This window comes from Somniosus microcephalus, unplaced genomic scaffold (genome assembly GCF_052327205.1).
Source record: "Somniosus microcephalus isolate GS21.2 unplaced genomic scaffold, FLI_Smic_1.0 scaffold30, whole genome shotgun sequence".
Classification (NCBI taxonomy): Eukaryota; Metazoa; Chordata; class Chondrichthyes; order Squaliformes; family Somniosidae; genus Somniosus; species Somniosus microcephalus.
In genome coordinates this window covers 138,692-210,780 of record NW_028225217.1, presented here as the reverse complement: position 1 = coordinate 210,780, position 72,089 = coordinate 138,692, and the positions used below count along the sequence as shown (strand labels likewise).

General features: G+C 43.6%; 2 non-coding genes across 2 annotated transcripts; both read right to left on the bottom strand.

Annotated features, from left to right (window-relative positions):
* Positions 1–35,622: 35,622 nt before the first annotated feature.
* trnak-uuu (transfer RNA lysine (anticodon UUU)) lies at positions 35,623–35,695 on the bottom strand. The gene has a single exon. It is a non-coding gene; the product is annotated as a tRNA-Lys (tRNA).
* Positions 35,696–37,411: 1,716 nt separating this feature from the next.
* trnak-uuu (transfer RNA lysine (anticodon UUU)) lies at positions 37,412–37,484 on the bottom strand. The gene has a single exon. It is a non-coding gene; the product is annotated as a tRNA-Lys (tRNA).
* Positions 37,485–72,089: the final 34,605 nt, after the last annotated feature.

The window sequence follows — 72,089 nt, the reverse complement described above, 5'->3', positions numbered from 1 at the left end:
GCCATCCTCCCCAACAATATCCAAAGCGGTATATCTCTTTGAGAAGGGGTTGGTCACAGGGGACATCTGCACTAACTGCATGCGCCTACTACTCTGCCTGGAAGTCACCCATTCTCTTCCTGCCTGTGCAGCCTTTACCCGCGGTGTGATCAACTCCCTAAACGCTGAACTGTGGAACGCTGCACTTGGAATATTGGTATAAGGGAAGTAAAAAATCTCGGCTGCCTGGCAGGAGACTGATCGCTGAAGCGATTGTTCCCATTGGAAGCAGGAAGGCAGCAGTAGTATGCTCACCACCGTTCATTTCACGGAATCAAAGGCTCTATTTTTATACAATAGATAATAGAGTATATTTGCACTCCTAATCACAAGTTCATCAGATAAATGGAATGAAAAACAAATCTGACCCTCATCCTGAACACAGGTTCCAGCTCACCACCTTTTTATAGTGAATGGATCTTCTCTTATCGTTGTCTTATTGTAACGTTCACTGTCTGGATCGGACAGGTTGAGAATATATTCTTGTTATACTAATCAGATTGGGCCGGAGCAGCAGGTGAGCTCCGCTGTTCAACAGGGAAGTTTGGAAGGGCGAACGAGGAAGCGGCTGTGAGATGTTGGGTGCAAGAGTGGCAGCAAGCGTGGCGCGGTCGATAGATTATAAGGACTGGAAAAAAGGTTTAACCTGGGCCTCAGATTCTGGAACGCCTAAAACAACATTTTGCCGAAAAGGAAGCTGTGAGAAACAACATTTGGAAATGCTGGGAATTGAACCCAAGACCTCATACATGCGAAGTATGCGCTCAACCACTGAACTACATCCAGAACTGATGCTTTGTTGCAATGTAGTAGAGAAGACCTGGCTGCCTTTTCTTTCTAATCTTCCTTTGTTTTCTATGTCTGTGCTGAAGAAGGAGCACCTGATGCAACTGTGGGTGAAGAGAAGAATTCTGGCCTCGTCACTCCAGGAAAAATGGAATGTGAAATGAGATGGAAGTCTTTGGTAATTATTTGGCCTATTGCTTCTCGGAAAAATGTAGACTGAGAGTAGAGCTCATGTCGGCATTTGACATTAAGGAGAGGTTAAAATCATAGACTGTCATGCCTTTGAAAGTGATGTCCAATTTCATCTCACACCCCAGCGTTTTTCCAACGAGCCTGCAGATTAATTCCATTCAAAAACATGTCCAATTTCCTTTTGAAGTTGCTTCGAATCTGACTCCACTACCTTTTTAGGTAATATGTTCCTGCACTTAACAAGCGTCTGTGCGCCAAAATATATTACATCTATGACCTCTGGTTACCATTCCACTTGTCAGAGGAAATAGTTTTCCTGCTTTTCTATCTAATCACCTCAAGTTTTTGAATATCTCTATTAAGCCTCCCCTTTACCGTATCTGCTTTAAGGAGAACAATCCAAGGTTCCCCAATCACTCCACATAACTAAATCCCTTAACCTTGGTACCATTCTAGGAATCTCCTCTGCATCCTCTCCAAGGCCTTGCCATCCTTCCCAAAATATATGCCGGTAATTCAGCAAATTACTCCCGCTGAGTGTAACCAGTGTTTTAGGAAGATTTAGCGTAACTTCTTTACTTTTTTCACTATTCCTCTATTGATAAAGCCAACTTCCCATAAGCTTTCATTCATATTGCCTCTCCTCATTCGTCCTAACAAATTATACTACGCCACACCTTTCTGCCTTAACTTCCATCTGCCATGTGTTTCCCCAACATTCTTGAAGGCGATCAGAGAGTAAGCACCTATAACACCAGAGTGCAACGCATTACTGCTCTCTGGAACAGTAACACCGCTAAAATCCAGTCTATTACTCCCTCTGTGTCAGCTTGAGAATATATTCTTGATATATTAATCGGAATGGAGCGCAGGAGCAGATGGGAGGTGCTGTTCAACCGGTAAGTTTGGAAGGGGGAACAGGGAAGCGGCGGTGAGATGGTGGCAGCAAGGAGCAACAAAATGATAGAAGTGGTGGAATCTGAGTAAGTGAGATGCAGCACGCGTGGAGACGTGAGAGTGAACAGAAATGATGGCATCGAACGTTTAAGAAGTGAAATAGATATTATTAAAACTAGCCAGTCTGCACAATATAACGCTTTTTGTGAACCAACACAATTTAAAAATGCCGCAATAACTGGCAGCGGTGGGATTCGAAGCCTCGCCTCAGAAAAAATCAGAGCTTAAAATCCATTTCGTTACACCACTCGGCCACGCTATCAGAGAGACAGTATCAGCATCTGAAACTAGTGACTGGTGATTCAAAAATGGCATTGTGTTTCAAAGGGTAACAAAGGAAATTCAAGTAGTCGACGGCAAACTCTCTTCTGATATTGCAACACACTAGATCAGACGAAACTACTTGTTCACAGGGCAACACCCATAAATAGATGGATGTTTGAACACACCAATTGCAAATTTAATTCAAAATTGATCCCGAAAGCAACAGTACGAACAAAACTTGAGATATCTGGTCATTATCACGTTGTTGCCTTTCGGAGCTTGCTGTGCGCAAAATGACTGCGGCTTTTCCTGCATTACAACAGGAATTACACTTTAAAGTACTTCTTTGGCTGTACAGCGCTTTGGGCGGTGTTCAGGTCGTGAATGGCGCTAAAGTAATACAAGTTTGAGCAGAGCGTGCGAGCCTGAGGGGAAACAGTGAAAGAGGACAACAAATGAAAGTGGGAGAACCGGCGGCAGAGAGTCAGCGAGAGCGGACAGAACGAGCCTGAGGGAAGAAAGAACCAACGGTAGAAAGCAAGAAAAATAATCAATTCCATATGGAAATATTTGAGAATTTTGCCAATTGTGGGAATAACTTTCCGAGTAAAGGCGTCATCTTTTCATCTTTGCTCAAATGCTCTCTCTGAACTGAACTATTCCGGCCGCATTGAGCCTGAAATTTACCATAATTAGAAGAGGAGAGAATAATATGGGATATTTGACCTCCTAATCACAATTTCCGCAGACTAATGGAATTTAATCCAGTATGATCCACTGCGCCACTCTGCTAGCGGTTGGTGCAGGAGCCTGGCTGGTGTTTAGGGTCCGATGCTCCACAGTGCTGTGTGTTAGCGAGACAAATTACAGTATCCAGGCTGTGTTGAAAGGTATAGCCTGGCCCGCAAACAGCCCAGAGACCCGGATCCCGCAGCAACTGTGTTGGCAGCCTCACATGGCTGCACAATATCACAAGGACATTCAGAATTACACCACCCACAATGGGACAGACACAGACAACCAGCAAGGGTCTTGTTAGCCACACAGAGGGAGCGACAGAGAAAGACATCGAAGAAACCAGAAGGAGAGAGAGACAAACAGACTGAATAACATGAGGGGGAGACCGAGACTGAGGGAAAGACCGAGACTGCGAGAGAAACAGAGAGGGATGTAGACAGACAGGGAAACGGAGACTGAGATGAAGAGGAAGTCTTGCATGAAGGTGCTTTCTGCTGTGTAAAGAAATTCCCTGTTGTGTAAAGATGTCCCCTGTTATACAAACGTGTTCTCTGTTGTGTAAAAATGTTCGCTGTTGTGTAACGGTTTTCCCTGTTGTTTAGAGATGTTGTCTGCTTTGTAAAGATGTCCGCTATTGAGTAATATGTTTCCTGTTGTGTAAAGGTTCTCCGTGTTGTGTAACGGTGTTCCCTCTTGTGTGAAGCTATTCCCTGTTGTGTAAAGGACAAGAGCACCATCTGGTGCTGGAGAGGCGGCGCTGCAGGAATGCGTGGAGAGAAAGAGGAAGGGCAAGGCTGCTGCAAGTATGCAGCATTTGCAACTTATGTTGGTGCATATAAATTGATTCGAAATTTGGGTTGCAGGTTATTGTGTTTATTGCAAGAAGGAAGTTGCTGTAAGTAAAGCGTAAAGTGCGATAAAAATATCTGCCGCACTGAGCCTGAAATTTACCATAATTATAAGAGGAGAGAGCAATAGGGAATATTTGCCCTCCTAATCACAAGTGTTTCAGACTAATGGTATGAAAAACACATCTGACTAACATCCTGAACACAGAGTCCTGATCCCCCCAAGTTTTTTTACATTGAAGAATGGATCATCTTTTAACAATTTCTTAATGTAATGTCTGGATAGGTTAGATTGAAAGAATATATTCGTGTTATATTAAGCGGATTGGAGCACAGGAGCAAATGGGAGGTGCTGCTGAACGTTTTGAAGGGCGAACGGGGAAATGACAGAGAGATGGTGGGTGTGTCAGTGACAGCAATGGGTGGCGCGGTCGATTGATTGCAAGAAATGGAAGAAACACAAATGTAAAAGTGCTGTATATCTGAATAAGTGAGGTGTGGAGAAGAGTGAGAAAACTGCCTGAATTCAGTTTCTTGGGTGACGGTGTATCTAGTGTTCGCTGCTGGGCTCAGGCCAATTATGGACCAGAGGAAATTCTTCAAATCGCATCTGCCTTCCAACAACCACTAAAAGACAGTCATGAAGAAATGACATGATACGAACAAGCCTCCCTGTCTGCATGGTTACCTGCTCTGGATGAAGCAGCGAAATTTATAAAAGCCACAACATCGAGCAGCGGTGGGATTTGAACCCATGTTTCCGCAGGGACGAAAACCTGAACCCAGCTCCTTCAACCACTCGCCTAGGCTACCACATAAACTAACCGCGGTTTTGAAACTAGTAACTGATGATTGAACTGTGTCTTTGTCTTGATAAATAAAGGGGAAATAAAGGGAATTTAAATTCGTAGACGGCAAAATCTCTTCTGATGCAACCCATTAGATCAGAAGAAGCAACGTGTTCACCGGGCAACACTAATACATAGATGTTTGTTGACGCACAAAGATTGTAAATTTAATTCATAACTTATCCCAAAATCAACAGCACGAATAAAACAGTTGAGCTGATCATTATCACATTGCTGCTTGTGGGAGATTTTTTGTGCAAATTGGCTGCGCCGTTTCCAACATTGCAAAATAAAAACACTTCAAAATACTTCATTGGTTGTAAAGCGCTGTGGGTCGTCCTGAGGTGGAGAAAGGCACTAAGGCAATACAAGTCTGAGAAAAGCGTGCGAGCCTGAGGAAAACAGTGCAAGAGGACAAAAAATAAACTGTGGAGAACCGACGGTAGAGAGTCAGTGAGAGCAGAGAAAGAGAGCCTGAGGGAAGAAAGAAACAACGGTAGAAAAAATGAAAAATTATCATTTCCATATGAAAATATTTGAGAAATTAGCCAATTGTGGTATTAAAATTCTGAGGATAGGCGGCACATTTTGAGCTTCCTGCTAGCTCTCTCTCAACTGACTTATTCCTGCCGCATTGAGCCTGAAATTTGGCATAATTATAAGAGCAGAGAATAATAGGGAATATTTGCCCTACAAATCACACGTTCTCAGACTACTGGAATAGAAACACATATGACACTCATCCTGAACACAGAGCCCATCTCAACACCTAATTATACAGAAGGGATCTTCTCTGATCCTTGCCTGAATATAACTTTCACTGTCTGGATAGGTTAATTTGAAATAAAGTATTATTGTTATATTGTATCAGGGCGTCCAGAGGCGCTGAGGGCGAGGGTCTACCAATGAGAATGTCATCTACTTATTGAAGACAGGCAGGATCTTGCATTTGGGTATCAGCCAATGCCGGCTGGAGAGCCTTTTCCAGGCTCTCGTGAAAAATAGTAGGGGCATTGTGAAATCCCTGAGGCAAACAGGTCCATGTATATTGAATGGACCGTACAGTGAAAGTGAAACACTCTTGGGATCCAGGAGCCAACGGACATGTCCTAAATCCGTTTCGGATGTCCAGCGCCGAATATGGACAGGGCTGGGTGGAGGCCGTTATAAAAAAGTGGCGGGATTCCCCACTAAGGCATGGAGCTTGGGAGTGACCCGATTTAGAGCCGTATAATCAATGGTCATTCTCCGGGATCCATCTGGTTTCTGCACTGGCCATACCGGGGAGCTGGTCTTTGTCACCATACCGGTTTGTAATAAGTCTGCTATTATTGGCTCAACTGCCCGTTAAGCTTCTGATCGGAGGGGGTCCCTAAATTCACTCTGCTGCAGTCTAATTTGTGGTTGGCCCATGTGAGATGGTAAGTCTAGCAAACTCCCCCACATGACCTTATTTCCACCCATGAGAGAGAAAAAGTCGCACAGACTCGCCCATCAGGGCCCTTTCTCTGCTTATGGTGAGAAGGTAAGTCGGTCGGGATTCGAACATGCGCGGGGAAGTCCCAGCGGATTTATGAGTCAATCTCCTGAACCACTCGGCCACGACAGCCCCGACGATCGATTAGAGCCACACAGCTTCGCATTTGCTGCAAAATGGGTGCCTCTGCTGTGAAAGATCTGGTATATAATCAGTGGGTTCCTGTGGAATAATTCCAATTGCAAAGTATTGCTCGTCTGTTTCTATGGCGGAATGGGCTAGCACGTTCGGCTGCTAACTTAAATAGTTGTTGGTTCGAGCCCACCCAGGGACGTGAGTAGCTTTTAATTTTCGCAAACATATCTATTGTATAAAAATGGAATCTTTGATTCCGTGAAAGGAACAGTGGTGAGCTTGCTGCTGCTGCCTTCCTGCTTAGAATGGGAACAATCGCTTCATCGATCAGTCTTCTGCCAGGCAGCCTGGATATTCTACTTCCCTTATACCAATATTACTAGTGCAGCGTTCTTGCCATGAAAGTCAAGTTGGAAAATCGGCCACAGTAGATAATCCATTCTGAAAAACCTTTTCTACACTTTCCTCAGTTTTACACTTACATGGATAAGAACGGAAAGCTTGAAGCAATAGCAATTGCCAGACAACTTCAGCTTCCTTGCATCGCCCCGCACCCTGATCACGTGACAACACCCATTCAATCAAAAGCAGCGGCGCGAGAACGCCCCCATTTGAATATGTCCATTCAGGGCCTGAGGAATGAGCTGCTCCGTCACAATCAGCTCCAGTAAGTTGGAGGACTCGGTTGTGAGCGGTTGACTTGTTCCTGTCGCTGGCGCCGCGGCCGAGAAGCGGCAATGTCTTGTTTTAAGCCAAACGCTAGAGTTATGAATTTCCAATCACAAAATCTTTGACGCGAGCTGATTTGGTTGCTGCGTTTGAATGCGGTTTAGTGACTCGCACGGGCCTTGTGCTTTTCTTTTTGCAGTGTGTGATCGGTTAACGTTTTGAGACTGAAATGAAGTGCAATGTCTGATTCAAATTGCTGCTTCATATGGCGTTCGGCCAAATTGAGGCAATTCGACACTACGAATGGGATTCAAATTGCCTTTTCTCTCGTGTGCTGCTTTTGTCCCTTTATACGGCCACGTGCCTGTCAGAGAATATGGTTGGAGAATAAATCTGCGGCTGCATTCTATTTCCTGCTGCTTGTCTATCCAGTTAAACATTGTTTGCTGTGGTGAAAAGAAATCAGCAGATTGTACGAAGGTAGAACAGTTAAATTATTTCAGTGCTTGACTCGGCGGATGTTGAGAGATTGTGTACCCTGACTGTGGAGTCCTGAACTAGGGGTCAACGTTTCAGAATAAGGGGCCGGCCGGTTAGGATTGAGATGAGGAGAAATTGCTTCATTCTAAGAGTTGTGTATCTTTTGAATTTTCCACCGCAGAAGGCTCTGGCTTTTCAGTCGTTGAGTACATTCATAACCGAGATAGATTTGTACATTACGGAAATCAAGGTATATGGGGTTCGGTAGGTAATTTTCAGTTGAGGTAGAGGATCAGCTACGATCTTATTGAAAGGCGGAGCAGGATCGATGGCCGCATGGCCAAATCCTGCTCCTATTCCTTTTGATCTAATGTACCGATCTTGGCCGGCGGGGTTGAGAACTGTGGCCGGTCTGGCTTAGTTCATTAATAAGCATCGCAGTAGGAAGTAGCATAAACTGGAAAATGGCTGCTCGGACGACATGCATTTTCTTCAATGGGTTACCAAATAAATATTTTCGACGGTTAAAATTGCTATCACGGTTTCAAGAGCATTAAACAATGTAGTATTTCACCTGTGGTCTAGGCCTCTCGTGATGCCGTGATGTAATAATGGGGTGAAGTGCTTGTTTTACTTTCTGCTTGAATCTTTGTTTGATTGTAGATTTGATTGTGTCTCGGGAACCGAAAGGCAGCGGTTAAATTGCAGTAAAAACGGGTCATATGGGACGACGTTCTCATTTCCATATGTTGAACAGAATCGAATCTCCGCGAGGAAACACCAATAGATTTGCAAGTCCATCGTCTTAACCACTCGGCCACGACTACCGCGTTAGGCAGTTGGACCCACGCACCTTCACCTTTGCTGCAAAATCGGTGCCTCTGCTGTGAACGCTCTGTTACATAATCACTTGGGTTCCTGTGGAATAATTCCAATTGCAAACGTTTTTTTTAGCTGTCCCTGTGGCGCAATAGGCAAGCGCATTCGACTGTTAATTGAAAGGTTGGTGGCTCGAGCCCATCCAGAGACGTAACCAGGTTTTACTTTTTGCAAACATATCTATCTATTGTATATAAATGGGGTCTTTGATTCCGTGAAAAGAACAGTGGTGAGCAAACTGCTGCTGCCTTCCTGCTTCCAATGGGAACAATGGCTTCATCGATCAGTCTTCTGCCAGGCAGCCTGGATTTTCTACTTCCCTTATACCAGTATTCCAAGTGCAGAGTTCTTGTCATGAAAATCCAGCAGGAAAATCGGCCACAGTAGATAATCCATTCTGAAAACACTTTTCTATACTTTCCTCAGTTATACACTTACATGGATTAGAACGGAAAGCTTGAAACAATAACAATTGCCAGACAACTTCAGCTCCCTTGCATCGCTCCACACCCTGATCACGTGACAACAACCAACCAATCACATACAGCGGCTCGAGAACTCCCCATTTGAATGTGTCCAATCAGGGCCTGAAGATTGAGCTGCTCCGTCACAATCAGCTCCAGTAGTTTGGAGGACTCGGTTGTGAGCAGATGACTTGTTCCTGTCACTGGCGCTGCGGCCGAGAAGCGAGCAGCCCCTGCAATCTCTTGTTTTCAGCCGAATTCTAGAAGTATGAATTTCTAATCACAAAATCTTTGAAGCGAGCTGTTTTGGTTGCTACGTTCTAATGCGGTTTAGTGACTCTCACGGGCCTTGTGCTTTTCTTTTTGCGTGCGGTTTGCAGTGTGTGATCGCTTAACGTTTTGAGACTGAAACGAAGTGCAATGCCTGATTCAAATTGCTGCTTCATATGGCGTTCGGCAAAATTGAGGCAATTCGACACCAGGAACTGGATTCAACTCGCCTTTTCTCTCATGTGCTGCTTTTGTCCCTTTATACGGCCGCGTGTGTGTCAGAGAATGTGGTTGGAGAATAAATCTGAGGCTGCATTCTATTTCCTGCTGGTTGTCCATCCACTTAAACATTGTTTTCTGTGGTGAAATGAAATCAGCAAACTGTTCGAAGGAAGAACATATTAATTCTTTCAGTGCTTGACTGAGCGGATGCTGAGACGCTATTTACCCTGGCTGTGGAGTCCTGATCTAGGGGACAAAGTTTCAGAATAAGGGGCCGGCCATTTAGGATTGAGTTGAGGAGAAATTGCTTAATTTTAATGATTGTGTATCTTTGGGATTCTCTACAGCAGAGAGCTGTGGCTGTTCATTCGTAGAGTACATTCCTAACCTAGATGGATTTTTACATTACGGAAATCATTCTATATGGGACTAGGTCGGTAATTTTCAGTTGAGGTAGAGGATCAGCCATGATCTTATTGAATGGCGGAGCAGGATCGAGTGCCGCATGGCCAAATCCTGCTCCTATTTCTTATGATCTAATGTACCGATCTTGGCCGGCGGGGTTGAGAACAGTGGCTCGTCTGGCTTAGTTCATTAAATAAACATCGCAGTAGGAAGCAGCTTCAACTGGAAGATGGCTGCGCGGACGACGTGCATTTTCTTCAATGGGTTGCAAAATAAATATTTTCGATGGTTAAAATTGCTTTCACGGTTTCAAGAGCATTAAACAACATAGTATTCGCCTGCGGCCGAGGTCTCTATTGATGCCGTGATGTGCTTGTCATACTTTCTGCTGGAATTGTTGTTTGATTATAGCTTTGAATCTCGGCACAGAATTAAGTAAACACGGATCATTTGGGACGACGTCCACGGTGCCGTAGTCGGCAGAATTTGAACCTGCGCGGGGAAACCCCAACTGGATTTTTAGTTCATCGCCTTAACCACTCGGGCATGAGAACGCTGACGGTGGATTGGACCCACGCAGCTTCTCATTTGCTGCAAAATAGGTGCCTCTGCTGTGAGCGCTCTGCCATATAATCGCTTGGGAGGCTGTGGAATAATTCCAATTGCAAAGAATTTTTCCGCCTGTTCCTGTGGCGCAATGGGCCAGCGCGTTCGCCTGTTACCTAGAAAGGTTGGTGGTTCGAGCCCACCCAGGAACGAAAGCGTCTTTTAATTTTTGCAAACATATCTGTTGTAGAAAAATGGAGTCTTTGATTCCGTGAAATGGACAGTGGTGAGCATACTGCTGCTGCCTTCCTGCTTCCAATGGGAACAATCGCTTCAGCGATCAGTCTTCTGCCAGGCAGACTGGATATTCTACTTCGGTTACACCAATATTCCAAGTGCAGCGTTCTTGCCATGAAAATCAAGTTGGAAATTCGGCCACAGTAGATCATCCATTCTGAAAACACTTTTATACACTTTCCACAGTTTTACACTTACATGGACAAGAATGGAAAGCTTGAAGCAATAACAATTGCCAGACAACTTCAGCTTCCTTGCATCGCCCCACACCCTGATCATGTGTCAACAACCATTCAATCTCTCACAGTGGCGAGAGAACACCCCCATTTGAGTGTGTCCAATCAGGGCCTGAGGATTGAGCTGCTCCGTCACAATCAGCTCCAGTACGTTGGAGGACTCGGTTGTGAGCGGATGACTTCTTCCTGTCGCTGGGGCCGCGACCGAGAAGCGAGCAGCCCCTGCAATCTCTTGTTTTCAGCCAAATGCTAGAGGTATGAATTTGTAATCACAAAATCTTTGACAACTGATTTGGCTGCTGTATTTGAATGTGTTTTAGTGACTCGCACCGCCCTTGTGCTTTTCTTTTTGCGTACGGTTTGCATTGTGTGATCGCTTAACGTTTTGAAACTGAAATTTAATGCAATGTCTGATTCAAATTGTTGCTCCATATGGCGTTCGGTCAAATGAAGGCAATTCGACACTACGAACGGGATTTAAATCGCGTTTCCTCTGGTGTGCTGCTTTTGCTCTTTACAGGGCCGCGTGCGTGTCAGGGAATGTGGTTGGAGAAAAGATCTGCGGCTGCATTGTATTTCCTGCTGGTTGTCCATCCAGTTAAACATTGTTTTCTGTGGCGAAATGAAATCAGCAGACTCGACGAAGGAAGAACATGTAAATTCTTTCCAGGCTTGACTTAGCCGATGCTTAGAGGTTGTTTACCCTTGCTGTGGAGTCCTGAACTTGGGGTCAAAGTTTCAGAATAAGGGGCCAGCCAATTAGGATTGAGATGAGGAGAAATTGCTTCATTCTAAGGGTTGAGTGTCTTTGGAATCTTCTACCGCAGTGGGCTGTGGAAGTCTGAGTACATTCCTAACAGAGATGGATTTTTCATTACGGAAATCAAGGTATATGGGGCTAGGTCGGTAATTTTCAGTTGAGGTAGAGGATCAGCCATGACCTTATTGAATGGCGGAGCAGGATCGAGTGCCGCATGGCCAAATCCTGCTCCTCTTTCTTATGTTGTAAAGAACCGATTTTGGCCGGCGGTGTTGAGAACTGTGGTTGGTCTGGCTTAGTTCATTAATAATCATCGCAGTAGGTAGTAGGATGAACTGGATAATGGCTGCGCGGACGACGTGCATTTTCTTCAATGGGTTGCAAAATAAATATTTTCGACGGTTAAAATTGCTTTCACGGTTTCAAGAGAATTAAACAATGTAGTATTTCTCTTGTGGCCCAGGCCTCTCATGATGCCTTTATGTAATAATGGGGTGAAGTGCTTGTTTAACTTTCTGCTTGAATCGTTGTTTGATTGTAGCTTTGAATGTGTCTCAGGAACCGAAAGGCAGCGGTTAAAATGCAGTAAAAACGGATCACTTGGGAAGAGGTCCTCATTTCCGTAGTCGGCAGGATTCGAATCTGCAGAGGGAAACCCCAATGGATTTTAAATCCATCGCATTAACCACTCGGCCTCGACTACCCCGATAGTCGATTGGACCCAAGTACCTTCTCATTTGCTGCAAAATCGATGCCTCTGCTGTGAATGCTCTGTTACATAAGCACTTGGGTTCCTGTGAATTAATTCCAATTCCAATTGCAAAGCGCTTTTGATCTGTCTCTGTTGCGCAATAAGCCAGTGCGTTCGGCCGTTAATTAAAAGATTGGTGGCTCGAGCCCATCCAGAGACGTGACCAGGTTTTACTTTTTACAAATATATCTATTGTACAAAAATGGAGTCTTTGATTCCGTGAAAGGAACAGTGGTGAGCATACTGCTGCTGCCTTCCTGCTTCCAATGGGAACAATCGCTTCATCGATCCGTCTTCTGCCAGGCAGCCTGTATATTCTACTTCCCTTATACCAATATTCCAAGTGCAGATTTCTTGCCATGAAAATCCAGCAGGAATATCGGCCACAGTAGATAATCCATTCTGAAAACACTTTTGTATACTTTCCTCAGTTTTACACTTACATGGATTAGAACGGAAACCTTGAAACAATAACAATTGCCAGACAACTTCAGCTTCCTTGCATCGCTCCGCACCCTGATCACGTGGCAACAACCAACCAATCACACACAGCGGCGCAAGAACGCCCCCATTTGAATGTGTCCAATCAGGTCCTGAGGATTGAGCGCTCGGTTAGCGTCAGCTCCAGCAGGTTGAAGGACTCGGTTTTGAGCGGATGATTTGTTCCTATCGCCGGCGCTGCGGCCGAGAAGCGAGCAGCCCTTGCAATCTCTTCTTTTCAGCCAAATTCTAGAGGTATGAATTTCTAATCACAAAATCTTTGAAGCGAGCTGATTTGGTTGCTATGTTTGAATGCAGTTTAGTGACTGTCACGGGCCTTGTCCTTTTCCTTTTGCGTGCGGTTTTCAGTGTGTGATCGCTTAACGTTTTGAGACTGAAATGAAGTGCAATGTTTGATTCAAATTGTTGCTTCATATGGCGTTCGGCCAAATTGAGGCAATTAGACACTACGGACGGGAGTCTAATCGCCTTTTCTCTCGTGTGCTGCTTTTGTCCCTTTATACGGCCGCGTGCGTGTCAGAGAATGTGGGAGGAGAAGAAATCTGTGGCAGCTTGTCCATCCAGTTAAACATTGTTTTCTGTGGTGACATGAAATCAGCAGACTGTACGAAGGAAGAACATATATATTCTTTCAGGGCTTGACTGTGCGGATGCTGACAGGCTGTTTACCCTTTTTTTTATTTATTTCATTGATGGGATGTGGGCGTCGCTGGCCGGCTAGGCCTGCATTTAGTGCCAATCCCTAATTGCCCTTGAGAAAATGGTGGTGAGCCGCCTTCTTGAACAGCTGCAGTCCTTATGGTGTAGGTACAACCACAATGCTGTTAGGAAGGGAGTTCCAGGATTTTGCCCAGCGACAGTGAAGGAACGGTGATACAGGTCCAAGTCAGGATGGTGTGTGGCTTGGAGGGGAGCTTGTAGGTGGTGATCTTTCCATGTGTCTGCTGCCCTTGTCCTTCTAAGTGGTAGAGGTCGTGGGTTTGGAAGGTGCTGTTGAAGGGGCTTTGGCGTGTTGCTGCAGTGCATCTTGTAGATGGTACACACTGCAGCCACAGTGCGCCGGTGGTGGAGGGGATGAATTTTGAAGGTGGTGGATGGAGTGCCAATCAAGCGGGCTGCTTTATCCTGAATGGTGTCGAGCTTCTTGAGTGTTGTTGGAGCTGCACTCATCCAGGCAAGTGGAGAGTATTCCATCACACTCCTGACTTGTGCCTTGCAGATGGTGGAAAGGCTTTGGGGAGTCAGAAGGTGAGACATCGACGCAGAATTCCCAGCCTCTAGCCTGCTCTTGCAGCCACAGTATTTATATGGCTGGTCCAGTTCAGCTTCTGATCAATGGTAACCCCCAGGATGTTGATAGGGGGGGATTCAGCAATGGTAATGCCATTGAATGTCAAGGGGAGATGGTTAGAGTCTCGCTTTTTGGAGATGGTCATTGCCTGGCACTTGTGTGGTGTGAATGTTACTTGCCACTTGTCAGCCCAAGTCTGAATTTTGTCCAGGTCTTGCTGCATATGGACACGGACTGCGTCAGTATCTGACGAGTCTCGAATGGTGCTGAACAGTGTGCAATCATCAGCGAACATCCCCACTTCTGACCTTATGATGGAGGGAAGGTCATTGATGAAAAAGCTGAAGTTGGTTGGGCCTAGGACACTGCCCGGAGGAACACCTGCAGTGATGTCATGTGATTGAGATGAATGACCTCCAACAACCATAGCCAACTTCCTTTGTGCTAGGTATGATTCCAACCAATGGAGAGTTTTCCCCATGATTCCCATTGACTTCAGTTTAGCTAGGGCTCCTTGATGCTACACTTGATCAAATGCTGCCTTGATGTCAAGGGCAGTCACTCTCATCTTACCTCTTGAGTTCAGCTCTTTTGTCCATGTTTGGACCAAGGCTGTAATGAGGTCAGGAGCTGAGTGGCCCTGGCGGAACCCAAACTGGGCGTCAGTTAGCAGGTTATTGCTGAGTAAGTGCCGCTTGATAGCACTTTCGACGACACCTTCCATCACTTTGCTGATGATTGAGAGTAGACTGATGGGATGATAATTGGCCGGGTCGGATTTGTCCTGCTTTTTGTAGACAGGACACACTTGGGCAATTTTCCACATTGCCGGGTAGATGCCAGTGTTGTAGCTGTACTGGAACAGATTGGCTAGGGGCGCAGCTAGTTCTGGAGCACAAGTCTTCAGTACTGTTGCCGGAATGTTGTCAGGGCCCATAGCCTTTGCAGTATCCAGTGTCTTCAGCCGTTTCTTGACATCACGTGGAGTGGATTGAATGGGCTGAAGACTGGCATCTGTGATGCTGGGGACCTAAGTAGGAGGCCGAGTTGGATCATCCACTCAGCATTTCTGGCTGAAGATAGTTGCAAATGCTTCAGCCTTGTCTTTTGCACTCACGTGCTGTGCTCCACCATCGTTGAGGATGGGGATATTTTTGGAGCCACCTCCTCCTGTTAACTGTTTAATTGTCCACCAACACTCACGACTGGATGTGATAAGACTGTGGAGCTTTGACTTGTTCCGAAGGTTGTGAGATCGCTTAGCTCTGTCTATCGCATGTTGCTTCCGTTGTTGGGCATGCAGGTAGTCCAGTGTTGTAGCCTCACCAGGTTGCAACCTCATTTTTCGGTGTGCCTGGTGATTTTCCCGGCATGCTCTCCTGCACTCTTCGTTAAACCAGGGTTGATATCCCGGCTTGATGGTAATGGTAGAGTGAGGGATATTCCGGGCCATGAGGTTACAGATTGTGGTTGACTACAATTCTGCTGCTGCTGATGGCCAACAGCGCCTCATGGATGCCCAGTTTTGAGTTGCCGGATCTGTTCGAAATCTGTCCCATTTAGCACGGTGGTAGTGCCACACAACACGGTGGAGGGTATCTTCAACATGATGACGGGGCTTCGTCTCCACAAGGAGTGTGCGGTGGTCACTTCCACCAATGTTGTCATGGACAGATGCATCTGCAACAGGTTGATTGGTGAGGACGAGATCAAGTAGCTTTTTCCCTCTTGTTGGTTCCCTCACCACCTGTCGCAGACCCAGTCTGGCAGCTATATCCATTAGGATTCGGCCAGCTCAGTCAGTTGAGGTGTTACCGAGCCACTCTTGGTGATGGACTTTGAAGTCCCCCACCCAGAGGATATTTTGTGCCCTTGCCACTCTCAGAGCTTCTTCCAATTGGTTTTCAGCATGAAGGAGTACTGATTCATCAGCTGAGGGAGGGTGTTAGGTGATAATTAGCAGGAGGTTCCCTTGCCCATGTTTGACTTGATGCCATGAGACCTCATGGAGTCCTGAGTCAATGTTGCGGTCTCCCAGGGCTACTCCCTCCCGACTGTATACCACTGTGCCACCACCTCTGGTGGGCCTGTCCTGCCAGTGGGACAGGGCATACCCAGCGATGGTGATGGTGGCATCTGGGACATTGGTTTTAAGGTAAAATTCGGTAATTATGACTATGTCAGGCTGTTGCTTGACTTGTCTGTGGGACAGCTCTCCCAATTTTGGCACAAGCCCCCAGATGTTGGTAAGGAAGACTTTGCAGGGTCGACAGGGCTGGGTTTGCCGTTGTTATTGTCGTTTCCGGTGCCGAAGTCGATGCCGGGTGGTCCAACCGGTTTTATTCTTATTCTTTTCTTGTAGCAGTTGTTTACAGCTGAGTGGCTTGCTACGCCATTTCAGAGAGCATTAAGAGTCAACCACATTGCTGTGGGTCTTGGAGTCACATGTGGGCCAGACCAGGTAAGGACGGCAGATTTCCTTCCCTAAAGGACATTAATGAACCAGATGGGTTTTTGCAACAATCGACAATGGTATCTTGGTCGCCATTACTAAGTCTAACATTTTAATTCCAGAATTAAATTTAAATTCCTCCAGCTGCCGTGGGGGGATTTGAACCCATATGCCTCAAAGCATTTGATTGAGTTTCATGGCTTACAAATCTAGTGACATAACCACGATGCCACCGATATTTCATTGCAATCCTATATATTTCATTGCAAATTACTACGATATTGTTTAGTGCTATTCCATTCTAATGTCCTATTGCAATGCTAATGACTGTTATATTGAAAAATGATATTCCACTAAAATTTTCTATTGCATTGCAAATGACTGCGATATTATTAATTGGCATTCCATTGCCATGTCCTATTGCACTGCAAATGAATATTATATTGCAAATTGATATTCCATCGCAATGCTCTATTTCATTACAAATGACTATGGTATTGTTAAGTGGTATTCCATTCTAATGTCCTATTGCATTGCTGATGACTGTTATATTGCAAAATGATATTCCATTGCAATGTTCTATTGCATTGCAAATGACTATATTATTCCAAAATGATATTCCATTGCAATGTGCTACTGCATTTTAAATGACAATTATATTGCTATGTGATATTCCATTGCAATATGCTACTGCATTGCAAATGACTAAGATATATTAAGTTGTATTCCATTGTAATGTCCTATTCCATTGCTAATGACTGTTATATTGCAAAATGATATTCCATTGCAATGTTCTACTGCACTACAAATGACTTTATATTCAAAATTAATATTCCATTGCATTGTGCCATTGCTTTTCAAATGATTATTACATTGCTAAGTGATATTCCATTGCAATATGCTTTTGCATTGCAAATGACATTTAAATTGCAAAGAGATATACCATTGCAATGCTCTGTTGCATTTCAAAAGACGGTTAAATTGCAAAGCGATATTCCATTGCAGTAATCTATTGCATTACAAATTACTATGATATTGCAAAGTGATATTCCATTGCTATGTCCTATTGCTTTTAAAATGACAGTTGTATTGCAAAATCTTATTACCTTCCAATGTGCTATTGCATTGAAAATGACTATTATATAGCAAAGATATATTCCATCATAATATACTATTGCATTGCAAATGACGTTTATATTGCAAAGCAATATTCCATTACAATGTTCAATTGCATTGCAAATGACTACGTTATATTAATGGCCCAGAAATTCGGGTCAGAGGCTTCCCGCGGGTGCAAGCCCCCGATGTGCACTTACCTTGTGTGCCGGCTGTTGAGCTGCGGGTCCCCATGGAATTCCGATCCTGGGCCTGGTCCAGCAGCCGGTGCGCAGGGCTTGCGTATCCCAGGGTCGCAGTTAGTTCGATGCATCCCCTGGGATCACGTGGGCCATGGGCAGCCAATCGGAGCAGGTAATGCTTCATTCGTAATCTGACAGGAAGAACTGTCAAGACTTATAAATACTATGCCACCAAAATAGCACTAAACATTCAAATACATTTTTAAAAAAGATCTCATTTTTTAAAGAAACTATAAATTACATGAAATAACTATTTTAAACAATAATTTAAATTTTTGAAAAAAGTAATTTTATATTCTAACGGAGCTAAATATAAACTTACCTTCCATTAAAGTATTTAAAAATAATAAAACTGTGGAAAAAGGTTTAATTATAATTTTTCATCACTTACCTTTTAAAAAGCAGGCCTTATGCCACTTTTTACATTTTTAAATCCTGCAGGTTTTCGATCCAGGGAAAACGTGTAAAAAAATGTAAGTTTGATGCGCACGCGCAGCCTCCCCCGCGCACGCATTCGACCTCTGAACCCCTTCCTTCAGAGGAATGGAAGTGCCGGTTTCCCGTGCATGCTCAGTGCATGCAGGAAACTGACACTTCCATCAGGCCTACGGGTGAGTACCCCGTGCGTACTCACTCGTGGAGACCCGAATTTCTGGGCCATTAAGTGGTATTCCATTGTAATGTCCTATTGCATTGCTAATGACTGTTATATTTCAAAATGATATTCCATTGCAATGTTCTATTGCATTGCAAATGACTATGATATTCCATTGCAATTTGCAATTGCATTTCAAATGACTATTACATTGCTAAGTGATATTCCATTGCAATGTGCATTTACATTGCAAATGACTATTATATTGCAAAGAGAGATTCCATTGCAATGTTCTATTGCATTGCACATGACGATTATATTGCAAAGAGATATCCCATTACATTCTTCTATTGCATTGCATATGACTATCATAATGCAAAGAGATATTCTATTGCAATATTCTATTGCATTGCAAATGACTATTATATTGCAAAATGATATTCCATTGCTATATGCTATAGCATTGCAAATGATTACGATATTTTAAAGTGGCATTCCATTGTAATATTCTATTGCTTTGCTAATGATTGTTATATTGCAGTGTGATATTCAATTGCATTTTGCTTTAGCATTGTAAATGACTATTATATTGCAATGTGATATTCCATTGCAAGGTTCTGCTGCATTGCAAATAACTATTATATTCCAAAATGATATTCCATTGCAATGTGACTATTATAAGAACATAAGAAGAACATAAGAAAAAGGAGCAGGAGTAGGCCAATCGGCCCCTCGAGCCTGCTCCGCCTTTCAATAAGATCAAGGCTGATCTGATCCTAACCGCCAATCCACTATCACAGAAACATCTCCTGAATCTAACAGAATTAGACACAAGAATTAGGATCCAGATCAGGCTACACGGCCCATGGGCCCGCTCCGCTACCCACAGGGCCATGACCGATCCGAACCTAGACTCATGTCCAAATTCCTGCCCGCTCCCCGTAACCCTTAATTCCCTTTACTTCTAGGAAACTGTCTATTTCTGTTTTAAATGTATGTAATGATGTAGCTTCTACAGCTTTTTGGGGCAGCATATTCCATGGACTTACCACCCTCTGAGTGAAGTAGTTTCTCCTCATCTCAGTTTTGAAAGAGCAGCCACTTATTCTAAGACTATGCCCCCTAGTTCTAGTTTCACCCATCATCGGGAACATCCTCCCCGCATCCACCCGATCCAACCCCGTCACAATCTTATATGTTTCTATAAGATCGCTTCTCATTCTTCTGAACTCCAATGAGTAGAGTCCCAATCTACTCAACCTCTCCTCATATGTCCATCCCCTCATCCCTGGGATTAACCGAGTGAACCTTCTTTGTACTGACTCGAGTGCAAGTACGTCCTTTCTTAAGTATGGACACCAAAACTGTACGCAGTATTCCAGGTGCGGTCTCACCAATACCTTGTACAACTGAAGCAATACCTCCCTATTTTAATATTCTATCCCCCTAGCAATGAAAGCCAACATTCCATTGGCCTTCTTAATCACTTGCTGTACCTGCATACTAACCTTTTGAGTTTCGTGCATCAGGACCCCCAGATCCCTTAGTACTTCAGTACTTTCCAGTTTCTTGCCATTAAGATAATAACTTGCTCTACGATTTTTCCTGCCAAAGTGCAAAACCTCACACTTTCCAGTATTGTATTCCATCTGCCAAATCTCTGCCCACTTACTTAGCCTGTCTATGTCCCCTTGTAGGTTTTTTATGTCCTCCTGACTCACTACTTTCCCTCCCATCTTAGTATCAACTGCAAATTTTATATGTTACACTCGGTCCCCTCCACCAAATCGTTAATATAGATTGTAAAGAGTTGGGGACCCAGCACTGGCCCCTGCAGAACACCACTAGTTACTGATTGCCAGTCTGAGAATGAACCATTTATCCCAACTCTCTGCCTTCTGTTAGATAGCCAATCCTCTATCCATGGCAGAATATTACCCCCAATCCCGTGATTTTTTTTATCTTAAGCAATAACCTTTTGTGTGGCACCTTGTCAAATACCTTTTGGAAGACTAAATACACTACGTCCACTGGTTCCCCTTTATCCACCCTATACGTTACTTCCTCAAAGAACTCCAGCAAATTTGTCAAACATGACTTCCCCTTCATAAAACCATGCTGACTTTGTCCAATTAAATTATGATTATCCAAATGTCCTGTTACTGTCTCCTTAATAATGGACTCCAAAATTTTACCTACCACAGATGTTAGGCTAACCGGTCTATAGATTCCAGCCTTCTGTCTACTGCCCTTTTTAAATAAGGGTGTTACATTAGCAGTTTTCCAGTCTGCCGGGACCTTTGCCGAGTCCAGGGAGCTTTGGAAAATTATTACCAATGCATCCACAATCCCTACTGCCACTTCCCTCAAGACCCTAGGATGTAAGCCATCAGGTCCAGGTGATTTATCCGCCTTGAGTCCCATTATTTTACCGAGTACCACTTCCTTAGTGATTTTGATCGTGTTTAGCTCCTCCCCCCTTTAGCCCCCTGTTTGTCCAGTGTTGGGATATTCTTAGTGTCTTCTACTGTAAAGATTGATATAAAATATTCATTCAGTGTTTTTGCCATCTCCATATTTTCCACCATTAATTTCCCGGTCTCATCCTCTAAGGGACCAACATTTACTTTAGCCACCCTTTTTCTTTTTATATAACTATAAAAACTCTTACTGTCTGTTATTATATTTTTTGCTAATTTACTTTCATAATCTATCTTCCCTTTCTTAATCAATCTTTTTGTTATTTTTTGCTGTCTTTTAAAGTTTTCCCAATCCTCTACCCTCCCACTAGATTTGGCTACCTTATATGCCCTTGTTTTTAGTCGAATACTATCCTTAATTTCTTTACTTAGCCACGGATGGCTGTCTTTTCTTTTACTCCCTTTTCTTCTCAGTGGAATATATATTTTTTGGAAGTTGTAAAATAACTCCTTAAATGTACACCACTGATCATGTAGCGTCTTACCCTTTAATCTATTTTCCCAATCCACTCTACTCAACTCCGCTCTCATACCTTCATAATCTCCTTTATTCAAGCTTAGCACGCTTGTTTGAGATCCAACCTTTTCACCCTCTAATTGAATATGGAATTCAACCATGTTATGGTCACTCATTCCAAGGGGATCCTTTACTAGGACATTTTTATTTAATCCTGTCTCGTTACACAGGACCAGATCTAAGGTTGCCTGCCCCCTGGTCGGTTCAGTTACATACTGCTCAAGAAACCCATCCCTAATACACTCAATGAACTCATCCTCAAGGCAGCCCTGCCCAATTTGATTTGTCCAATTAATATGGTAGTTAAAATACCCCATCATTATAAATGCTCCCTTATTACAAGCCTCAACTATTTCCTGATTGATACTCCGTCCAACAGAGTTGCAAATGTTCGGAGGCCTATAGACTACGCCCACTAGTGTTTTTTTTCCCTTATTATTCCTTATCTCCACCCAAACTGTTTCATTATCCTGATCTTTTAACCCAATATCATTTCTTTGTATTACAGTGATTCCTTCCTTTATTAACATAGCCACCCCACCTCCCCTCCCTTCCTGCCTGTCCTTCCTGATCGTTAAATAACCTGGTATGTTTAGTTCCCAGGCATTGTCACCTGCAGCCATTTTTCTGTAATGGCCACAAGATCATACCCATATGTAGTTATTTGTGCCATTAACTCGTCTATTTTGTTACGAATGCAACGTGCATTCAGATAGAGAACTTTCAAATATCTTTTGTGACACTTAGTTCCTGCTTTTGCCCTTTTTATTACCTTACCTTTTTCTCCATACCTTCTGCCCTTTCCTGACACGCTCTGGTTTTTAATTTCCCCACTGCTACCTAAGTCTATGACCTTCTCTGTTGTCATTTTTATTATTTGCTCTCTTGGAACCTCCCCCCCACTAGTTAGTTTAAAGCCCTCTCTACAGCCGTAGTTATATGATCCGCCAGGACTCTAGTCCCAGCACTGGCCAAGTGAAGCCCATCCCAATGGAACAGTTCCCTCCTGCCCCAGTACTAGTGCCAGTGTCCCAGGAAGCAAAACCCATTTCTCCCACACCAGTCTTTGAGCCACGCATTTAAATCTCTAATTTTATTTGTCCTAGCCAAATTCGCTCATGGCTCAGGTAATAAGAGATTATTACCCTTGTGGTTCTGCTTTTTAATTTGGCCCCTAGCTGCACAAACTCCCTCAGCAGAACCTCCTTCCTTTTCCTATCTATGTCGTTGGTATCAACATGGACCATGACAACTGGATCCTCCCCCTCCCACTCCTAGTTTCTCTCCAGTCCAGAGGAGATGTCCTTAACCCTGGCACCGGGCATTCAACACAGCCTTCGGGACTCTCGCTCTCGGCTGCAAAGAACTCAATATACAGCAAATATATATTACATCCTAATATTCTATTGCATTGCAACTTATGATTATATTGCAAAGTGATATTCCATTACAATGTGCTATTGCATTGCAAATGGGGGTTATACTGCAAAGCGATATTACATTACAATGTGATATTGCATTGCAAATGACTATTACATTATAACGGGATTTTCCATTGCAATATTCTATTGCATTGAAATAGACTATTATATTCCAAAATGTTATTCCATTTCAACGTTCTATTGCTTTTCAAATGACAATTATATTGCTAAGTGGTATTCCATTGCAATATTCTATTGCATTGCATATGACGGTTATATTGCAAAGCGATATTCCATTGCAATGTGCTATTGCATTGCAAATGATGATCATATTGTGTAGCGATAATCCATTACAATGTGCTATTGCATTGCAGATGACTATGATATTGCCAACAGATATTCTGTTTCAATATTTTTTGCATTGCAAATGACTATTTTATTGCAAAATGAAATTCCATTGCAACGTGCTATTGCATTGCAAATGATTACGATATCTTAAAATGGTATTGCATTGTAATCACAGAAACCCCACAATGCAAATAGAGGCCATTTCGGCCCATCAAGCCATATCCCACCCGATTCCCGTAACTCCTACACCAACACATATCCCACCCTATCCCCATATATTTTAATCTCCCTAACACTCATGGTCAATTTATCATGGCCAATCAACGTAATCCACACATCTTTGGACTGTGGGAAAAAACCGGAGCACCCGGAGAAAACCCCACACAAACATGGGGAGAATGTGCAAACCCCACACAGACAGTCACCCGAGGCAGAATTCGAACCCGGGTCCCTGGCGCTGTGCGGCAACAGTGCTAACGACTATGCCGCTTTGCTGTCCTATTGCATTGCTAATGATTCTTATATTGCAGTGTGATATTTCATTGCAAGGTTCTGTTGCATTGCAAGCGACTATTATATTGCAAGGTGATATTACATTGCTTTCTGCTATTGCACCTCAAATGAATAATATATTACGAAGGAATATTCCATTGCAAAGTGCAATTTCATTGCAAATGACTATTGTAATGCAAAGCCTGCTTCCATTGCAAAGGAAGTTTGCACTACAAAGCACTATTATATTGCAAAATGATATTCCATTGCAATGTTCTATTGCATTGCAAATGACTACGATATTGTTACGTGTTATTCCATTGTAATGTCCTATTGCATTGCGAATGACCGTCATATTGCAAAATGATATTCCATTGCAATGTTCTGTACCACTGCAAATGACTTTTATATTGCAAAGTGATATTCCATTGCAATGTGCTATTGCGTTGCAAATAATGATTCTATGGCTGAAATAAAGAATAGATTTGCCTTTCTAATCTAGGCTTTTTAACTTAAAAATCTGGTAGCACATCTTCAACACCCAGTCCCAACTAAAGGCTGGAAAGAACTGAATTTAAGATGGCCACCACAAATCACATGACATCAACTACCAATGAGATTATAGCATATATCCCAAGGCAGGAAACAAATAACCAATCACAATACTTCTTACTAAACATAAAGAATAATCATCACATTCACCCCCTTTTAAAAAATATTCCAACCTAAATAACCTTCACAATTTATAATTAATTATTTACAACTAAAACTATGCACAGACAAAATAAAACTATTCAACATGACACAATACTAAGTGAGCAACAACAAATAATAACATTGCACATAAGTATTAAGTATCTCTCAACTAAAACAATATAATATAATATTTCAACAATTTTAAAACATTACTATCAATTTAAAAGTCCATTTTCAATCGGTCGACCGGATATCTTGTTCGTGTTGACCTTCTTAACCTTGGTGAAATTCCTTGCCCTCCCACACCAGGAGACACAGAAGTATCTCCTGCAGGAAGGCTATCCATATCCCGATTTTCAACGGTTTCCGGATTAGAAATCCCATCAGGAGGTAAACTGGGACGGTCATGAACATCCATCGAGGGCTGACTAATAGAAGTATAATTATCTGCAGTCGGATTGGAAATATTCGTAGTATCTGTAACAGCATCCACATTATCTGAATCATGACTATTGTTAATATCCTCAGAAGAGGGCTGGCCACCACAAGGAGCCAAGTCTTTAATTGAAACGGTACTTTCTTTCCCATCTTGGAATCGAATATGAGCTTATTGGGAATTTGCCTCCAACAGCTCCACCTCCTCCACTAAAGGATCATATTTTGACAATCTAACATGGCGTCGAAGCAGCACAGATCCCTGCATAGTAAGCCATGAAGGTACCGAATATCCTGTAGTAGATCTCCGTGGATAGTTAAAGAGCCTTTCATGGGGGGTCACATTAGTAGCCGTTGAAAGCAATGATCTAATGGAATGCAGGGCGTCAGGCAGTACCATTTCCCACTGTGTATTCTTAAGGTTCTGGGATGTCAAAGCCAACATAACTGCCTTCCAGATCACCCCATTGTATCATTCGCACTGTCCATTACCCTGGGGATTATACGGGGTAGTTCTGCTAGTAGAAATTCCCCGACTCTGGAGGAATTCCTTCAACTGGGAAGACATAAAAGAACTTCCCTGATCCGAATGGATATACGCAGGCATCCCAAAGATGACAAAAAGTTGAGTCAGACATTTGATAACTGTAGCAGCTGATACATCTGCGCAAGAAAAAGCAAAAGGGAACCTTGAAAACTCATCCACAACAGTAAATATATATCGGTTTTGAGTAGTTGAAGGAAGAAGCCCCTTGAAATCGACGCTCAAACGTTCAAAAGGAGAAGTAGCCTTTATAAGATGAGCTCGTTGAGGCTTAAAGAAATTCGGTTTACACTGATCACAGATAGAACATGATGAAGTCATCCGCTTGACGTCTTCAACTGAAAAGGGCAAATTATTACTGCGTACGAAGTGTATCATCCTCGTAACCCCAGGATGGCATAAGGCATTGTGAAGATTAATAAGCGTATCTCCGTGAATCACAGAACAATAAGCCCTCGACAGCGCATCAGCAGCAACATTATCCTTCCCCGGATGATAAACTATATCAAAATGGTAACATGCCAACTCAATCCTCCACCTCATTATTTTATCATTCTTAATCTTTCCAAAATGTTTGACATCAAACATAAAGGACACAGACATTTGATCAGTTACCACCGTAAAATGTCGCCCCGATAAATAATGTCTCCATTTACGCAGTGCTTCTACTATTGCATACGCCTCTTTCTCTATTGAAGAATGCCTTTTTTCACTATTGTTCAAGGTACGTGAGAAAAAGGCCACAGGTCTTCCATTTTGGTTCAGAGTGTGGTAAACCACTGTTTGTATTCCACTGTGTACATGCCTGGATATGCCTCGGCTGACTCCTCCCACAAGTCCTAGTATAAAGGTGACTGCTCCCCAGCCCTTTGTATTCTGGACCGGTCGACCACTCGAGGCAGACCTTCATTCTTTTGTTAATAAAAGCCTTTAGTTACTCTCTTAACTCTCAGTCTTTTATGAGTAATTGATAGCGCATCAATTTTATTAACAAAATTTTTATAATGGAGAAGATCCTCACACCAGCATGCCTGGACTTAGATCGCTGGGAGGCGGACTCATCCACCAAGTTTATTCACTGGCTTAAGTGTTTCAAAAAATTCATGACCGCCTCCGCAGCAATCAAATCGGACGAGGACAAACTGGATGTCCTGACCTCCAAAGTGAACCACCGAGTGTACTCGGTCATCCAAGACGCGACCTCGTACGCGGACGCTATCAAGCTCCTCAAGGACCAGTACACGGCCCAGTGAATGAAGTGTACGCCAGGCACCTTCTGGGGTGTCGTAAACAACAACCTGGGGAATCGACCGTGGAATAACTTCAGGCACTGTCTGTGCTTGGCCGGGCCTGTGGTTGCAAGGATGTAAAGGCCGCCGTGTACACAGAGGAACTTATCTGGGATGCTTTTGTAGCGGGCCACAGGTCCAATTACACCCGACAGCGACTGTTGGAGCAGAGTGACCTCGACCTCAACAAGGCCTCTGAACTCGCACTATCATTGGATGCAGCCTACCGGGGCATGGATGCCTACTCCTCTGCACCGTGGACGCCGTGGGGAATGAAAGCCTAGGACACAGTAGGACCGCCTCATAGCGCCGTGCCACCCCAGCCACACCCCAGCAACGGCCCAACTACCGCAGCAGTGTCCCAAAGCCAGACAGCAGTGCCCCAAGGCCAGAAATGCTACTTCTGTTGCCAGGCAAAACACCCCAGAGCACGCTGCCTGGCGAAAAATGCGATCTGCTCGGGCTGCGGGAAGAAGGGACACTACGCTAGCGTCTGCAGGGCCAAAGCCACCCCAAACCCCAGCAGCGCCGCGTGTGGGCCATGCGGGCCGCCATCTTGGGCCTCCCCGGCCATGTGCAAACCACCAGTACAGCAGCCATTTTGGACGCCTCCAGCCACATGGGGATCATGGACGCCGCCATCTTGGACGACAGCCGGAACGCAGCAGGCCCCCAACACCGCCTCATCTGATACACCGACCCCTACACTGGCACCCGTTACACTGGACCAAGCGAGACCGCACCAGCTGGCCAGTTCCACAATGGACATTATGTAAATGGTCACGATACAATCCGCCTTTTTGACTCTGGGAGCACGGAGAGCTTCATCCACCCCGACACGGTGCGGCATTGCTCTCTCCCAGTCCTGCCTGCGCACCAGCGGATTTCTATGGCCTCCGAGTCCCAGTCGGTGGACATCGGCGGCTACTGCGTGGTGACACTCGTAGTAGATGGGACTGTGTACGATCATTTTAAACTTCTGGTCCTGCCCGACCTCTGCGCTGCCGTCCTGCTGGGGTTAGATTTTCGGTGCCACCTTAAAACTTTTACGATGGCGTACGGTGGACCCCTATCCCCACTCACAGTCCGCTGCCAGCAGCTTCCAAATTGCCCGCCGCGCACCAGGTGCAACCTCTCCACACTCAGAGTCACCCCCCTCCACTGTTTGCTAACCTCACCCCCGACTGTAAGCCCATCGCCACAAAGAGCAGGCGATACAGTGCCGGGGACAGGGTTTTCATTAAAACCGAAGTGGAGCGGCTCCTGAAGGAAGGGATTATTGAGGGCAGCACCAGCCCCTGGCGAGCCCAGGTCGTGGTCGTTAAGACCGGCGAGAAGCAGCGCCTGGCCATCGACTACAGCCAGACAATAAATCGCTACACCCTGCTGGAGGCCTACCCACTCCCCCGCATAGCTGATATGGTCAACCAGATCGCGCAGTACCGCGTCTTCTCGACCATTGACCTGAAATCAACGTACCACCAGCTCCCTATCTGCCCTGAGGACCGCCAGTATACTGCCTTTGAGGCAAACGGCCGCCTCTATCACTTCCTTAGGGTTCCCTTTGGCGTCACCAACGGGGTCTCCGTCTTCCAAAGGGAGATGGACCGGATGGTAGATCAAAATGCGTTGCAGGCCACTTTCCCATATCTGGACAATGTGACCATCTGCGGCCGTGACTTGCAGGACCATGATGCAAACCTCGAAAAATTCCTCCGCACCGCCCAACTCCTGAACCTGACATACAACAAGGAGAAGTGCATATTCTGCACAAACCACCTCGCCATCCTTGGCTGTGTTGTGGAACACGGAGTCTTCGGCCCCGACCCCGACCGGATGCGTCCCCTTATGGAACTCCCACTGCCCCACTGCCTCAATGCCCTGAAGAGGTGCCTGGGGTTTTTCTCCTATTACGCCCAGTGGGTCCCCTACTATGCAGACAAGGCCCATCCGCTGATCAAGTCCACCTCTTTTCCCTTGACGGCAGAGGCCCGCTTAGCCTTCCACCATATCAAGGATGATATTGCCAAAGCCACCATGCACGCAGTGGACGAATCCTTCCCCTTCCAGGTGGAAAGCGACGCGTCCGACTTTGCCCTGGCCGCTACCCTCAATCAGGCAGGGAGACCCGTGGCCTTCTTTTCACGAACCCTCCAAGGCCCGGAGACCAGACACTCCGCTGTTGAGAAGGAGGCCCAGGCGATTGTGGAGGCTGCGCGTCATTGGAGGCACTACCTGGCCGGAAAACGATTAACCCTGCTCACTGACCAGCGTTCAGTTGCTTTCATGTTTAACAACAAGCAGAGGGGCAAAATCAATAATGACAAGATCTTGGGGTGGAGAATCGAACTTTCCACCTACAATTACGAGATCTTGTACCGGCCCGGGAAGCTCAATGAACCCCCGGATGCGCTATCGCGTGGCACCTGCGCCAGCGCGCAGATCGACAGACTGCGGGCCCTTCACAATGACCTCTGCCACCCGGGGGTCACCAGGTTCTTCCACTTCATCAAGGCCCGCAACCTGCCTTACTCTATTGAGGAGGTCAGGACCATGACCAGGAACTGCCAAGTCTGCGCTGAGTGCAAACCGCACTTTTATAGACAAGACAGGGCCCACCTGATAAAAGCCACTCGCCCCTTCGAGCGCCTGAGCGTTGATTTTTAAGGGCCTCTCCCCTCCTCCGACCGCAATATTATTGATGAGTACTCCCGTTTCCCGTTCGCCATCCCCTGCCTGGAAATGACCAGTGCCACGATCATTAAATGTCTGAACGACCTCTTCACCCTGTTCGGTTTCCCCAGCTATATCCATAGCGACCGGGGCTCATCGTTTATGAGCGACGAACTCCGTCAGTACCTGCTAACTAGGGGTATTGCCACAAGCAGGACCACCAGTTACAACCCCCGGGGGAACAGACAGGTGGAAAGAGAAAATGCGACAGTTTGGAAGGCCGCCCCGCTAGCCTTAAAGTCTAGGGGCCTTCCAACCTCCCGCTGGCAGGATGTGCTCCCCGATGCGCTCCACTCTATTCGGTCACTGCTCTGCACTGCCACTAACGCCACCCCTCATGAGAAAATGTTTGTCTTCCCAAGGAAGTCCACATCGGGGACATCGCTACCGCCATGGCTGACGTCCCCAGGGCCGGTCCTACTGAGAAGACACGTGAGGACCCATAAAACGGAACCCCTGGTCGAGAGCGTCGACCTCCTCCACGCCAACCCCCAGTATGCTTACATTGCATACCCGGACGGGCGGGAGGACAAAGTCTCCATAAGAGACCTTGTACCCTCGGGGGCCGCAGTAACCCACTACTCACTACCACCCCCCCCCCCACGATCCGATATCCAGCCCCAGCAGATGGCAGGCCTGGGCCCCGCGACCCGCTCGACATCTACGAGGATGACACGCTGGTGCCACAGCCTACGCAGGACTCGACGCCGGAAGCTCCACTACCCCTGCCGTCGCCACGCCGATCACAGCAGCAGACAAGACCTCCGGAGAGACTCCAATACACTAACTTTAATACACTTCACCCCGCCGGAATCAATTTTAAACAAGGGGTGAATGTGGTAAACCACTGTTTGTATTCCACTGGGTACATGCCTGGACATGCCTCGGCTGACTCCTCCCACAAGTCCTAGTATAAAGGTGACTGCTCCCCAGCCCTTTGTATTCTGGACCGGTCGACCACTCGAGGCAGACCTTCACTCTTTTGTTAATAAAAGCCTTTAGTTACTCTCTTAACTCTCAGTCTTTTATGAGTAATTGATAGCGCATCACAGAGTAGCCCCAATTGCAAAATCAGAAGCCTCTGTCTCAATCACAAAAGGAACCTGCTCATCAATAGAATGCACAACTGCTCCAAGGATATCCTTTTTAAAATTATCAAAACACGTCCTGGCCTCCCATGATAGAGGATATGTCGTAACCCGAATAAGAGGCCGGATCTTCTGTGAAAAATTTGCAATCCAATTAGAATAGTAAGAAAACAGTCCAACAACTCTTTGCAAAGCCTGAGAATTAGTAGGACAAGGTAAATCAATCAATGGTCGCAGACGTTCTGGGTCTGGTTTAATCTTGTTTCCCGAGATAATGTACCCCAGTAGATTTACCTCAGTGGTCGAAAAGGTACACTTCTCTTTATTGAAAGATAAACCAACTTTTCCGCAGCTTGAAGGAATCTTTCTAAATTAGAATCATGCTCCACCCTTCATTTGCCACACACCGTGATGTCATCTAAATATGAAAAGGTGTCAGAAAGAGAGTTATCGCTTATAAAAGCATCCATTGCCCGTTGAAAACAAGCAACACCATTAGTAACACCAAATGATATTCGGCAAAACTGATACAGCTTTCCACCAGCCTCAAAGGCCGGATATGGTTGATCCTTCTTAACAATAGGAATCTGATAATAAGCACTCTTTAGATCAATAGTGCTAAAAACCTTATACTGAGATACTTTATTGATAAGCTCATCAAACTTAGGCAAAGGGTACGCATCTAATTGAGTATACCTATTAATAGTTTGGGAATAGTCTATCACCATTCGTTTCTTATGTCTCTCGTTAGTCGTGACAACTACCTGTGCCCGCCAAGGCGAACAACTAGGTTCAATGATTCCTTCCAATAAGAGACGTTGAACTTCAGAATTAATAAATTCTCTATCCTGACTGCTGTACCTTCTTGACTTGGTAGCAATTGCCTTACAATCCGGCATCAAATTGGAAAAAAGTGATAATGGAGAAATGGATAAAGAGGTTAATCCACAAATAGATAAAGGTGGCTTAGTCCCTCCAAATGAAAGACTGAGACTCTCGTGTAACTGAAGCACATCATGACCAATCAAAATATCTGCACAGAGATTAGGCAAAACAGATAGGCGTACATCAGTATACGTATTACCTAGAAGAATCAATTTCACAAGGCAACAACCAGCTACTTGTGAAGTGAGAGTCGTCTGAGCCATACACACCTGATAGGAAACAGGCGAAATTTTCAAATGCTTCTCCTTTGCAAACTGAAGACTTATAAAACTCTCAGTACTGCCCGTATCTATAAGGGCCTTCACTTCCAACCCATTAACTTGGGCCGTAACTATAGCTTTGTTTCGGCCATGAGCAAATGCAGCAGAAATTGATGCAATAAACGCCCTATCTAAAGGCTGAATAGTCACAGAGGAGGCAATTGAACCTGATGATTTACACACACGTGCGTAATGACCTCTCTTGCTGCATTTACTACACACAGCCTCCCGAGCAGGACAATTCAGACGAGGGTGCGGGACGTTCCCACAAAAATAACACTTCTGAATCCTAGAGGCAACAGCCGCTGTAGTAGAAACTGTTTCAGAATCTAGTAAACCACTCCTATTAAGTTCACATAATTCCTTTTCATCCGGAACTGCCGAAACCACAGTCACAGGCTGGTTAAAAAGAGCAAAAGAATCCGAACTTCTCTGAGCCACATCCAATGTAGAAGCTTGCTCAAAAGCACTCTTAAGATCCAAAGTCTTATTTTCTAACAACCGCTGACGAATTGATCTAGACAGTAATCCATTAATAAAAGCATCCCGTACCGATTCTTCCTTATATTCTTCAGCCGTCACGGCCTTATAATTACAGTTAACACTAAGGCACCGAAGTGCTTGTAATTAAGTATCCAAAGATTCTCCCACCTGCTGTCTACGGGCAGATAGAAGGTGACGTGCAAATACCTCATTCTTTGGTTGAACAAAAATCTTTTCCAATGTAGAAATAGCCACTTCGTAAGTTTTACAGTCCAAAATATACTTATACACATCCGGAGCAATGTATTTGATCAGCATATTCAGCTTATTTAGAGACTCTTGATCCAACAGGCCCAAAAAGTTTTTAAATGTACAATACCAATGTTTCCATTTATCATCCACTCCTGCAGAATTAGGGTCAGCATTGAATCGTTCTGTTTGAAGATATCGCTCCATTCTGACATAAAGTTAATAAATTGAAATAAAGAATAGATTTGCCTATCTAATCTAGGCTTTATTAACTTAAAAATCCGGTAGCACATCTTCAACACCCAGTCCCAACGAAAGGCTGGAAAGAACTGAATTTAAGATGTCCACCACAAATCACATGACATCAACTACCAATGAGATTACAGCATATATCCCAAGGCAGGAAACAAACAACCAATCACAATACTTCTTACTAAACATAAAGAATAATCACCACAAAGGCAAAGCGATATTCCATTGCAATGTTCTATTGCATTGCAAATGACTACGATATTTTAAAGGGGTATTCCATTGTAATGTCGTATTGCATTGCTAATGATTGTATATTGCAAAATGATATTCCATTGCAATTTTTTATTGCACTGCAAAAGATTATTATATTCGAAAGTGATATTCCAGTTTAAAGTGCTATTGCACTGCAAATGTCTATTACATTGCAAACTGATATACCATCTCAATGTACTAATGCATTGCAGAAAAGATACAAAAAGCTAATTGAAAAGTGATACTTATATCTGTAGGATTACAATATAAGAGGGTGAAATGATGCCACAGCGATACAAAGCACTGGTTAGACCACAGCTGCGGTACTGTGTTCAATTCTTGGCATCACAGCTTAGGAATGTAGTATTAGGCTTAAAAAGTGAAGCGTAGATTTGCCAGAAGGAGACATAGAGTCCAAGGGACAAATTACAACGTGGATATTGCACAAACTCGGGTTTTTTTCCCTGGAATTTAGAAGGTTCAGTGGTGATTTGATTGAAGTATTCACGATATTAAGAGGAAATGCTAGTGTAGATAGTGAGAAGCTATTTCTGATGATTGACCCATCTGGGAGAAGGGGCCATAGCCTCAACATCAGATCCAAGCGTTTCAGGAGAGAAGTTTGTGTGACAGAAATTTGTAACACACTTCCGCAAACAGTAATTAAAGCTGGGCCAATTGTCAATTTTAAACTTGAGATTGAGAGATGTTTGTTAACCAAAGGTATTAAGGGATCTGGAGCAAAGGAATGCAAACGGATATCGATCGATGATTTAATTAAATGGCAGAAATGCTCCAGGCAGTAAAGGGCCTGCTCCTGTTGTTATAGGATCAAAGCACGACTGTAAAGTTCAGTATCGCGATTTGAAAGCAGCAGCCGAACAAGGACTTGAATACTGGACCATCAGATTAAAAGTCTGAAGCTCTACCGACTGAGCTATCCGGGCTGTTGCAACCCCAAGCTCAAAAAATACTTTCATTGGCTGCAGTGCATCGTTGCATCTCCGACAAATTCAATTTACTTGTCTATAATCCAGCCTGCACAGCACATTTCTGCCACAAATCCAGACTGACTGCCTCAGAACACCATCACTTCAGAAATATTAACCCACCCACAAAAGACATGCTCGTTAGCAACGGCGTCAGATGCGACAAGTGCCGTCCCTCAGATATCTGTATTAGATCATCAAATTTTCTCCGTATTTATGATTGACTTGGGTGGAGCAATGCAGCACTGTAGATCGTATTTTGAAGATCGCACTAAGTTAGACGGTCCGCTCGAAGTGCAGTTGGGAAATGGAGGTAACCAAACGGACAGAGACAGACACAGTAAGCCGGCAAAACAAAGGCAAATCGAGTTCACTGTACGCAAGTGTGACACCACCCACTTTGGAACAAAGTAAGATAGTTCTGATTATTTTCTAAATAAAGGGAAGCTATTAACTGTTGAGGAGCAATGAGGTTTATGAGTCCCAGTTCATAAATTATTATTAGCTTGTTGACACGGAGCAAAAGACATTTGATAAAGTCCCGCAGATGGGACATTGGGCTAAATTTGAAACGCATGCAATTGAAGGCAAATTATTGACCTCTTTAGGAAATTGGTGGCACGACAGGTGACAAAGTTTACAGATGATGATCAGTTACATTAACTGGCAGAAAATGACGAGTGGTGTCTCTGATTGATCACTTTTGGGAACTCAACTAATCACCGATTTCATCAACGACTTACTTGATGGGATTGAGAGCCACACATCCAAGTTTGAGGATGACAAAAAAGATAGGCGGCATTATAATCAGTTGAGATGGAAGCAAGAAATTTGACCAGATATTCATAGATTAAGTGAATGTGCAATTTTCTGGCAAATTGATTTAAATATTAGCAAGTGTGACGTGATCCACTACCGATCTTTACAGGATTATTTAGAATACACTCCTTATAATGTTAAGCTGGAAACAGCTGAGATCCAAATAGACTTGTGTCCCTGTACACATATCATTAAATGGTCATGGACAGGTACAGAAAAGGCTCAAAAAGCTAATTGAAACGTGATACTTATATCTGTCGGATTGCAATATAAGAGGGTGAAATGATGCCACAGCTATACAAAGCACTGGTTAGGCCACAGCTGCGGTACTGTTTTCAATTCTCGGCATCACAGCTTGGGAATGTATTATTAATCTTAAAAAGTGAAGGAGACATAGCGTCCAAGGGACAAATTACAACGGGATATTGCACAAACTCGGGTTTTTTTCCTGGAATTCAGAAGCTTAAGTGGTGATTTGATTGAAGTATTCACGATATTAAGAGGAAATGCTAGTGTAGATAGCGAGAAGCTATTTCTGATGATTGACCCATCTGGGAGAAGGGGCCATAGCCTCAACATTAGATCCAAGCGTTTCAGGAGAGAAGTTTGTGTGACAGAAATTTGTAACACACTTCCGCAAACAGCAATTAAAGCTGGGCAAATTGTCAAGTTTAAACTTCAGATTGAGAGATGTTTGTTAACCAAAGGCATTCAGGGATCTGGAGCAAAGGTAATGCAATCGGATATCGATCGATGATTTAATTAAATGGCACAGAGGCTCCAGGCATAAAATGGCCTGCTCCTGTTGTTATTTTCTTTGTTAAATGATCAAAGTGCAAATGTAAAGTTGAGTATCGTGATTTAAAGCAGCACCAGAACAGGGACTTGAACCCTGGACCCTCAGATTAAAAGTCAGATGCTCTACCGACTGAGCTATCCCGGCTTTTGCCAAACAAACCTCACAAAAATACTTTCATTAGCTGCAGTGCATCATTGCATCTCCGACAAATTCAATTTACTTGTCAATAATCCAACCTGCACAGCACATTTCTCCCACAAATCCAGAATGACTGCCTCAGACCACCATCACTTCAGAAACATTAACCCTCCCACAAAGGACACCCTCGTTAGCATCGGAGTCAGATGTGACAAGTGCCGTCCCCCAGATATCTGAATTAGATCATGAACTGTTCACCGTATTTGTGACTGACTTGGATGGAGCAATGGGGCACTGTAGATCATATTTTGAAAATCGCACTAAGTTAGACGGTCCGCTCGTCGTGCAGTTGGGAAATGGAGGTCACCAAATGAACAGAGACAGACACAGTTAGCCGGCAAAACAAAGGTAAATCGAGTTCAATGTACGCAAGTGTGACACCAGCCACATTGGAACAAAGTAAGATAGTTCTGAGTATTTTCTAAATAATGGGAAGCTATTAACTGTTGAGGAGCAAAGAGGTTTATGAGTCCCAGTTCACAAATTATTATTTGCTTGTAGACATGAAGCAAAGACATTTGAAAAAGTCCGGCATATGGGACATTGGGCTAAATTTGAAACGCATGTAATTGAAGGCAAATTATTAACCTGGTTAGGAAATTGGTGGCACGGCAGGAGACAAAGTTTGCAGATGATGATCAGGTACATTAATTGGCAGATTATGACGAGTGGTGCCTCTGATTGATCACTTTTGGGAACTCAACTAATCACCGATTTCATTAACGACTTACTTGATGGGATTGAGAGCCACACATCCAAGTTTGAGGATGACAAAAAAGATAGGCGGCATTATAATCAGTTGAGATGGAAGCAAGACATTTGACCAGATATTCATAGATTAAGTGAATGTGTAATTTTCTGGCAAATTGATTTAAATATTAGCAAGTGTGACGTGATCCACTACCGATCTTTATAGGAGTATTTAGAATACACTCCTTATAATGTTAAGCTGGAAACAGTTGATATCCAAATAGACTTGGGTCCCTGTACATATATCATTAAATGGTCATGGACAGGTACAGAAATGAATCAAAAAGCTAATTGAAAAGTGATACTTATATCTGTAGGATTACAATATAAGAGGGTGAAATGATGCCACAGCTATACAAAGCACTGGTTAGGCCACAGCTGCGGTACTGTGTTCAATTCTCGGCATCACAGCTTGGGAATGTATTATTAGGCTTAAAAAGTGAAGGAGACAAAGAGTCCAAGGGACAAATTACAACGGGATGTTGCACAAACTCGGTTTTTTTTCCTGGAATTTAGAAGCTTAAGTGGTGATTTGATTGAAGTATTCACGATATTAAGAGGAAATGCTAGTGTAGATAGCGAGAAGCTATTTCTGATGATTGACCCATCTGGGAGAAGGGGCCAAAGCCTCAACATTAGATGCAAGCGTTTCAGGAGAGAAGTTTGTAACACACTTCCGCAAACAGCAATTAAAGCTGGGCCAATTGTCAATTTTAAACTTGAGATTGAGAGATGTTTGTTAACCAAAGGTATTAAGGGATCTGGAGCAAAGGAATGCAAACGGATATCGATCGATGATTTAATTAAATGGCAGAAAGGCTCCAGGCATGAAATGGCCTGCTGCTGTTGTTATTTTCTTTGTTAATTGATCAAAGTGCAAATGTAAAGTTGAGTATCGCGATTTAAAAGCAACGCCCGAACAGGGACTTGAACCCTGGACCCTCAGATTAAAAGTCTGATGCTCTACCGACTGAGCTATCCGGGCTCTTGCAATGCCAACCTCACAAAAGTACTTTCATTGGCTGCAGTGCATCATTGCATCTCCGACAAATTCAATTTACTTGTCCATAATCCAACCTGTACAGCACATTTCTCCCACAAATCCGGATTGACTGCCTCAGACCACCATCACTTCAGAAATATTAACCCACCCACAAAAGACACGCTCGTTAGCAGCGGAGTCAGATGTGACAAGTGCCGTCCCCCAGATATCTGTATTAGATCATCAACTGTTCACCGTATTTATGACTGACTTGGATGGAGCAATGGAGCACTGTACATCATATTTTGAAGAGCGCACTAAGTTAGACGGTCCGCTTGTAGTGCAGTTGGGAAATGGAGGTAACCAAACGGACAGAAACAGACACAGTAAGCCGGCAAAACAAAGGCAAATCGAGTTCAATGTACGCAAGTGTGACACCAGCCACTTTGGAACAAAGTCAGATTGTTCTGAGTATTTTCTAAATAGTGGGAAGCTATTAACTGTTGAGGAGCAAAAAGGTTTATGAGTCCCAGTTCACAAATTATTATTTGCTTGTAGACATGAAGCAAAGACATTTGAAAAAGTCCCGCATATGGGACATTGGGCTAAATTTGAAACGCATGTAATTGAAGGCAAATTATTAACCTGGTTAGGAAATTGGTGGCACGGCAGGAGACAAAGTTTGCAGATGATGATCAGATACATTAATTGGCAGATTATGACGAGTGGTGTCTCTGATTGATCACTTTTGGGAACTGTGGTAAACCACTGTTTGTATTCCTGTTTGTCCTGTTTGTATTCCACTGTGTGCATGCCTGGACATACCTCGGCTGACTCCTCCCACAGGTCCTAGTATAAAGGTGACTGCTCCCCAGCCCTTGTATCCTGGACCGGTCGACCACTCGAGGCAGACCTCCATTCTGTTGTTAATAAAAGCCTTTGGTTACTCTTCTAACTCTCAGTCTTTTATGAGTAATTGATAGCGCATCAATTTTATTAACAACATTTTTATAATGGAGAAGATTCTCACACCAGCATGCCTGGACTTAGATCATCGGGAGGCGGACTCATCCACCAAGTTTACTCACTGGCTTAAGTGTTTCGAAAAATTCCTGACCGCCTCCGAAGCAATCAAATCGGACGAGGACAAACTGGATGTCCTGACCTCCAAAGTGAACCACCGAGTGTACTCGGTCATCCAAGACGCGACCTCGTACGCGGACGCTATCAAGCTCCTCAAGGACCAGTACACGCGCCCAGTGAACGAAGTTTACGCCAGGCACCTCCTGGGGCGTCGTAAACAACAACCTGGGGAATCGACCGTGGAATACCTTCAGGCACTGTCTGTGCTTGGCCGGGCCTGTGGTTGTAAGGATGTAAAGGCCGCCGTGTACACAGAGGAACTTATCCGGGACGCTTTTGTAGCGGGCCACAGATCCAATTACACCCGACAGCGACTGTTGGAGCAGAGTAACCTCGACCTCAACAAGGCCTCTGAACTCGCACTATCGTTGGATGCAGCCTACCAGGGCATGGATGCCTACTCCTCTGCACCGTGGACGCCGCGGGGAATGACAGCCTGGGACACGGTAGGACCGCCTCATAGCGCCGTGCCACCCCAGCCACACCTCAACAACGGCCCAACTACCGCAGCAGTGTCCCAAGGCCAGACAGCAGTGCCCCAAGGCCAGAAATGCTACTTCTGTGGCCAGGCAAAACACCCCAGAGCGCGCTGCCTGGCGGAAAACGCGATCTGCTCGGGCTGCGGGAAGAAGGGACACTACGCTAGCATCTGCAGGGCCAAAGCCACCCCGAACCCCAGCAGCGCCGCATGTGGGCCATGCGGGCCGCCATCTTGGACCTCCCCGGCCATGTGCGAATCACCGGTACAGCAGCCATTTTGGACGCCTCCAGCCACATGGGGATCATGGACGCCGCCATCTTGGGCGACAGCCAGGACGCAGCAGGCCCCCGACACCGCCTCATCTGATACACGCAGCGACACACCGACCCCTACGCTGGCATCCGTTACACTGGACCAAGCGAGACCGCACCAACTGGCCAGTTCCACAATGGACATTAAGGTAAATGGTCACGATACAATCTGCCTTTTTGACTCTGGGAGCACGGAGAGCTTCATCCACCCCGACACGGTGCGGCGTTGCTCTCTCCCAGTCCTGCCTGCGCAACAGCGGATTTCTATGGCCTCCGAGTCCCAGTCGGCGGACATCGGCGGCTGCTGCGTGGTGACACTCGTAGTAGACGGGACCGTGTACGATCATTTTAAACTTCTGGTCCTGCCTGACCTCTGCGCTGCTGTCCTGCTGGGGTTAGATTTTCAGTGCCACCTTAAAAGTGTTACGATGGCGTACGGTGGACCCCTACCCCCACTCACAGTCCGCAGCCAGCAGCTTCCAAACTGCCCGCCGCGCACCAGGTGCAACCTCTCCACACTCAGAGTCACCACCCCCCAACTGTTTGCTAACCTCACCCCCGACTGTAAGCCCATCGCCACAAAGAGCAGGCGATACAGTGCCGGGGACAGGGTTTTCATTAAAACCGAAGTGGAGTGGCTCCTGAAAGAAGGGATTATTGAGGGCAGCACCAGCCCCTGGCGAGCCCAGGTTGTGGTCGTTAAGACCGGCGAGAAGCAGCGCCTGGTCATCGACTACAGCCAGATAATAAATCGCTACACCCTGCTGGACGCCTACCCACTCCCCCGTATAGCTGATATGGTCAACCAGATCGCGCAGTACCGCGTCTTCTCGACCATTGACCTGAAATCAGCGTACCACCAGCTCCCCATCCGCCCTGAGGACCGCCAGTACACTGCATTTGAGGCAAACGGCCGCCTCTATCACTTCCTTAGGGTTCCCTTTGGCGTCACCAACGGGGTTTCCGTCTTCCAAAGGGAGATGGACCGGATGGTCGATCAAAATGCGTTGCAGGCCACTTTCCCATATCTGGACAATGTGACCATCTGCGGCCGTGACTTGCAGGACCATGACGCAAACCTCGAAAAATTCCTTCGCACCGCCCAACTCCTAAACCTGACATATAACAAGGAGAAGTGCATATTCCGCACAAACCGCCTCGCCATCCTTGGCTGTGTTGTGGAACACGGAGTCATTGGCCCCGACCCCGACCGGATGCGTCCCCTTATGGAACTTCCACTGCCCCACTGCCTCAAGGCCCTGAAGAGGTGCCTAGGGTTTTTCTCCTATTACGCCCAGTGGGTCCCCTACTATGCGGACAAGGCCCGTCCGCTGATCAAGTCCACCTCTTTTCCCTTGACGGCAGAGGCCAGCTTAGCCTTCCACCGTATCAAGGAGGACATTGCCAAAGCCACCATGCACGCAGTGGACGAATCCATCCCCTTCCAGGTGGAAAGCGACGCGTCTGAATTTGCCCTGGCCGCTACCCTCAATCAGGCGGGGAGACCCATGGCCTTCTTTTCACGAACCCTCCAAGGCCCGGAGACCAGACACTCCACTGTTGAGAAGGAGGCCCAGGCGATTGTGGAGGCTGTGCGTCATTGGAGGCACTACCTGGCCGGAAAACGATTTACCCTGCTCACTGACCAGCGTTCAGTTGCTTTTATGTTTAACAACAAGCAGAGGGGCAAAATCAAAAATGACAAGATCTTGAGGTGGAGAATCGAACTTTCCACCTACAACTACGAGATCTTGTACCGGCCCGGGAAGCTAAATGAACCCCCGGATGCGCTATCGCGTGGCACCTGCGCCAGCGCGCAGATCGAGAGACTGCGTGCCCTCCACAATGACCTCTGCCACCCGGGGGTCACCAGGTTCTTCCACTTCATCAAGGCCCACAACCTGCCTTACTCTATTGAGGAGGTCAGGACCATGACCAGGAACTGCCAAGTCTGCGCTGAGTGCAAACCGCACTTTTATAGACCAGACAGGGCCCACCTGATAAAAGCCACTCGCCCCTTCGAGCGCCTGAGCGTCGATTTTAAAGGGCCTCTCCCCTCCTCCGACCGCAATGTGTACTTCCTCAATATTATTGATGAGTACTCCCGTTTCCCGTTCGCCTTCCCCTGCCCGGACATGACCAGTGCCACGGTCATTAAATGTCTGAACAACCTCTTCACCCTGTTCGTCTTCCCCAGCTATATCCATAGCGACCGGGGCTCATCGTTTATGAGCGACGAACTCCGTCAGTACCTGCTAACTAGGGGTATTGCCACAAGCAGGACCACCAGTTACAACCCCCGGGGGAACGGACAGGTGGAAAGAGAAAATGCGACAGTTTGGAAGGCCGTCCTGCTAGCCTTAAAGTCTAGGGGCCTTCCAACCTCCCGCTGGCAGGATGTGCTCCCCGATGCGCTCCACTCTATTCGGTCACTGCTCTGCACTGCCACTAACGCCACCCCTCATGAGAAAAGGGGTGGCGGAAGTCCACATCGGGGACATCGCTACCGCCATGGCTGACGTCCCCAGGGCCGGTCCTACTGAGAAGACACGTGAGGACCCATAAAACGGACCCCCTGGTCGAGAGGGTCGACCTCCTCCACGCCAACCCCCAGTATGCTTACATCGCATACCCGGACGGGCTGGAGGACACAGTCTCCATAAGAGACCTTGCACCATCGGGGGCCGCAGTAACCCACTACCCACTACCACCCCCCCCACGATCCGATATCCAGCCCCAGCAGATGGCAGGCCTGGGCCCCGCGACCCGCTCGACATCTACGAGGAAGACACGCCTGTGCCACAGCCTACGCTGGACTCGACGCCGGAAACTTCACTACCCCTGCCGTCGCCACGCAGATCACAGCGGCAGACAAGACCTCCGGAGAGACTCCAATTCACTAACTTTTAATACACTTCACCCCGCCGGACTCAATTTTAAACAAGGGGTGAATGTGGTAAAACACTGTTTGTATTCCTGTTTGTCCTGTTTGTATTCCACTGTGTACATGCCTGGACATGCCTCGGCTGACTCCTCCCACAGGTCCTAGTATAAAGGTGACTGCTCCCCAGCCCTTGTATCCTGGACCGGTCGACCACTCGAGGCAGACCTCCATTCTGTTGTTAAATAAAGCCTTTGGTTACTCTTCTAACTCTCAGTCTTTTATGAGTAATTGATAGCGCATCAGGAACTCAACTAATCACCGATTTCATTAACGACTTACTTGATGGGATTTAGAGCCACACATCCAAGTTTGAGGATGACAAAAAAGATAGGCGGCATTATAATCAGTTGAGATGGAAGCAAGACATTTGACCAGATATTCATAGATTAAGTGAATGTGTAATTTTCTGGCAAATTGATTTAAATATTAGCAAGTGTGACGTGATCCACTACCGATCTTTATAGGAGTATTTAGAATACACTCCTTATAATGTTAAGCTGGAAACAGTTGATATCCAAATAGACTTGGGTCCCTGTACATATATCATTAAATGGTCATGGACAGGTACAGAAATGAATCAAAAAGCTAATTGAAAAGTGATACTTATATCTGTAGGATTACAATATAAGAGGGTGAAATGATGCCACAGCTATACAAAGCACTGGTTAGGCCACAGCTGCGGTACTGTGTTCAATTCTCGGCATCACAGCTTGGGAATGTATTATTAGGCTTAAAAAGTGAAGGAGACATAGAGTCCAAGGGACAAATTACAACGGGATATTGCACAAACTCGGTTTTTTTTCCTGGAATTTAGAAGCTTAAGTGGTGATTTGTTTGAAGTATTCACGATATTAAGAGGAAATGCTAGTGTAGATAGCGAGAAGCTATTTCTGATGATTGACCCATCTGGGAGAAGGGGCCATAGCCTCAACAATAGATGCAAGCGTTTCAGGAGAGAAGTTTGTGTGACAGAAATTTGTAACACACTCCCGCAAACAGCAATTAAAGCTGGGCCAATTCTCAATTTTAAACTTGAGATTGAGAGATGTTTGTTAACCAAAGGTGTTAAGGGATCTGGAGCAAAGGAATGCAAACGGATGTCGATCGATGATTTAATTAAATGGCAGAAAGGCTCCAGGCATGAAATGGCCTGCTGCTGTTGTTATTTTCTTTGTTAAATGATCAAAGTGCGAATGTAATGTTGAGTATCGCGATTTAAAAGCAGCGCCCGAACAGGGACTTGAACCCTAGATCCTCAAATTAAAAGTCTGATGCTCTACCGACTGAGCTATCCGGACTCTTGCAATGCCAAGCTCACAAAAGTACTTTAATTGGCTGCAGTGCATCATTGCATCTCCGACAAATTCAATTTACTTGTCCATAATCCAACCTGTACAGCACATTTCTCCCACAAATCCGGATTGACTGCCTCAGACCACCATCACTTCAGAAATATTAACCCACCCACAAATGACACGCTCGTTAGCAGCGGAGACAGATGTGACAAGTGCCGTCCCCCAGATATCTGTATTAGATCATCAACTGTTCACCGTATTTATGACTGACTTGGATGGAGCAATGTACATCATATTTTGAAGAGCGCACTAAGTTAGACGGTCCGCTTGTAGTGCAGTTGGGAAATGGAGGTAACCAAACGGACAGAAACAGACACAGTAAGCCCGCAAAACAAAGGCAAATCGAGTTCAATGTACGCAAGTGTGACACCAGCCACTTTGGAACAAAGTAAGATAGTTCTGAGTATTTTCTAAATAATGGGAAGCTATTAACTGTTGAGGAGCAAAGAGGTTTATGAGTCCCAGTTCACAAATTATTATTTGCTTGTAGACATGAAGCAAAGACATTTCAAAAAGTCTCGCATATGGGACATTGGGCTAAATTTGAAACGCATGTAATTGAAGGCAAATTATTAACCTGGTTAGGAAATTGGTGGCACGGCAGGAGACAAAGTTTGCAGATGATGATCAGGTACACTAATTGGCAGATTATGACGAGTGGTGTCTCTGATTGATCACTTTTGGGAACTCAACTAATCACCGATTTCATTAACGACTTACTTGATGGGATTGAGAGCCACACATCCAAGTTTGAGGATGACAAAAAAGATAGGCGGCATTATAATCAGTTGAGATGGAAGCAAGACATTTGACCAGATATTCATAGATTAAGTGAATGTGTAATTTTCTGGCAAATTGATTTAAATATCAGCAAGTGTGACGTGATCCACTACCGATCTTTATCGGAGTATTTAGAATACACTCCTTATAATGTTAAGCTGGAAACAGTTGATATCCAAATAGACTTGTGTCCCTGTACATATATCATTAAATGGTCATGGACAGGTACAGAAATGAATCAAAAAGCTAATTGAAAAGTGATACTTATATCTGTAGGATTACAATATAAGAGGGTGAAATGATGCCACAGCTATACAAAGCACTGGTTAGGCCACAGCTGCGGTACTGTGTTCAATTCTCGGCATCACAGCTTGGGAATGTATTATTAGGCTTAAAAAGTGAAGGAGACATAGAGTCCAAGGGACAAATTACAACGGGATATTGCACAAACACGGCTTTTTTACCTGGAATTTAGAAGCTTAAGTGATGATTTGATTGCAGTATTCACGATATTAAGAGGAAATGCTAGTTTAGATAGCGAGAAGCTATTTCTGATGATTGACCCATCTGGGAGAAGGGGCCATAGCCTCAACATTAGATGCAAGCGTTTCAGGAGAGAAGTTTGTGTGACAGAAATTTGTAACACACTTCCGCAAAAAGCAATTAAAGCTGGGCCAATTGTCAATTTTAAACTTGAGATTGAGAGATGTTTGTTAACCAAAGGTATTAAGAGATCTGGAGCAAAGGAATATCGATCGATGATTTAATTAAATGGCAGAAAGGCTCCAGGCATGAAATGGCCTGCTCCTGTTGTTATTTTCTTTGTTAAATGATCAACGTCCGAATGTAAAGTTCAGAATTGCGATTTAAAAGCAGCGCCCGAACAGGGACTTGAACCCTGGACCCTCAGATTAAATGTCTGATGCTCTACCGACTGAGCTATCGGGGCTCTTGCAATTCAAATCTCACAATAGTACTTTCATTGGCTGCAGTGCATCATTGCATCTCCCACAAATTCAATTTACTTGTCCATAATCCAACCTGTACAGCACATTTCTCCCACAAATCCGGATTGACTGCCTCAGACCACCATCACTTCAGAAATATTAACCCACCCACAAAAGACATGCTCGTTAGCAGCGGAGTCAGATGTGACAAGTGCCGTCCCCCAGATATCTGTCTTAGATCATCAACTGTTCACCGTATTTATGACTGACTTGGATGGAGCAATGGAGCACTGTATTGCATTGCAAATGATGATTATATTGCAGGGATAATCCATTACAATGTTCTGTTGCATTACAAAAGACAACTTTGTTGCAAAGTGATATTCCATTGCAACGCCGTATTGAATTGCAAATTAACATAATATTGCAAGTTAAAATTCCATTGCAATCTTCTATTGCACTTCAAATGACAATTATATTGTAAAGTGATACTCCATTGCAATGTGCTACGGCATTGCAGATTACTGATATTTTGCAACATGATAATCCTTTGCAATGTTCTGCATTGCAAATGACGATCATGTTGCAAAGCGATATTATATTGCAATGTGATTTTGTTCTGCAAATGATGAATTTATTTCAAGTTAAAAGACCATTGCAATGTCATATTGGATTGCAAATAACCATTATATTGCAAAGTGATATTCCATTCCAATGCTCTATTGCATTGCAAATGACGATTATATTGAAGTGCTATTCCATTGCAATGTTCTGTTACATTGCCAATGAACATTAAGTTGCAAAGTGATATTCCATTGGAATGTCTTATTCCATTGAAGTGTTCTGTTGCATTGCAAATTACTATTCCATTGCAAATTAATATTCCATTGCAATGCTCTATTGCATTGAAAATGACTATTATCTTACAAACTGATATTATATAGCAAAATTCCATTGCATTGCTATGACTATTATGTTGCAAAGTGATATTCCATTGCAATATTCTATTGTGTTGCAAATGACGATGATATTTCAGTGATAATCCATTACAATTTTCTATTGCTTTGCAAATGACTACAATGTGGCAAAGGGATATTCCACTGCAACGTCCTATTGCATTGCAAATGAATGTAATATTTCAAGTTATATTTCCATTGCAATGTTCTGTTGCATTTCAATTGACAATTATATTGTAAAGTGATACTCCATTGCAATGTGCTGTTCATTGAAAATTACTATTATTTTGCAACGCGCTAATCAATTGCAATGTTCTAAAGCATTGCAAATGACTACCATATTGCAAAGCGATATTATGTTGCCATGTGGTATTGTTTTGCAAATTACTATTATATTACAAAGTGATATTCCATTGCAATGTGCTATTGCATTGCAAAATACGTTTAAATTGCAACGTTATATTCCATTGCAATGTTCTATTTCATTGCAAATGACTATTCTATTTCAAACTGATATTCCAGTGCAATTTTCCATTGCATTGCAATGACTATTCTATTGCAAAGTAATATTCCATTGCAATTTTCCATTGCATTGCAATGGCCATGATATTGCAAAGTGCTACTTCATTCCAAACTTCTATTGCATTGCAATGAAGTGTGTTTTGCAAAGTGATACTCCAGTGCAATGTTCCATTGCATTGCAAATGTCAATTATATTGCAAAGTGATATTCCTTTGCAATGTGCCATTGCATTGTAAATTAATGTTACATTGCACATTTATATTCCAATGCAATGTTCTACTGTATTGCAAATGACGATTATATTGCAATGTGATGTTCAATTGCAATGTACTGTTGCAGTGCAAATGACAATTATATTGCAGTGATAATCAATTGCAATATTCTGTTGCATTGCAAATGAATACTATGTTGCAAAAGGATATTCAACTGCAACGTCCTATTGCATTGCAAATGAATATAATATTGCAAGTTATATTTCCATTGCAATTTTCGGTTGCATTTCAAATGACAATTATATTTTAAAATGATACTCCATTGCAATGTGCTGTTGCATGGCAAATTATTATTATTTTGCAATGCGCTAATCAATTGCAATGTTCTACTGCATTGCAAACGAAAATCATATTGCAAAGCGATATTATATTTCCATGTGATATTCTTTTGCAAATGCCAATTATATTGCAAGTTACTAGTCCATTGCAATGTCATATTGCACTGCAAATCTTTATTATATTGCAAAGTGATATTCCAATGCAATGTGCTATTGCATTGCAAATGACTATTAAATTTCAAACTGATATTCCAGTGCAATGTTCCATTGTATTGCAATGACTATTATATTGCAAAGTAATATTCCATTGCAATGTTCCATTGTATTTCAATGACTATTATATTGCAAAGTGATACTTCATTCCAAACATCTATTGCATTGCAAATGAAGAGTATATTGCAAAATGTTACTCAAGTTCAATGTTCTATTGCATTGCAAATGTCAATTATATTGCAAAGTGCTATTCCATTGCAATGTGCCATTGCATTTTAAATTAATGTTATATTGGAAATTGATATTCCACTGCAATGTTCTATTGCATTGCAAATGACGATTATATTGCAGTTATATTCCATTGCAATGTGCAATTGCATTGCAAATGACTGCTACAATGCAAAGTGAGGTTCAATTGCATAGTCCTATTGCATTGCAAATCACGAACAGAAGTCAAAGCGCTATTAAATTGTAATTTTCTATTACATTGCAAATGACTATTATATTGCAAACTGATATTCCATTGCAATGACTATTTTATTGCAATGTGTTATTCCATTGCAATGTTCTATTGAAGTGCAAATGACAATTATATTGCAGTGATAATCAATTCCAATATTCTGTGGCATTGCAAATGAATACTATGTTGCAAAAGGAAGTTCCACTGCAACGTCATATTGCATTGAAAATGAATATTATATTGCAAGTTATATTTCCATTGCAATGTTTGGTTGCATTTCAAATGACAATTATATTTTAAAGTGATACTCCATTGCAATGAGCTGTTGTATTGCAAATTACTATTATTTTGCAACACGCTAATCAATTGCAATGTTCTACTGCAATTGCAAATGACAATCATATTGCAAGGCAATGTTATATTGCCATGTGATATTGTTTTGCAAATGACTATTATATTGCAAGTTACTAGTCCATTGCAATGTCATATTGCATTGCAAATCACTATTATATTGCAACGTGATATTCTTTTGCATCGTGCTATTGTATTGCAAATGATGATTATATGGTGAAGTTATATTCAATTGCAATGTTATACTGTATTGCAAATGACTATTATATTTCAAACTGATATTCCAGTACAATGTTCCAATGCATTGCAATGAGTATTATATTGCAAAGTAAGATTCATTTGCAATGTTCCATTGAATTGCAATGACTATTATATTGCAAAGTGATACTGCATTCCAAACTTCTATTGCATTATAAATGAAGAATATATTGCAAAGTCATACTCCAGTGCAATGTTTTATTGCATTGCAAATGTCAATTATATTGCAAAGTGATATTCCATTGCAATGTGCCATTGCATTGTAAATTAATGTTATATTGGAAATTGATATTCCACTGCAATGTTCTATTCCATTGCAAATGACGATTATATTGCAGTGATATTCCATTGCAATGTGCAATTGCATTGCAAATGACTGCTACAATGCAAAGTGAGGTTGAAATGCAAGGTCCTATTGCATTGCAAATGATGCCCAGAAGTCAAAGGGATATTAAATTGTAATTTTGTATTACATTGCAAATGACTATTATATTTCAAACTGATATTCCAGTGCAATGTTCCATTGCATTGTGATGACTATTATATTGCAAAGTGATACTTCATTTCTTACCTCTATTGCATTGCAAATGAAGAGTATATTGCAAAGTGATACTCCAGTGTAATGTGCTATTGCATTGCAAATGTCAATTATATTGCAAAGTTATATCCCATTGCAATGTGACATTGCATTGTAAATTACTGTAATATTGCAAATTGATATTCCACTGCAATGTTCTACTGCACTGCAAATGACGATTATATTGCAGTGATATTCCATTGCAATGTGCAATTGCATTGCAAATGACTGCTACAATGCAAAGTGAGGTTCAATTGCAAAGACCTATTGCATTGCAAATGATGATCAGAAGTCAAACCGAAATTAAATTGTGATTTTCTATTACATTGCAAAGGACTATTATATTGCAAACTGAAATGCCATTGCAATGTTCCATTGCATTGCAATGTCTAATATATTGCAAAGTTATATTCCATTGCTATGTTTGATTACATTACAAATGAGGATTATATTGCAAAGTGATATTCCATTGCAATGTTCTATTGCAGTGTAAAAGGACAAATATATTACAACGTTATATTTCCATTGCAATCTTCTGTTGCATTTCAAATGACAATTATATTGTAAAGTGATACTCCATTGCAAGGTGCTATTGCATTGCAAATTACTATTATTTTGCAATGCACTAATCAATTGCAATGTTCTACTAAATTGCAAATGACGATCATATTATAAAAGCGATATTATACTGCCATGTGATATTGTTTTGCAAATGACTATTATATTGCAAGTTACTAGTCCATTGCAATGTCATGTTGCTTTGCAAATGACTATTATATTGCAAAGTGATATTCCATTTCAATGTGCTATTGCAGTGCAAATGACGATTATATTGCAAAGTGATATTCCATTGCAATATTCTACTGCATTGCAAACGATGGGCAGAAGTCAGAGCGACATTGATTTGTAATTTTCTATTACATTGCAAAGGACTATTATATTGCAAACTGATATTCCATTGCAATGATCATTGCATTGCAATCACTATTCCATTTCAAAGTTATATTACATTGCTATATTTGATTGCATTGCAAATGACAATTATATTGCAAAGTGATATTCCTTTTCAATGTTAATTGCAGTTCAAAGGACAATTATATTGCAGTGATAATCAATTACAATGTTCTGTTGCATTGAAAATGTCTACTATGTTGCAAAGTGATATTCCATTGCAATATCCTATTGCATTGCAAATTAATATAATATTGCAAGCTAAAATTACATTGCAATGTCCTATTGCATTTCAAATGGCAATTATATTGTAAAGTGATACTAATTTGCAATGTGCTATTGCATTGCAAATTACTATTATTTTGCAACGTGCTATTCCATTGCAAAATTCTACGGCATTACAAATGACGATCATATTGCAAAGTGATATTATATTGCAATGTGATATTGTGTAGCAAGTGACTGTTACATTGCAAGTAAATAGTCCATTGCAATGTCATATTTCATTGCAAATGACTATTATATTGCAAAGTGACATTACATTGTAAAGTGCTATTGCATTGCAAATGATGATTATATTGCAAAGTGATAATCCTTTGCAATTTTCTACTGAATTGCAAATGACGATCATATCCAAAAGCAATATTCCATTGCAATGTTCTATTGCATTGGAAATCATGATCTTATTACAAAGCGATATTCCATTGCAATATTCTGTTGCATTGCAAATGACGATTAATATGCAAACTGATAATCGAGTGCAATGTTCCATTGCATTGCAATTATTATTATATTACAAAATAATATTCCGTTGCAATGTTCCATTGCATTGCCATGACTATTATATTGCAAAGTGATATTTAATTCCAAAGTTATATTGCATTGCAAATTACGGTTATATTGCAAAGTGATACATCATTGAAACGTTCTATTGCATTGCAAATGATTATCATATTGCAAAGTGATATCCCATTGCAATCTGCTATTGCTATGTAAATTACTATTATATTGCAAAGTGATATTCCATTGTAATGTGCAATTGCATTGCAAATGACTGCTACAGTGCAAAATTAGGTTCAATTGCAAAGTCCTATAGCATTGCAATGACGATCAGAAGGCAAAGCTATATTCCATTGCAATTGTCTATTACATTGCAAATTGCTTTTATTGAGCTAAGTTATATTCCATTGCAATGTTCCATTGCATTGCAATGACTATTATAAGGCAATGTTATATTCCATTGCAATGTTTGATTGCATTGCAAATGACTTTTATATTGCAAACTGATATTCCATTGCAACGTTTATTGCATTGCAAATGCCGGTTATATTGCAGAGACAAACCATTACAATGTTCTATTGCATTGCAAATGACGATCATATTACAAAGCGATATTCCATTGCTAAGTTCTATTGCATTGCAAATGTAGAATGTATTGCAAAGTGATACTCCATTGCAATGTTCTATTGCATTGCAAATGTCAATTATATTGCAAATTGATATTCCATTGCAATGTACTATTGCCTTGCAAATGAATTATATTGCAGAGTGATATTCCATTGAAATGTGCTATTGCATGGCAAATTACTATTATACTGCAAAGTGATATTCCACTGCAATGTTATATTGCATTGCAAATGGCGATTATGTTTCAAGGATATTCAATTACAATGTGCAATTGCATTGCAAATGACTGCTACAATGCAAAGTGAGGTGCAATTGCAATGTCCTATTGCATTGCAAATAACGATCAGAAGGCAAAACGATAAACAAAGAAACATAGAAACATGGAAGATAGGAGCAGGAGTAGGCCATTCGGCCCCTCGAGCCTACTCTGCCATTCAATGCGATCATGGCTGATAATCCAAATTCAGTACCCTGTGATTAATAAAGACTCACTACGCACTTGGTTGTACATAAAGCAAGGCTTTAATCGACTTGTAACAGAACATGGAGGTCGAGTTAGTAGCCACTAGCTTCCTGTTTCTAGACTGTCTCTGGCCAAGCTGGGCCCACGCCCTAGTATTTATACTCCTTGGGCGGCGCCCTCAGCTGGCCGTTCAGTAGTACTTCCCTGTGGAAATTTCAATTTATGAAATTCTTCCTCCCTAAAAGGTTTGGAAGTCCACTCTTCCTTTAACGGACTAGGCAGACCAAAAATAGCCGTAGTCATTTAGCTTTCTGCTTGTGACCGGAGGGCACATCTCCCCGGACCGTGTCCTGGGCCCTGGGTCGCTTGGCCCATACCGGTAAGTCGGTAGAGTCCACGTTGTCTTGATCGTCCTGTGGAGGTCTGGGAATATCATGAATCTGGGTGCGGGTCCTCACAGGCATGGAGCTGGCCTCATCCTGGGTCATAGCCGGAGATTGTCCGGCGTCCTCATTTCGTGTGGCCATCCTACAGGGAGCGTTCGGCTCCCTGAGTTGATCCGGTAGCACTGCCGGCAGATCCCTCGATGTCCCAGGTAGGGCATCATCTTCATAGGGGTGCGGAGTGTTGACATCATCGTCATGGGATCCTACATCATTCGGGCCTGTGTGACCAGTTGGGCATGGAGCCAGATCTCTGAGCGCGGCAATGGACCCCCGGCCATCAGGGTACTGCACGTGTGCATATGTTGGGTTTCCCTCCGTTAACTCCACCTCGTCAACGAGAGGTTCATTCATGGCCGACCGGACAAACCTCTGGAGTAGCACGGGGCTGGAGCCACCAACCATGATGGTAGAGATGTCCCATGTGTAGAGCGACGCCGGAACTTGAAGAATCGCTCATGAGGTGTGAAATTAGTGGAGTTGGAGAGGAGAGACCTGATAGAGTGTAACACGTCAGCGGCACAGTTTCCCACTGCTGGTCTGGTAGGTTGCATGACCTCAGCGCCAGACAGACACCATTCAAGATAATGGCATTGTAGCTTTCAACCTGTCCATTGTCGATTGGGTGAGATGGTGTCGTCTTACTCGAGATGATTCCCCGTTGCGAGAGATACCTTTTAAGTTCACTCGACATAAAGGAGGGACCCCAATCCATTTGGATAAAATTGGCCATCCAGCAAAGGGAAAAGACCTGATCGAGGCATTTAATTACCATAGAGGTAAGCATATTAGGACAGGGAAGGCAGAGGGAAAGTGTGAATGCTTGTCTACCATTGTAAGTAGGTAGGTGTTCTGCGTCGACGAAGGCAATGGCCCTTTAAAGTCTATGCTGAGCCTCTGCATAGACTGCATTGCATGTATGAGCAAGTCATCTGATGGGCAGAAGAATTGTGGTTTCAATTCTGCACAAATCCTACAGGAGGAGCAAGTTTTCTTTATGTCTTCCGTTGACAATGATAGATTTTTGGAGCGCACAAAGTGCAAGATAAGGGTAACGCCAGGATGGCATTAGTCCATATGCAGATCCACCAGAGTCGACGTTGATATTGAAGAGCAAAATGCCCGTGTGAAGGTATCAGGGGCAAAATTCTATTTGCCGGGTCGGTAAAGGATAATATATTCAAAGGCGGCCAGCTCCATCCTCCAGAGTTGAATTTTATTATTTTAAATTTTTGTGCACTTCTGGTTATCCAACATGAAGGCCACGGAGCGCTGGCCAGTTACGAGCGTGAAATGACGCCGAGCAAGAAAATGACTCCAGTGGCATACAGCCTCGATGATGGCTGTAGCCTCCTTCTCGACGGGGGGGTAATGGAGTTCGCTACCCTGTATGGTTCTGGATAGGAATGCCATGGGCCGACCGCCTTGATTCAAGGTAGCCGAGATCGCCACCTCCGATGCATCGCATTCGACCACAAAACGTAGGTTTTCGTCAATGGAGTGAGGCGTGGCTTTCTCCAGCTGTCGTTTGAGGAGGTTGAAGGCAGAAATAGACGTTGCTTCTAGTGGAAAACACTTCGCATGAAGCAGGGGCTGTATTTTATCGGAGAAGTGAGCTATCCACTTTGCCAAATAAGCAAACATGCCAAGTGCCTGACGAAGAGAGCCGAGATTCGTAGGGGGAGGGAGCTCCTGAAGTGGATGAAGTCACTCTGGGTCCGGTTTAATAACACCGTTGCCCACCCAGTAGCCGAGAATGTTCACTGATGGCACCGATTTCACTGATTTGGATTCGGTTAATGTTAAGTGGTGACGACAGAGAACGTCAAAAAATCTCTGAAGATTGGCGTCATGCTCCTTTTCATCTTGGCCGGCAATAGTGATATTGTCTAAATATGGAAAGGTATATGTCAAGTTCACTTGCCGGACTAGGCCATCCATGGCCCGTTGGAAGATGGCCACCGCATTGGTGACCCCAGATGGAAGGCAACAAAACTGATAAAGCCGACCAGTGCCCTCAAAGGCCATATACTTTTTGTCAGAGTCTTTCAGTGGTACCTGATGGTACACGCTCTTTAAATCGAAGGTTGAAAATACCTTGTATTTGGCAATGTTGTTGACCATGACATCTATGCGTTGTATCGGGTTGGCATCCAAACCGATATATTGATTACTACTCTGTGAATAATCAATACACAGACGTGTCTTATGTTGTTTTCAAGGGCTTTTCACAATGATGACTTGAGCCCGCCAGGGGGTTCAGCATGGCTCGATAATACCGTCAGCTAAAAGGCGAGAGATATCTGCCTCGATAAATGCTCGGTCGTCTTGGGTAAATTGCCGCGATTTGGTGGCTATGGGTTTACAGCGGGGGGAGAGATTGGCAAACAGGGAGGGCTCACCGAGTAAGGCCGCCGAGAGCGCACAAAACGGCACTTTAGAAATGGTAAGCTCCGACTTCGACCCTCCAAACTCAAAAGTGATTCTTTTGTGCTGCTTCTGGAACACCTGTCCCAGAAGCCCATCGCTACATAAGTTTTTGAGTACTCCGAGCCAGGTGGAGGTAGACGTGTGACCATAGAGGATGAGGTTGATAAGACAGAAGCCAGAAGAATTGGTGGTCAGAGTCGTCAGAGCCATTGCAATCTCCCTGTCCGAGAGATAAATGCAAAGTTTTAACCTACTTACAGCCCGCTTACTAATGAAGCTCTCAGAGCTGCAGGAGTCGATTAGCACGCTTAGAGTCTGCCCATTTACTGAAACCTTCGTAGCTGCATGGGACAAACTTTGGGGAAGAACAGCTGTGATTGGAGGAGTGGTAATTTTTCCTTCGGCAGCTGTAGCCTTAGCAGTGGTTCTTGGGGGAGGAGCATCTCCATAGATAGCAGCTGTGAAGCTAACAGGAGCTCTCGACCGGTGTATTTTAGAGGATCGGCCTTTCTTGTTAGCAGAGGCCCGTGATTGGCATATCTTGGAAAAGTGCCCTTTCTTGCTGCAATGATTGCAGGTCGCATTACGAGCCAGGCAAAATTTTCTGTAATGGAATACACCCCCACAAAAGAAACACTTTCTTCCTCATTGCCAGGATGCTGCTAGGGCGGGGTCATCATCAGCAAAGGCCTCTAGGGTAGGGTCGTCGTCCGTTAGAGTAGAGTCATCATCAGCTGGGGCATCAACACGAGACATATCGAAAGAATTATTGAGGGTGATAGCCGCCACCCGTCCATTTGGTGTGATATAAGTGCCTGCATTCTTCTTGTCCAAGTCCAGGGAACACGCCTGGTCACAAACAGCCCGTAAATTGAGGGTTTTATTTTCCAGCAGGCGCTGATGTATAAAAGGGGACACAATCCCGTTGATAAAGGAATCGCTGATTAGTTCCTGTTGATACTGTTCAGCTGTAACGCATTAAGGTTACAATCTTTGCTGAGCCTGCGAAGTTTCTGGAGGAATTCTTCGAATGCTTCCCCAGGCTGCTGCCGATTTGTGGCCAATAGGTGTCCAGCAAAGATTTCATTCAGGGACTTGAAAAACACCTGCTGTAAAATTTCGATAGCAGTGTCGTAGTCTATACAGTCCTCAATATAATCATACACATGAGGGGATACGTAGTTAATAAGCATTCATAACTTATTAGAGGCACCTGCCCCACATTCTTCAAGAAAGTTGCTAAAGGTACGAAATGAATGCTTCCATACCTTCGCTGCCACAGGTGCATTCGCATCCAAGTCAAGATGAGTGGGTCTAAGGAGTTTTTCCATGATGGATCAGTTTCTTGCCCAGGTCCCTTTCTGCAGTTCGACTTGCAGCTGGCTGTGCCGAATCACCCAAGGCTTGGAGACGATAACAAGTCGATTAAATTGACGTAATAAAGACTCACTATGCACTTGGTTGTACATAATGCAAGGCTTTAATCGACTTGTAACAAAACATGGAGGTCTAGTTAGTAGCCACTAGCTTCCTGTTTCCAGAATGTCTCTGGCCACGCTGGGCCCACGCCTGAATATTTATACTCCTCGGGCGGCGCCCTCAGCTGGCCGTTCAGTAGTACTTCCTGAGTTACTTCTTGTAGAAGTTGCGATTTATGACACACCATTTACACGACTGCAATTTTTCAGAAAGAGCATGACTCAAGTCAGCTATATGGTTCGATTCAACAGTCATAAGTAATTCTTCAAAAACGCAGTTTAGCAATCTTTCTTGTTGCACAATTGGCCCTGATTTTTCTATCAGAGGCTTCCTAAGTTTGGATGCTCCCAATCTGGAAAAAATATTACGCCCTTACCTGTGGGTTCCGGAGCTCCAGAAACTTCCACTCCTGTGCTTCACCTGGTGCACGTGCGCAGAGGACCTGGTATCCCTGAAATGCAGGCAGTTTGCAAGCGCCCCCGGGTTCAATGGAACCAATCGAAGGAGGGAATCACCCTTCACAGTTTTGACCGGCCTCTCAGCTTAGACCTTTCAAAATTTTGAATGGTGATCAATCAAAAAAAACTAAAATGTTAAAAAAATTAATTCACGTACTTAATTAGATAAAATTACATTAAATTAAATATATTAAAACTTTGAAAAAAATAATTACTTTTTTAAGGGGCTAAAAATAAACTTAGCTTTTCTGAAAGCATTTTTAAAATATAAATGAGCGAATAACCTTTTTAAAAAGAAAAAGGAAACTCTTATGCTGGTAAAAGAAGCCCTCACACCTACCTTTACCAGGCATAAGATTTTTAAATGTTATCAGTGGGCAGAGATTCTGCAGAAAGTGGAATTCTCCACCTGCAGAGGCCATCCTCCAGGGCAGGCGTGCGATCTCTAAAGAGGATTATTGACAGATCAGCAGTATCGGTTTTCAGCGCGTGCGGAAAATACGGGCTAAAATATTTCCACTTTACAATGAAAAATGTAGCAGCACCGTGTTCAGTCACTAATTATCTGCAGTTACTGCACGGAGCAGAGAGGGCGATCAGAGCATTACCATTATTGAACACATCTGTGCAATATGACCAATATTAAAAAAATATTTTCCGTAGACGTTAAATAACGACATTTAAAATACAACTGGAGGTTCTTCTGTTATATTCATACAATTTACTATCATAGATTCCGCATCAGATAGAACAACAACAACTTCCTGTCAATTGGTTACAGCTTGATGTAAGAGCAGGAAGTTCCCGCACCGTTCACAGGAGGAGAAGGTTTGATTGACAGCTGCAGACTGCGTGCATACATAAGCACGTGGAGTTCTTTGACAGTTTATGGAGGGGAAGGTACTCCCTTCACCTATTTCTGCAAACAGGCTACAGCTGTCAATCACAATTTCTCCTCCAGGGATTTGTCAGCGGATTTCTGCTCTTACATCGAATTGCAAAGAATTGACAGGAACATCTTGCTCTATTTGATTGATAATCTATGACAGCTCATCGCACCCACTGGATTGGCAGCTGTTGAATGTATGCAGAGATAAGTGCAGAGATGTTGAGGATGTTCGGTGGAGGCGTGTGTAGCTGTTGATATTAGATGAATTGCGGAGGAGCTGAGCATGTTAACTGGGACTGGTTGTAACTGAGGCTATCAGGTGGGTTGGGGAGGATCTGAGAATGTTAGGAAGATGGAGGAGTTGATGCAGTTAGGTGGGGTGGTGGGTAGCTGAGGATATTAGGTGGGGTGTGGAGGAGCTGAGGATATTAGGTGGGGTGGGGAGGAACTGAGGTTAATAGGTGGGTTGTGGAGGATCTGAGGATATGAGCAGGTGAGCAATGAGCTGAGGATATTAGGTTGTGGCGCAGAGTAGCTGAGGATATTAGATAGGTTGTGGATGAGCTGAGGATAGAGGTGGGGTGGGGAGGGGCAGAAATCATAGTTGCTGTGGGGAGGTGATGAGGATATTAGATGAGGTGGGGAGGGGCTGAGGATATTAGTTGATGTGGGTGGGTTTGAATATATTAGGTGGGGTGGGGAGGAGCTGAAGATGTTGCTGGGGTGTGGAGGAGCAGAGGATAGAGGTGGGGTCGGGGGGAGCAGAGATATTAGTTGGTGTGGCGAGGAGCTGAGTATATTAGGTGGGGTGGGAGGAGCTGAGATAATTAGGTGGGCTGTGGAGGAGCTGAGCATATTAGGTGGGATGGGGAAGAGCTGATGATAATAAGCGGGTAGGAAGAAGAGCTTACCTGGCAGGATTAGGTAGGTGCTGAGGATGTTAGCTTGGCGTGGGGAGCAGCTGAGGCTTTTAGGTGGGGTGGGGAAGAGCTAAGGTATTACTTGTGGTGAGGAGGAGATTTGGATATTCTTGGGGTGGGGAGGAGATGACGATATTAAGGAGGAGCTGCGCTGGGTAAGTGGCTGGGTGGAGTTGAGAATATATGGTGGGGTGGGGTGGAGCTGAGGATATTGTGTGGGGTGTGTGGAGCTGCTGATATTAGGCGGTGTTGGGAACAACTGAGGATAATGAGGAACTTATGTCGACCACCAGAAATCTCCAAGCAGTTTACAGCCAATGAAGTCCTTCTGGGGTGAAGTAACAGTTGTCATGTAGGAGACGCGGTAGCCAACTCCCACAAACAGCAATGTGCTAATGACCCGATAATCTGTTTCTGTTATGTTGTTTGAGGGATAAATATTGACCTGATCACCGGGGAGAACTGCCGTGCTCTCCTTCGAAATAGTGCCGCAGGATCTTTTACCACTACCTGATAGAGCAGACGGGAATAACAACAGAAAATGCTGGAAAAACTCAGCAGGCCAGGCAACATTCGTGGAGAGAAATAGCGTCAAGGTTTCAGGTCGAAACACTTTGTCAGGACGGGAGCAGATGGGATCTCGGTTTAAAGTCTCATCCAAAAGACGGCACCTCCTGCAGTGCAGCACTCCCTCAGCATTGCACTGGAGTGTCTGCTGAGCTTTATGTGCTTAAGTCCCTGGAAGTGGGATTGGAAGCTACAACTTTCTGATTCAGAGGCGAATGTGCTACTCACTGAGCCAGAGCTGAAACCTAAAGGTATAAATAGCTAATGAAAGACACAAAGAGGCTCTGATGCAAACAGGACAGCAGTTCTCTTTGTTGAAATAAATACAAATTTCATCCACTTTTTCGAAAAGCAATCGTACAAAGTGACAAACAAGGACTTTACTCTGCAATAAATCTTCAGATTTTCTGATGAAATTATCAAAACCTCACACAGTTGTAGATATCTGCCTTTATTTATTATTATTGCTTTTATTCAACACAACTGATGCTTCGCTTCAAATATTGAAGAAATTTTTCACTAAATGACATCTCACAAAAGAGATAAGAAAACTTGCAGACTGTGCTGTTAAGTGACAAATGAACCTTAGCATAGATGAATGCGAGTTGATAGAAAAATAGGAACTTCATGAGTGTAATGTGGTTCATGGTGTGTGGGTGGATTTTCAAAAGGAGTTTGCAGAAGTAGCACAGAATAGAACTGTTCAGAAAATTGTCACCCGTGGGATTAAAGGGGCAGACAGTGGTGTACGCCAGGGGTCGCTATTAGTTCTAATGCTCTGTTTGATGCATATTAATAAGCTAGGGTTGGGTAAGCATGACACCGTTTTATAGTTTGCAGATGAAGCGAAACTCGGAATTGTTGTACACAATGAGGACAATAGTAACAGACTTAGCTTTATGTAGAATGACTGGTCAAAATAAGACCACAAGAAATAGGAGCAGGATTAGGCCATTCGGCCCTTCGTGCCTGCTCCACCATTCGGCTGGGCCTTGACCACAAAATGTGGTTTTATAGTTAATTCAGAGGAGGGCTGCGACAAAATACAGGAAGACGTTAATAAACCTGCAGAGTGGGCGTGTAATTGGCAAACTAACTTCAAAATAGAGAAGTATGAGGTAGTGCATTTTAATAGGAAGATTATGGATGTCACATACTCCTTGGGAAATAAGTGTCTCAATGGGATTGAGGAACAGAGGGATGTGATGGTAGAGATACAATAATCACTAACAGTCGCGATGCAGGTTGATAAGGCCATAAAAGACAAATAAAACACATGGATTCATTTCCAGAGGGATAGAATTGTAAAGCAGATAATTTATTATAACTTATATAAAACATGGGTTAGACCGTACTTGGAGCACTGCGAAAATTACTGGTCTCCAGCATATAAAATGGGCAAATTGGCACTGGAGTAGGTGCAAAAAGGATTTACTAGAATGATACCAGAACTGAGAGGTTATATCTACCAGGACAGATTGCACAGGCTGAGGCTCTTTTCTACTGAAAGGAGAAGACTGAGGCGTGACCTGATAGAGGTCTTTAGAGTTGTGAAAGGCTTTGATGGGATAGACGTTGAGAAGATAATTCCACTTGCGGGAGAGAACAGAACTCCAGGCTACAGATATATGATTGCCACCAATAAATCCAATATAAAATTCAGGAGGAAATGAGTTCCCTATTTACTTGTCAGAATGTGGACTCGCTACCACAAGCCGTAGTTGATGCGAAGAGCTTGGATGTATTGAAGGGGAGGTGAGTTAAGCATTCGAGGGTGAAATGAATAGAAGGGTATTTTGACTGTGTTGAAAGAAGGAGAGTGGGAGGAGGTTGGTCTGGAGCTTGAACACCGACATGGACATTTGGGGCCGAATGGCCTGTCATTGTGCTGTAACTGATTCGTAATTTGTGTTACATTTGTATAGGACCCTGGTCAGCTCACACTTAGAGAACTCTGCATAGTTGTGGTTTCCATACTTTAAAAAGGACATGGATGTACCGGAGAAAGTGCATTATTTTCCTCTAAAAAAAGAGCTTGCATTTATATAGCGCCTTTAACATAGTTTAATGTACGAAGGTGCTTCACAGGAGCGTCATCAATTAATATTGACACCGAGCCACATGGGAAATATTAGGACAGATTACCTAACACTTGGTCGAATAGGTAATGTTTGAGGAACATATTAATGGAGGGGAGAGAGTTAAGGAGGGAAAGCTTTAGGGAGGGGATACCAATACTCAGGGCCCAGGCAGCTGAAAGCACCTCCGGTAATGGCGGCGTGGTTAAAATCATGCATGTGCAAGGTGCCAGATTTGGAGGATTCAGAGATCTCGGTGGGTGTGGAGCGGTGCTGCGTACGTAGAGCTGGTGGTGGTTACAGAGCAAGGGAGGCCATGTAGAGGTTTGCAATCAAGGATGATAATTGTAAGATTAAAGTGTTGACGAACAGGGAGCCAATGTAGGTCAGCGAGCTCAGGGGTGGTGGGTTACCGGTCTTTGGTGCGAGTTGACGCCTTGATTCTGTCAAAAGCAAACCAGACGAGTATGTGAGAGAAAAGGTAACAGAAAGATAAGCTGAAAGGCAGGGATGAGGAAGATGCAGTGGGAGGAGACAAGTGTGGAGCATAGATATCATAGAATAGTTGAGACGAATGGCCTGTTTATATGCTGTATATTCTATGAAATGTAATCCTCCTAATTTCTGCACTAAATAGCTGAATTGACTCTTTACAGAAGAGCTTAGGTGACATTCAGCAAACTACTGGTCCTGTCCCGAAAGAAAATAACGGAACTGTCAGTCAGAAATAGTGCCATGACCTATTTTCAGATCACCAGCGAATCCTGGTGTATTTCAGATGCTGGGAGTCTGGCGCTAAATATTACATTCCTGGACTGGAAACACTGGGACCCGCCTCTGGCCTGAGCTCAGTTGTTGTGATTCGTAATTAATTGAATAATTGAGGTAACCGGATATTTCACCACACTCTTCACCTGCTCTCTGAACTTGGACTGGGTCACCCCATAAATAAACGTGTTTGTGCAGCAACTTCAACTCCGCAGCATATATCCAACTTCTTCAAATGTATACAAAGAATCATTATAATAATAGGGATTTGTTCCTCCAATAAAATAATATAAGAAATCTATAACAAATACCAACCACAGGAGTATGAAGCTGCCGGATATGGTGAAGAATAAAACCATAGACTTCCTTCTGCTCTCCATCTCTGGGTCTCTGCCATTCTCTCCCTTGCTCTCACCCCTCAGCCCCTTACCGACCCGACTGGCCATTAAAATGTGTCTGACTGTCAGAGCGTTGAGCCACAGAATTAAAGCGAATGGGAGCAGTGGGGTGAAAAACCGTATCAAACCAGTCAAATCCCGCCCATTTGGGCTCAGTAAAATAGCTTGGCTTTACATAACAGAGCTACGGCACATTGTCGGTTATCTGTCTATGTTCATATATAAAGTAGAAGGGAACGCTTTTTAAACAGAGCAGAATGCAGCTTGTTGCTACAACCACAGCTGCAGTTTTCTCGGTGCAATATTTTGTTTTCAGCTTCTGGCTACAAATGGCCACAAATCGATCAAAAGTGAAAGTGATGGTGAACCAGGTAGAATAGCCTGCGGCTGCACGACTCAGGATACTTTGAACACTACACACAGGGGTGATGTCCAGGAAAGATCCTGGGAAATAATAGTAACTGATCTGCCACAGTATGACCTCAGTGATAATGACCATTAGATCCGCGACTGCCATGGCAACCAGGTAGCGAGTGGTTCAGGTGGAAAGCCCGCACTTTCCCCGGGACAGGATCACAATCGCCACAAAATTAACTGTAAGAAAAAGGAGAAAAGTCTGGACATTACTAATCAAACATTCTCCTTGACAAAGCCAAGAAAGTAAGGGCTGTATTTTAGCACCAAAAACGGCAGGATTGGAGTCTGTTCGGACAGTAAAATATAAAAATTCTTCATCCCGACTCCAGCTCGCCACTTCCGGGTTAAACCGATGCGGAGCAGGGGGCGGGCAATGGAGTGCTCCCAGAAGGTGGGCCAGCAATTTAATAATCTATTGCGGCTGGCAGCCTTTGATTTAACCTGTTGTACGGGTTTAATTGTGGCGGGTTGGGTTTCCCAAACCTCGCGCGAAACCTGGTAGCTGAAGGGAGGCGAGGACAGTTTCGAGGAGACAGTAACTGTCTTCACAGCACTGCTTGTGGGCCAGGAGGAGCTGGAGTGCTTCCCCCCACCCCCAACGGGGAACTACAGACCAGTTAGCCTGACATCAGTAGTAGGGAAAATGCGAGAATCTATTGTTTAGGACGTGGTAACAGGACACTTTGAATATAATAATATTGGGCCAGAACTTCGGGTCACCACGGGTGAGTATGCGTTGGGTACTCACGCGTAGGCCCAAGGAAAGTGCCAGTTTCGTGCATGCACTGCACATGCGCGGGAAACCAGAAATTCTGTTGAATTAAACGAAGCGCCTCACAGGTCGATCGAGTGCAGTTTCCTCTGGGAGGGTTAATTTCCAGGAGCTACGCTTTTAAAAAGCAGTCGCAAGAGCTGCTTTTAACAAGGTAAGTGGTGAATTAAGTAAAATTAAAACATTTTTTCCACAGTTTTATTATTTTTAAATATTTCAGAGAAAGGTAAATTTATTTTTCGCCGCGTTAGAAACTGTAAATAACATTTTCAAAAATTTAAATTATTGTTCAAAACAGTTATTGTATGTAAATTATAGATATTTTAAAAATGTGATGTTTTTTTTAAATTTATTTGAAGTTTTAGTTATGATTTGCGATTGACCTGTATTCATAAATTGACAGGTCTTCCTGTCAAATCTATGAATAGAGATTCCCTGCTACGTTTGGCTCACGTGATCCCAGGGGACGCTTCGAACTAACTGCGCCCCTGGGATATGCAAGCACTGCGCGCTGGCAGTTTGAGGAGGCCCAGCAGCAGAATCCCAAGCGGGCCCACAGCGCAACGGCCGGCGCGCTAGGTAAGTGCAGGTCGGGGGCTTGCACATGAGGGAAGCCTCCGATCCGGATATCTGGGCCGATTTGGAAGACAACATGGATTTATGAAACGGGAATCCTGTTTGACGAATCTGTTAGAGATTTTTGAGTTTGCAGCTGATAGAATAGATAAGGGGGAATGAGTTGATGTGGTGTATTTGGGTTTTCAGATGGCTTTCGATTGAATGACGTACAAGAGGTCATCAAACAAACCCAGTGCTTATTGGATTGGGAGCAATATACTATCAGGAATTGAGGATTTATTATAGGAAAGAAAACACAGATTAGGGAAAAACAGGTCATTATTGGGTTGGCAGGCTGTAACTAGTGGGCTAGCGGAAGGATCAATATTCAGTTTCAGCTATTCTCAATCTACAGCAATGATTTGCATGAGGGGAAACATTTTATACATAAAAGTTTGCTGATGATAGAAATCTGAGTGGGAATATAAGTTTTGAGGGGGGTGCAAGGAAGCTTCAAGGGGATATAGACAGGTTACGTGAGTGGGAAAGAACATGGCAAATTGTGGAGAATTACGAAGTTATCCACTTTGGTAGGAAAAGTAGCAAAGCAGATTATTTTTAAATGGTGAAAGATTGGGAAATGTTGGAGTTCAGTCGGACGTGGGTGTCCTTGTACACGAATCAGTGAAAGTTCACATGCACGTACAGTAAGCAATTAGGAAAGCAAATGGTATGCTGGCCTTTATTTTATGATGATTTGAGCATAAGTGTAAAGACGTTTTTCTGCAATTATATAGGACCCCGGTGAGACCACACCTGGAGTATTGTGCACAGTTTTGATCTCTTTATCTAAGGAAAGGTATACTTGCCATTGAGAGAGTGCAATAATTGTTTACCAGACTGATTCCTGGATTGGAGGGATTGTCTTAATGGGGAGAGATTGAGTAGACCAGGCATATATACTCGTGAGTTTAGAAGAATGAGAGGTGATCTCATTGAAACATGCACAATTCTTGCAGTGCTTGACAGGGTAGATGCAGGGAGAATGATTTCCCTGGCTGGGAAGTCTAGACCCAGGGGTCACATACTCAGAATATGGGGTCGGCCATTTAGGACTGTGGTGAGGAGAAATTTCTTCACTCAGAGCGTGGATAATTTTTGGAATTCTCTAAACAAGTGTGCTATGGAGGATCAGTCTTTGAGTATATTCAAGAGAGAGATCGATAGGTTTTTAATATTAACGGAATCACAGGATATGGGGACAGCGCAGGAAAATGGAGATAAGGTAGAAGATCAGCAATTAACTTCTTGAATGGCAGAGCAGGCTAGAGGGGCCAAATGGACTACTCCTCCTCCTATTTTTATGTTCGTATGTTCTTATGTGGAGAGAGAAACAGTTAAATTTTGAGGTCGATCACCTTTCTGCAGAAGTGGAAGATATTACAGTTAACACTTTTATAGGATTGATAGAGCTGGAGAAATCTGGGGTAGTGGAGGAAACAAGAACGCGGAGGTCTGTGATCGGCTGGATGGCAAGTGTGATTCAATAGCAAAAGTGTGATGATGATGCTGAATGGGACAATTAAAAAATACTGGTCCAGAGGCGGTGTAAATGTTTATAGCAGAATAGCGCAGGGAGGGAATTATGGTTAATCTCGCAAAGCAGAGACGGATCCTATGGCCTGGGATTGTGATGGAGAAAAGAGGGTAAAGTGCGGGTAGGCCACAGGGGTTTGGACCAGCCCCAGGCTGTGCACCGATAGGGGATCCCCACCGAGAGCACCAGCTCACACCTCCTCCACTCCCATTGGCTCCAGATTAACCATCCCCCATTACCAGCACATGCTGTCTGAGAAAACGGGAGAGGTGGTTATGACCTGAAGTTTGTAACCTCCCTGTTCAGTCCGGCAGACAATAAAGAGCCTAATCGAAAAATACAGAGCTGTTCCTCATTGAAATCTATTGGATCAGTGCAGGAGGCCGAGGATAGAGTGACGATAGCGGGATTTAGACGTATAATTGAAGCAGCAAGCGACTGGAAGCTCCGGGTCACGCTTGCAGACTGAACCAAGATTTTCAGCAAAGCTTTCACCCAATCTGCGTTTATCCTCCCCAATTAAAAGGATACTGCATCCTGAGAAGTGAACACAGTACACTGAACTGGAAGAAGTACAAGTACATCGCTAATTGTGTGGAAGGAATGTTTGGCACCCTGGACGGTGGGAAGGAAGGACGTGAAAGGGTAGGTGCTGCAACTTCTCTGTTTGCATAGATTGGTGTCAGGGGAAAGGCAGCGGATGTTGGGGGTGATGGAAGAGTGGACCAGGCAGACGCAAGGGGATGGGGTATGGGAGGGGCGGAGAAGGAGTGAAAAATATGTTTGCCAACAGCCTTAGCTAGATTTGTGGAAATTGCAGAGCATGATCTGTTGAAGGTGGAGGCAGTTGGAGTGGAAGGTGAGGACCAGGGGAACCCTATCTTGGTTCCAGCAGGGAGGGTACGGGGTGATGACATTAATGCTGGAAGTTGGATTGACATGGTCTTGGGCCATGTCTACCACAGTGGACGGGAATCCATGGCTGTGGAAGAATGAAGAGATTTTGGAAACTCAGAAGATCCAGCAGAGATGGAGAAACTGGCAGAATGGAACAGCGTTATTCCTGGAAGCAGGCTCGGAGGAGGTATAATGAAGATACCTGTGGGAGTCGGTGGGTTTATAGTAGATATTAGTGGACAGCCTATCCTCTGAAATGGAGATAGAGGCGCAGAGCAAGTTTAGGTAAGTTTCAAAGATGGAAATTTTGAAGATGATGGAGGATCGGAAATTAAATGCAATTTTAATGAATCTTTGCAGTTCAGTTAACAGACAGAAAATAGTCCCAGTCATCAATATATTGTAAAATGTATTGGAGATGGCACCAGTCATCAATATAATGGAGAGTTTTCTCGAACAATATGCCATGTAACCAACCAGGGAACAGGCTATTTTAACTTTTCTATTGTGTAATGAGACAGGGTATATTAGCAATCGCATACTAAAGGAGCCTCTGGGGCAGAGTGATCATAATATAATGGGTGAGAAATTCGGGTTGGAAGCTTCCCGCAGGCACAAGCCCCCGATTTGCAATTGCACAGTGCACCTGCCGTTGTGCTGTGGGCCTACGTAAGATTCCGATCCTGGGCCTCCTCCAGCTGCCGGCATGCAGTGCTTGCGTATCCAAGTGGCGAAGCTAATTTGCAGCATCACCTGGGACCACGTGGGCCATGGGGAGCCAATCGGAGCAGGGAATCAATATTCATAGATTTGACAGGAAGACCTTTCAAATCTATGAATAGAGAACGGCCCTAAGTAAAACGTCAAATATTTTTTTAAATCACATTTTGTAAATAACAATTAAGTATATAAATTTCAAACAAAAATTTAAATTTTTGCAAGAATTAATTAAATTTTATAACGGGGCTAAAAATAAACTTACTTTCTTTAAACTATTTTGAAATGAGTAACCTGTGGAAAAAATGTTTTACTTTTACTTAATTACCCTCTTACCTTGTTAAAAGCAGGCCTTGCAACTGCTTTTTACTTGCACAACTGCGGGGGACTTATACCAACGGAGAAACCTGTAAAAAAATCAGAAGTTCCAGGCATACATGCTGCCTCTCCGGTGCACGCGTTTGACCAGTGAATCCCTTCCTTCAAGGGAATGGAAGTTCCAGGTTCCAGCGCAAGCGCAGTGCATGCACAGCACTGGTACTTCCTTTGGCCCTTTGCGTGAGTTCACAGTGCATACTCACCCTTGGGGACCCGAGTTTCTGGCCCGATAGAATTTTACATTAATTTTGAGAATAACTTGCCTAAGTCCGAAACTAGTGTCCTAAACTTAAAGAAAGTCAATTACATAGGTATGAGGGGCACGTTGGCTAAGGTAGTTAGGAAAAAAAGATTAAAAGGTATGGCGCTGGAGAAGCAGTGGCTAGCATTTAAAGACATATAACATAATTCTCAGCAAAAATACATTGTATTGAGAAGCAAAAACTCCACGGGAAAAATCATCCAACCGTGGCTAACTAAAGAAGTTAAGGATGGCATTCGATTTAAAGAAGATGCTTATAATGTTGCAAACAATACTGAGCATGAGGATTGGGAACGTTTAAGAAACTAGCAAAGGTTGACCAAAAAATTGATGAAAGGCGAAAAAATAGAATATGATAGAAAAAAGGCAAGAAATATAAAAACAGATTGTAAGAGTTTCTAAAAGTATGGAAAAAGGAAAAGAGTAGCAAAAGTAAACGTTGGTCCCTTAGAAGCTGAGACTGGAGAAATTATTATGGGGAATAAGGAAATGGCACAAAGGTTAAGCAACTATTTTGTATCAGTCTTCACAGTTGAAGACACATAAAGCATTCCAAAAATGGTGGGGAACCCAGGGTCTAATGAGTGTGAGGAACTTCATGTAATTAATATAAGTAGAGAAAAAGTACTAGAGGAACTAAGGTGATTAAAAGCCAAAAAATCCCCTGGACCTGACGTCCTACATTCTAGGGTTCTAAAAGAGGTGGCTGAAGAGATAGTGTATGCATTGGTTTTGATCTTCCAAAAGTTCCTAGATTCTGGAATGGTCCCAGTGGATTGGAAGCTCGCAAATGGAACACCGCTTTTCCAGAAAGCAGGGAGACAAAAGACATTGAACTTCAGGCCAGTTAGCCTGGCATCAGTCGTCGGGAAATTCCATTGTTAAGGAAGTGGTATGAAGTCACTTAGAAAATCATAACAGAATTAGACAGAATCATATGGCTTTATGAAAGGGCAATCGTGTTTGACAAATTTATTACAGTTATTTGAGGATGTAACTAACAGGATAGATAATGGAGAACCAGTGGGTGTATTATATTTGGCTTTCCAAAAGGCATTCGCTAACGTGCCACATACAAGGTTATTACAAAAGATTCGAGCTCATGGGGTTGGGGGTAATATAGTAGCATGGATAGATGATTTATAAACGGAAAGCAAACAGAGAGTAGGGATAAACGGATCGTTTTCAGGTTGGCAGGCTGTAAATAGTGTTGTGTCGCAAGGATCAGTGTTGGGGCCTCAGATATTTACAATCCATATTAATGACCTAGATGAAGGGACCGAGTGTAATGTATCCAAGTTTGCTGATGATACAAAGCTAGTTAGGACAGTTAGCTGTGGGGAGAACACAGAGAGTCTGAAAAGGGGTTTAGGTAGAATAAGTGATTGTGCAGTAAGGTGGTAGATGTAGTATAGGGAAATGTGAGGCTATTCAATTTTTGGAAGAATAGCAAAGCAGAATATTTTTTTTAATTGTGAGAAACTTTCAAATGCTGGCGTTTCAAGAGATTTGGGTGCCCTCGTGCAAGAAACACAGAAAGCTAGAATGCAGGTACAACATGCAATAAGGATGTCAAATGGCATGTTGGCCTTTATTGCAAGGCGGTTTGCATACAAGAGTAAGGAAGTCTTACTACAACTGTACAGGGCCTTGGTGCGACCACACCTGGAGTACTGTGAACAGTATTGATCTCCTTATCTAAGGAAGGATATACCTGCCTTGGAGGCGGTGCAACGAATGTTCACAAGATTGATTCCTGGGATGAAAGGGCTGTCCTATGAGTTGATATTGCGTAGAAAGGGCCTATACTCTCTGGAGTTTGGAAGAATGAGAGCTGATCTCACTGAGACATACAAGACTCTGAAGGGGATTGACAGGGTGGATGCTGAGAGGTACTTTCATCTGGCTGGAGTGTCCTGAACTAGGCGGCATAGTCTCCGGATAAAGAGTAGGCCATTTAAGACTGAGATGAGGAAAAATTCTTCCCTCAAAGATTTGTGAATCTTGGAATGGTCTGCACCAGATGGCAGGGAATGCTGAGTCTTTCATTAAATTCAAGGCTGAGGTTGATAGATTTTTGGACTCTAGGGGAATCAAGGCATATGGAGAGCAGGCGGGAAAGTAGAGTTGAGGTCGATGATCAGCCATGATATTATTGAATAGCGGAGCTGGCTCGAGGGTCGTTTGGCCTACTGCTGCTATTAATTCTTATGTTGTTATATTCTTACTGTAAAATGGTGAAGGAGGGGACCAGATTAGGTTTTGAAATGGCCCCCATCATCAGTGTACTGCAAAACCTTGCAGGAGGGGCCCGGATTATTTTTGGAAATTGTGCTAGTCATCAATGTACAGTAAAATGTTGAAACAGTGCACCGGATTATTCTTGGAACATGAAGTTTCCAAGTACACCACAAATATCCAGCCTAGCTGAGACAAATCCACGCTCCCATAGCGACACTATTTGAGAGTGGGGATATGCCAGTGTTCCCAGCCGAGGTCTATGCACCTGTGCTTTGAAGCAGGGGCACTGCACTAGGGCCAGGTCAAGAATCTCTAAGGGACATCATTCCCAGCCCAGAGTTGGAGAAGCTGAGTGGATCTCCAGCGCGAATGGCGAGTGAATGGATCCAAACCAATAAATTGCAAATGGGGCCCTAGAAATGTACAAGCCGGAGACGGTGGAGGGAAACTGGCCAGACAATGACCTCCTGGTGTCTATCAGGCGAGATACCATCCATTTTGAATTTGAGGGGAGCTCGGGTTTACCAGAGGTTGCACCGGAGAGAGGCAGAGTGACATGTATAGAAATATAAATGGACATCTGGAGCGCAGATCCGACCTCAGAAGGAAAGAAGTCACGCTTGATGTGGGACAGTAGGGGTAGAAGAAAGATATGGATGAATGTTCAGTGCCTGAAGAAGGGAGAGATGTCTGTGTGGTGTGGAATTAAACCCTGTCAAATACTAATTGACTATATTCATCAAAAAATTTCAAGACGTTTAAGGAATAAAGGGGGAAGTAATTGATAAAGTAATCAAACAGCGAATAAAACCATTGGTTCAGAAGGATTGCATTAGCATATACCAAAGCAGATAAGAAGAAAGAACAGATACATTAGTATATCATTGTAAAATGGCATTAGAAAACTGGCAGAGAGTAAATATTGTACGGGTACCTATAACAGAAGACTGAATAAATATCCAAGGGCCATTAGAGCAGTTAAGCTAAAGCCGCTCGCAGGAAACATATTTGCATTTTTACTCAGAGATGTAATAGGAAAACTTCTAGAAACAAAGAAATATAATAAAGAATTGTCAACAAGTATTCCAAACGGCAAGGTCATGCTTGACCAATCTTGCTGAATTCTCTGAATAAGTATCAGAAAGTGTAGAGAAACACTGAGATTTATATAGTGCCATTCACTACCAGCGGTCATCTCAAAGCGCTTTACAGACAATGAAGTATAGTCACTGTTGTAATGTGTGAAATGTGGCAGCTAATTTGTGCTCATCAAATACCCACCAACATCAATCTGATAATGACCAGATGACCTGTTTGTATTATTTTTGAGGGATAAATATTGGTCAGGGCATCAGGGATAGCTCCCCTACTCTTTTTCGAAATAGTGGCATGGGATCTTTTAAATCTACCTGAGAAGGAAGAAGGGACGTCAGCACTGCACTGGAGTGGAGTGTATTCCTAGCTTTATGTGCTCCCGTCCCTGGAGTGTGACTTGAACCCATAACCTTCATGACTCATGGCGAGTGTGCTACCTACAGTGCCACAGCTGACACTGTGGTCAATGTAATAGATGTAATATAGCTTGGTTTTCTAAATCCCTTCGATAAGGTATCACATGGCAGACACATGACTAATCTCAGTGCAACTGGAGTTAGTGGACAAGCAGCATA